Source organism: Monodelphis domestica, chromosome 6, assembly GCF_027887165.1.
Source record: "Monodelphis domestica isolate mMonDom1 chromosome 6, mMonDom1.pri, whole genome shotgun sequence".
In the NCBI taxonomy this organism is placed as follows: domain Eukaryota; kingdom Metazoa; phylum Chordata; class Mammalia; order Didelphimorphia; family Didelphidae; genus Monodelphis; species Monodelphis domestica.
The window spans coordinates 294,289,892-294,361,980 of record NC_077232.1 but is presented as its reverse complement, the minus strand read 5'-3'; the positions used below and the strand labels follow the sequence as shown (position 1 = coordinate 294,361,980).

General features: G+C 37.2%; 1 protein-coding gene and 1 long non-coding RNA gene across 2 annotated transcripts; one reads left to right on the top strand and one right to left on the bottom strand.

Moving 5' to 3' along the window:
- The first annotated feature begins 41,690 nt into the window (after positions 1–41,690).
- LOC103105725 (uncharacterized) lies at positions 41,691–68,337 on the top strand. Its single transcript, XR_468358.3, has 3 exons — positions 41,691–41,767; positions 54,386–54,518; positions 67,016–68,337. It is a non-coding gene; the product is annotated as an uncharacterized LOC103105725 (long non-coding RNA).
- LOC100013873 (RNA guanine-N7 methyltransferase-activating subunit-like protein) lies at positions 59,820–60,942 on the bottom strand. Its single transcript, XM_056803396.1, has one exon. The coding sequence runs from the start codon at positions 60,747–60,749 to the stop codon at positions 60,378–60,380; it is 372 nt and encodes a 123-aa protein (XP_056659374.1). The 5' UTR covers positions 60,750–60,942; the 3' UTR covers positions 59,820–60,377.
- Positions 68,338–72,089: the final 3,752 nt, after the last annotated feature.

The window sequence follows — 72,089 nt, the reverse complement described above, 5'->3', positions numbered from 1 at the left end:
TAAAATCCCCATAATTGATGGGTTCTGGGAGCAGCCTTCCATCTTGCTGTCCCACCTTGCTATCCTCCTGGCCATTCTCAACATTACTTTCCTAAATTAATAAATTTCTCTTTTTGTTTTTAAGCTAAGTTTTGGAGTCTTGCATTCTTGCAAAAGGTATCCTTCCCAGACCCCAGGGGTGCACACCTGAACCCTATAACAATAGTATTCCATCACCAACATATGCCACAATTTGTTCAGCCATTCCCCAATTAAAGGGCATCCCCTCATTTTCCAATTTTTTGCCATCACAAACAGCACAGCTATGAATATTCTTGTACAAGTCTTTTTCCTTATTATCTCTTTGGGGTACAAACCCAGCAGTGCTATGGCTGGATCAAAGGGCAAACAATCTTTCAGTGCCCTTTGGGGATAGTTCCAGATTGCCTTCCAGAATGGTTGGATCAATTCACAGCTATGAGCACTAAAATCTTATGGACTCATAGACTTAGCTGTAACTGAAGCAGGATATAAAATTCAGAAAATAAGGTCAGACACCCCCTCTGCTAAATAAAGCCTTAATTAGGAAAAAAAATCCTAAACTGCATACTTTAGGAATTATAAAGGAAAATTGCCAGATATTAGAAATAGAGAAAAATAAAAGGTTAAGGATTCTACCTATTACCTCCTAAAAATAATCCCAAAATGATAATTCCCAAGAATATTATATGTAAAATCCATATCTCTGAAGTCAGGAAGAAAATTCTATAAGTAGTCAGAAAGAAACTATTCACAGTCAAGATTACATCAGACTGGGTAGTTACCATAGTAAAGAAGCGCAGAACTTGGAAGTTGATATTCCAGAAGCAAAGCAACTATCTAGCAAAACTGAGTATAATAGTACTGGAGAAAAAATGGATGTGTAATAAAATAGAGCACTTTCAAGCATTCCTGATGAAAAAGCCAGAGTTCAATTTTTTAAAAATGACACTGAAACATAAGACTCAAGAGAAGTATAAAAAAGTAAGCATGAGTGAGAAATCATAAAGGACTTAATAAGAACAAACTGTTTAGAACACTGAATGGGAAGATGATGCATTTAACCTCCAAGAATTCTATCATTATTTGAGCACTTAGAAGTCTACTTAGAAAGCATGAGTATGGGGGCAGCTGGGTAGCTCAGTGGATTGAGAGCCAGGCCTAGTGGCAGAAGGTCCTGGGTTCAGATCTGGCCTCAGATACTTCCCAGCTGTGTAACCCTGGGCAAGTCACTTAACCCCCATTGCCTAGCCCTTACCACTGTTTTGCCTTGGAACCAATACATTCCAAGACAGAAGGTAAGGTTTTGTTTTGTTTTTAAAAGAAACATGAGTATAAGTTTATTTTGTATGGATAATCTTGAAAGAAAAATGGAACAGGGAGAAAGAGGAATATATTGGGAGAAGGGGAAAAAAGAATATAGAATATTGTCCCACAAAAAAGAAGAAAACAAGAAAAAATTTGAAAATGAAGGGAAAATAAGTGGTAGGGGGAGTAAAGAACACTTGCATCTCACTCTCATCTGAACCAGTTGAAAGAGGGAAATATCTGTACCTATAAAAGGAGATAAAATTAGGGGTTAAGTAGAAGGATTAGTTGAGGTCAGGTTTGGAAAGACTTGAAGGATATTTGGGGTGCTTTTTCCCTCTCTGAATTTTTGAGACTGTTGGTTCTTCTATTTTTCTGGTGTCTCCTTGGCCTGAGAGAGAGAGAGACAGACAAACAGACAGACACAGAGAGAAAGAGAGAGAGAATAGAAATTCATCTTACCCAAAAGGATAGTGGAAGGGGAAGAGGATAAGAGAAAGGAAGTAGGATGACAAGGGAATCAATGATTAAAAGCAGAAAAGAATCTTGATGAAGGAATAAATAAAAAAAAACCTAGTAGGATAAATAAAACAGTAGGATGGGGGGAAATACACAATTAATAATCATAATTGTGAATGTAAACAATGAATATACCCATAAAATGAAAGAGAATGGATTAGAAACAAAAATCCAAAAATATGTTGTTTACAAGAGACACACTTAAAATAAGGGACTGGAGCAGAATTTGCCATCCTTCATCTGAAACAAAAAATGTAGGAGCATCTCAGACAAATCAAAGGTAAAAAGAGATCTAATTAAAAGACACCATTGAAGAAATGACATTTTGCAAAAAATGTACCATAGATAATCAAGTAATATCAACACAACATATATGCACCAAATGCTAAAGTATCCAAAATCTTGAAGAAGTTACTTGAATCACAGGAGGAAATAGTAAAATTATAGTAGTAAGGAACTTAATTTTATTTTTCTCAGACCTAGATGAATTTAAACATAAAAGAAAAAAATAAAAAAGTTAAGGATATGGAATTCAGTTTCAAAAAAGTTAGATATGATAGACATCTGGAGGATATTGAATGGAAATAGAAAGGAATATACATTTTTCCTCAGCTATATAAGGCACCTTCACAAAAACTGAATATCTGTTAGTGCATAAAACTCTTACAAATAAATGTAGAAAAGCAGAATATTAAATGTACCCTTTTGGGTCATAATAGAATAGAATTATATTGACAAAGTCCTTTGAAGCACAGATCAAAATTTAATTTATATAAATGATGTAATCCTAAAGAATAAATGAGTCAAAGAACAAATCAAACAATAAATGATTTCACTAAAGATAATATCAACAGTGAAACAATGTGCTAAAATTTATAGGATGAAATCAGCACAGTACTTAGGGAAATATTTATATATTGAAACATTTACAACAATAAAAGAGAAATATAGATGAATATTTACAAAAATATAAATTCCCCAGGTAAATAAATGAAAAAAAAAACACTAAATAACTCCATATCAGAAAAAGAAATTGAAGAAATTAAAAATGAGTACCTTAAAGGGGGGTGGGGAAACCATCAGGACCAAATGCATTTAAAAGCAAATTCCAAAAAAATATTTAAAGAATAATTACAATAGCATATAAACTGAAAAAAGTTGTAAATAAATATTTCTCCTAGGACATAAATCTGGCATTGACCCCTAAAACAGGAAAAGCAAAGAAAGAGAAAGAAAACCATTGCCAGTTTCCCTAATGTATAGTGATGCAAAAATTTTAATTTTAAATAAAATACTAGCGAGGAAATTATAGCACTATGTCAAAAGACTATACACTATGACCAGACTGGATTTTTACCAGGAATGCAAAGCTCATTCAGTATTAGGAAACTATAAGTGTGATTGACTATATTAATAATAAAAACATAAAAAAGTATACATACATATCAATAGGTAGAGAAGAAGTTTTTTGACAAAATCCAGCACCCATTCCTATTAAAAACACTAGGAAGGGGGCAGCTGGGTAGCTCAGTGGATTGAGAATCAGGCCTAGAGATGGGAGGTCCTGGGTTCAAATCTGGCCTCAGACACTTCCCAGCTGTGTAACCCTGGGCAAGTCACTTGACTCCCATTGCCTAGCCCTTACCACTCTTCTGACTTGGAGCCAATACACAGTATTGACTCATATTGACTCCAAGATGGAAGGTAAGGGTTTTTTTTAAAACAAAACAAAAAACACTAGCAAGCATAGGAATAAATTGATTTTTTCTCAAATGATAAACAGAATTTATCTAAAACCAAGAATAAATGTTATCTGTAATAAAAATGAACTGCAGGTCTTTCCCAAAAGATCAGATGTGAAACAAAATATCTATTATAACCATTATTTTTCTACATTGTACTAGAAATGCTAGTTATTACAATAAGATAAAAGGAAATTGAAGGAATTACTATAGGCAATGAGGAAACAAAATTACCACTTTTTTTTTTTTTTGGCAGATTAGATATGATAGTATACTTAGAGGAACCAGGAGGAAAAACTAAAAAGTAGTTGAATCAATAAAAACTTTAGCAAAGTTGCAGGATATAAAATAAATCACAGAAGTCATCCTATATATAACCAACAGAGTCCAGCAGCAAGAGATAGAAAAAGAAATCCCATTTCAAATAACTGCAGACAGTTTAAAATACTTGGGAATCTACTTATGAAGACAGATACAAGAACTATATAATTTTAGTTCTAAAACATCCTTCACACAAATAGAGATAGAACTGACTAATTAGAGAAATATTAAATGCTCATAGTAAGCCAAGTTAATGTGATAAAAATAACAATGTTATGTAAATTATTTATTCAATGCCATATCATTCAAACTACCAAAGAATTATTTTATAGAGCTAGAAAGAACAACAGTAAAATTCATCTAGAAGAATGAAAGTTCAAGACTATCGAAAGAATTGATGGGGAAAAATAAATGTGAACAAAAGGAATCTAACAGTACAAGCTCTCAAAATATAGTACAATGTAGTAATCATCAAAACTATTAATTGGTACTGGATAAGAAATAGAGTGGTTGATGAAGGAATGAATTGGGTATACAATATACAGAAACTAATGAATACAATTTCCTAGTATTTGGTAAACTCCTAGAGATCCTTGCTATTATGGGAAAAAAATCATTATTGAAGCAAAACTGATTGAAAAACTGGAAAGTATTCTGGTAGAAGCTAGATAAAGATCAACATCTCACACTATATACCAAGAAAAACTCAAGATAGGCACATGATTTAGACATGAAAGGTGATATCACAAGTGAATTAGGAGATCATGAAAAAAATGATGTCAAACCTATGGATGGGGAAGAGTTCAGGACCAAAGAGATAGTTTCAAAGGAGGTAAAATGGATGATTTTGATTATATTAATTTTCAAATGTTTTGCACAAACAAAACTGAGGAAGACAAAAAGAAGAAAAACAGGAAACTAGGGAATTTTTAAAGCAAATTCCTCTAAATTGGTCTCATTTCTCCAACATGTAAAGCACTGAACTAAATTTATAAAAATAGGCGCCATTATCCAATTGATAAATTGTCAAAGGATATGAAGAGGGAGTTTTCATGAGAAGAAATTTCCCAAATGACAAATAAAAATGCTCTAAATCACTAATCACTAGAGAAAAATATTTTAAAGCACCTTTGTGGTACTACCTCACGTCTTTCAAACTGATTAAGATGGTAGAAAAGGAAAATGACAAATGCTTGAGATTACGGGAAATAGTTACACTAATGCATCATTTGTGGAGCTATGAACTAGTCCAATCATTCTGCAGAGTAACTATTAAAACTGTGCAGACTCTTTGACACAACAATGCTTCTTCTAGATCTATACCCCAACATGGTCAGAGAAAAAAGAAAAGGACCTATAGGTATAAAAATATTTATAGCAACTCTTTTTGCAATGGCAAAGGATTATAAAATGTGTGGATGACCATAAATTTGGGAATGGCTGAAGAAGTTATGGCATAAATGTGATGGAATACTATTTTTTATTAGAAAAGAATAAGGAGATGGTTCCAAGAAATGTAAGAAGACTTTTATGATCTGATACAAAGTGAAGTAAGTAGATCCAGGAGAACAATTTTCATAGTAGCTACAACATTTAAATGATAATCAGCTGTGAAAGGCTTAGTAACTCTGATCAATACAAGGGTCCACCATAATTCAAAGAACTCATAATGTAAAATATTATTATTCTCTAGATAATGAACTGATGGATTTAAAATACAAAATGAAGCATATCTTTTTGCTTCATTTTTCTTGCTTGCTGAGGGTGGGGGTGGCACATGGCTAATATGAATGCATGTTTTGCATAACTTTGTATATATGATGGGTATCTTATATTTTGCCTTTTCAGTGGATGAAGCAAGGGTTAGAGAGAGGGAAAGAATTTGGAACTGAAAAAAATTAAATACAAAAGAAATCTGTAATTATGCCTAGAGCTATATAATTGTGTATACATTAGACTCAGCTATCCCACTGTTTGGTCTGTTTCCCAGGGTGATCAGATTAAAACAAAAGAACCTATCTAAAACACTGTGGTGGGAAATAACTGGAAACTGAGAGGAAGCTCATCAGTTGTGGAGTGACTGTACAAGTTGCAGCATATAATTGTGATGGAATATTATGGAACCATAAAAATGATAAGCAGGTTAATTTTTAATGGAAAAATCTATATGAAATATAGAAGAATTAAATGAAGGGCAGGTCAGTATATTAGTGGATAGAGAGCTAGGCTTGAAATCGGGAGGACTGGGGTTCAAATCAGGCTTCAAATACTTTTCTAGCTGGGCAAGTCACTTAACCCCAATTGTCTAATCCTTATTACTCTTCTGCCCTGGAATTAATATTTAGTAGTGATTGTAAGACAGAAAGTAAGACCTAAAAAACCCCCTAAACAAGTAGAATCAACAGTTATATATAAATTATATATAGCTATAGAATTAATATTTGAAGAACAACTTGTGTATGTTTATCTCTAGAGAAAGAATTCATAAATAAAAACACAAAGGACATAGTTTATACATATATTTTTTAATCTAGTGATATCTTTTCTAGAATAGGGAGTGTGGGAGATAGTTAGGAATGTTAATGTAACCAGCAAGCAAATTAATAATATAAAAAAGAAAGAAAATTGCATCTATCTTTAACTGATATATCCAGTAGAAAACTTGAAACTGTCTTGCTTTTGTCATAGACCAACATCTCATACCTACATCAGGATAAAGTCAAAATAGATGCTTGATTTAGAAATAAAGAGAGATATCATAAACAAATCAAGGGAACATGGAAGTGGTTACTTGTCAGACTTATGGATAATGAAGACTTTATGAACAAACAAGATATAAAAAATGAAATAGATAATTATTACATTAAAGTGAAAATGTTTTGTACAACAAATCCAATGCAACCAAGATTAGAAGGGAAACAACAAATTTTGTGGGAATTTTTAAAAATTAATTTATTTAGTCAATTTAGAACATTATTCCTTGGGTACAAGAATCACATTATTTCCCTCCCCCTCCTCCCCGCACCCTTCCCGCAGCCAGCACACAATTTCATTGTGTATTACATGGGTACTTGATCAGATCCTATTTCCATGTTGTTGGTGTTTGCATTAGGATGTTCATTTAGAGTCTACATCCCCAACCATATCCCCACCAACCCATGTAACCAAGCAGTTGTTTTTCTTTTGTGTTTCTACTAACACAGTTTTTCCTCTGAATGTGGATAGTGTTCTTTCACATAAATCCCTCCAAATTGTTCTGGATCATTGCATTGCCACTAATGGAGAAGTCCATTACATTGAATTGTACCACAGTGTATCTGTCTCTGTGTACAATGCTCTCCTGGTTCTGCTCCTTTCACTCTGCATCAATTCCTGGAGGTTGTTCCAATTCCCATGGAATTCCTCCAGTTTATTATTCTCAAGGAGAAAGTCTAATGTTAAACATATTAGGATGCTCAGTATCATTATGAAATCAAAGTAGAATGGAATAAACATGTTTAAAAGCAATCAACACCCATGGAATGTCAGTCTTATGTTTTGACCAAAATATCCCAGAGAATTCAACCAATAAACTGTACTAAAATTGGGCCATTATCAGAGATTGAATTGTTGCCCACAACCAATGAACAAAATAATTTATAAATCCCTTATAAGCCCTTTGACTGGATAGCACTATTTCAGATCCTCAGAGTCTGCAAGACACATGGAATGAGAAGCTTTCAAAGTAGAGAGACTGGCTAGAGGATGTCAAAACCATATGGGAATAGCATGAGACACATGTCATCTTTTTCAGCCTGTCTGCACCTGGATTTTCCCTGAGGATGCTTTCTATAAATTTATACCACAATATTCAACTCTAAAGGTCTTTTATATTTATATTTATATTCAGTTATTTTGTTCACATGTGCAAGAGTTTGTAAAAATTAATTAAAATAAGATAGATATTGGTCCTAGGACCATTTCTATTTGAATCCAATGGAAAAAGATGGGAAGAAGAGAGTGACATAACATCACAACAAGTGGTACATTTACACTTTTTTTAACCCAATACTTTTCTCTAGTTGGCTATACATGATTTTGAAGCTTCCTTTAATACCACTCCTCATGGATAAGCCATTTTTGGTCATATATCACAATTACACATTAAATATCATGAAAAGCTCTTGGTGTCACATGATCTTAGGCACAAAATTAGTAAAAGAGATTATCCCTAAATCTTCAAAATTTTATCAAGGGTTCTAAAATATAATGAGTTCAAAACTATTTAAATGGATCAATAATGCATTAAGCCTTTAGCCATAACACTCCAGACATGGAATTGCAACTTATACTCTTTCACATTGCTGCAAAAAAATCTATTATTATGACAAATGAAGTAGCAGAGGGGAAATCTATTTCAATCTTTAGGTTTTGTTCACTTCTTAAGAAAATCTGGATGAGTATGTTTTTGAAATGATTAAAAAATCAATTCTGACACTCCCTTTTGGGTGAGAATTGTGTTTTGATAACCTCTCTACAAGTAATGCTCTGGTCATCTTTCACCACTTGCCTATATGCATTATCTGTAATTGTCTTTTAATAGACTGAGACTAAATTATTAGAAGAGAATTGTAACACTGGAGAGTGCTGGAGAGTAAGGGATGTCAGATACTACTGAGAAGTAATAAATCAAAAGTTCTCACTTATGGCCTTATCTCAGAGTCCTTTTAAAATGTGTTTTTGACCTTTCTGACCAGTTCTAATTCAAAATAACTTAAAGGCATGCCCCCAAACAATGGACCTATCCACAGAATTAATTCATGGGTAACATATAGCTCAGCATCTTGGGGAAAGAATTCTGACCTACAAGGGAGATAACGAATACTTTCTCTCAAGTGAAGCAATGACTTTGTCATCTAAGCACTAATTAAAACATTTGTAAGGAAAGTGTTTTCTTTGGTGGCCAACAGAAACAAGAAGATTCTCCAGGAAAATATGACCTTTTCTAATGGGAATATTCAGGATGAGCAGCTAAATTTGTGTCCTTTTCAATAGCATTAACATCTAAGTGACTCCATTAGATTCTTTGAGGACACTGACTTTCTTACTTTTTGGGTATCTTTGGCACATAATAAGCCCTTTTAATATAAGCTGGCTGACTGAGTGATCACAGCTATTTTTGTGGTTATAAGGAGGGATATTAATTTGGACCAAGCCATTACTTCCAAGGTAACTAGAAGCAGCTGAAAAGCTCTTAATTCCACATGATTTTCCTTCCCATTGATCCTATATGTTGCTAGCACAGACTTTGCCTGTTCAATGCCACCTTGACCAGGTAGTTTGGCTCCTGAGAGTCTCCTAATAGCTCTGTACCCTTTCCTCTTGCAGGTACAAATTCGTCATCAGGGACCTTTCTTCATCTTTGGTTACTGTCTGGTCCACTTCTTTTCCAAATGAGGCAATTAGTCATTTCCCATTGGCTCTGCTCTTTCATGACCTGACAGCTTATTATTCTTCACTTCTTCGAGTTTACTGAGCTGTCGCTATTTATCTAATTATATCCTTTCCATATACAAAGGGCAGGTCATTATCTACTGTCTCCATGCTGCCTTTTCTAGTTAGACAGATGGTAAGCTAGAATTCCTTCTCTCAGAAACATCAGCAGTTCTTGTCTCCTTACTATCCTTAGAAAACAAACAAATCTCTCTCTCTTTCTCCCTCTGCCTCCCTTGTCCCCTGGCCCTCTTATTTAATCCACTATTCTCAACTAGTTTGTCATTTCCTGGAACAGAAACAGAAACAGAAGTTTGGATAACAGTTTTTATCTTTCTGGAATGCAGTTTAAAAGGCTATGAGATAAACATAAAACTATGATAAATAATACTACATTATAGGGAATTAAAGTGATGCTATGTGAAATTTGAAGATGGAACCATGATATTATAGTTTGGGGGTGGGGGGAGACTGGAGATTTAGTCTCCACTTGAAATATCTTTAGTACTGGGGAATTCCTCACCTCCCAAAGTTGTCCATTCTCTTTCTTCTTCTCTCACTCTTTACAATCTGGCTTTTAGGATATTCTTTAACCTATAGTCTTCTTCTCCCTCTCTTACTTGCTAGATCTAAAGCCTGGGCTCTTCTCAACCCTACTTGACTGCTCTCCATATTGACACTGTTGTACACTCTCAATATGGATGCTCTCTTTTCTTTCTGAGTGTGTATGACATTTTAAGTTTTTCTCCTATCTGTCTAAATGATCCTCATTCTCCTTTTCTGGTTTATCACACAGCTCATATCAAAGACCTGTGGTTGTTCCCTAAGGCAAAGTTCTAGACTCTCTTCTATTATTTTCTCTGTACATTCTTAGTGAGCTCACCAGTTCCAATGCATTCAATTATATCAATATGTGGATGACTCCCCAGTCTATATATAGATTGCTAGCTTCTTTGGAGCTCCCTTCTCTCAATATAAACTATTAGACATTTCAAATGAAATGTCCTGTAAATATTTCAAATTCAACATGTCCAAAACAGAACTCATTATCTTTCTCTGCAAGCCCTTTTCTCTTCTTTATTTCCCTATTACTTTTGAGGGAACCACCATCCTCCTAACTGTTAATGTTCTTTTTTCAGTCATGCTTAACTCTTCATAACCCCCAGGCAAGTTTTTCTTGGCAAAGATATAGAAATGGCTTTCCATTTTACTCCAGCTCATTTTACAAATGAGGCAATTGAAGCAAACAGGGTTATGTGACTTGTCTAGGGACACACAACTAGTAAGTGTCTGAGGACAGATTTGAACTCAGAAAGATGTCTTCCTAACTCCAGGCTTTGCCTTCTATCCACTATGCCTTCTATCCACTAGAAGCTCTTCTCCAGGCTTAAAACTCGGTTCCGTCCTTGATTCCTCGCTCCTTTCCTGATACATATCCAAACCAGTAATTCCTATTTCTAAAATATCCTTCACATACTTCCACTCTGGACTCATTCAGTCATTGCCATAGTTAAATTTTTTCTCACTTCCGTTCTTAACTACTGCAATAGCCTTTTTAATCTTCCTGCTTCAAGTCTCTCTCCATTCCAATTTGTTGCTCACATAGATGCTGAAGTGATTTGCTGACAGTACAGGTCTGACTACATCATCAACCCACCCTACAAGACTATTAGCTCTAGGATAAAAGAGAAATGCCTCTGCTTGGAATTTTCTTTAAAGTTCTTCAAAACTTGGCTACTTTCCTTTGAGTCAGAAAAAAGATAGAGATAGTCAGAGACAGAAAGACACATACAGAGAAATAGACAGAGACAGAGAGAAACCAGGGAGGAAAAAATACCCGTAAAAGGGGAGATATTGTTACTGTAGTTGCAGAACTTAGAGCCACTCTGTCCTGTTGCACTTAATTCTTAGAATCTGCCTCGATCTCTGTTCAGTTGCAGCCTAGGTGCGTAATTGCCTCAGCCTCTCACATTGGTCCAACTACCACTTTCCATTTTCTTGCCTCTTTGGGCCATAGGAAAATAAGCTGTCAAGGCCTTCATAACACAAAGAAATAAAATTACATAGCATGTTCTAGGATAAAATTCACAGGAGGATGTTTTGGGGGAAGAGAGGAAGATAGGCAATACTCTTCAATTACAGAGAATACATAGTATGGTATCGCTGAGAGACCCTGGCTATAACTCACACAGGTGACTATATAAATAACTAACAAACAACAACAGAATTATGAAAAAGGAAGTGAAAAAAGTATCCATGAATCAAGAAAGAAAAGACATTACATTACCAAAAAAATTAGATTCAAATTAGACATTTCAAAACCAAAAAGAAAAGGTGCAAGCCAGACAAACATTTTCTAAAGTCTTAAAAGAATTGGACTAGACCCCCAAATTACATACCCTACAAACATGACAAATTTTTTTGGAATACACACCTGATATACATTCAAAGACAATGTTATTTGGAAGAATATTTACTCCAAAGTTCATGATGAAGAGTTATTTAAAAAGAAAGAATCCTGGAAAGCAGAAGCAGAGGATTCAGACAGTGCCACTACTCCCCTACTCCATATTCCCATACTTTCCATTTGAGGAAGGACCAGGTCAGCACTGTTTCATTCTCTGCACTTTGCCCAATGGATACCATCCTTCTTCCCTCCTTTTTTCAGCTCCTTTTATATCAGAAGGCAAGCTCCTTGGGGGGCAGTTGGTGGCTTAGTGGATAGAGAACCAGGCCTGGAGATAGAAGACCTTGCCTTCAAATTTGGCCTCAGACTCTTCTTTAGCTGTGTGATCCTGGGCAAGTCAATTAACCCCAATTGCCCAGCTCTTATTGCTCTTTATCCTTGGAATGGATACTTAGTATTGATTATGAGACAGAAGGTAAGAGTTTAAAAAAACAAAACAAAAAAGGGAAGGGCAGGGACTGTCTTTTTGGTTATCTCCAGAGCCTAACACAATGCCTAGCATATAGTAAGTGCTTAATAAATGTCGAGTGACTGACACAGATTTGACAACCGATGGGTTATTTAATGCTGGGAAAGTGGTTTGTTTTCTCTGGGTCATTCATTGCTCCTCATTTACATGATGATGATATTAAATTATATGACTTGTGTGGTCCCATGTAACTGTAAAATATAAGATCGTAAGTATAATAGGGAGATTTTATGCTGGTTGGAATTTTTAAAAAAATCTTCTTTTTACCTTGTTAGAGCTAGAATAAACATAAAGATAATTTAGTACATACTCATCATTATATGTGGGGAAACTGAGGACTCATGGAAATGAAGTTATTTGTCCCAGGACACATGGGTAAGGTGTAATACATAATAGATCTAAAATTCAAACCCAGGTCCTCTGCCTTCAAAGTCATCTCTCTTGCCATAATGCCACATTGTCTCTCATGACACATAAATAATATTCCCTTAGAATCTGAAGGAAAATCATCTAACTTCCTAGGGTAAGTAGATCCAGGTCTATGTCCTCTTCCTAGGATATATCCTGGCACCTGGGAATTCCTCATTCTAGACTTCATCTCCTAGGCATCTGACAGGATTGAAGAGAACAATGTTTTCATGGGTCAGTGATATAGTCTCATATCCTCAATAAATCATTCCCTAGAGAAGCACCTTATTTTCTCAAAGGTCATCTACAAGGCCTGTCTCTGGGGAGGCAGAATCACATATCGCCAGACCTTCTCTGCTCCTGGGGAGATATGTGCCCACATCTACTTGGTTCAATCAATATTTCTCCAGGGTGACGGAAGGTATTCATTCAAATTGAACATAAGATGATAAAAATGATGACTGTTCCAAAACAAAAACCCCATAAACAACCATCTAGAGCCCTGTTTCATAAGAGCAAAGCTAATTCAAAATCCATCTCACTTAATATGCAGAACACAGTGAGTGATATATGAGCCACCATATGGAGAATGCAGTTTGCTTCACTTTAAGCTCTGCTATTCTCAGCTCCCTTTGCTATGTCCATGAGGGCATGCTCCATGTATCTTCCTGGGCAAAAGAGTGGAAAAATGCCCCCAAATTCTCTCCTTGGATTGGGGTGGATATGGCCAAAGGAAATGAATCACTGCATTCCATTTTTCTCTTGATTTCTATGGTCAGTAGTGTCCATAATTCTGGTGGTAGGAACCTCTAAATTTAACCAGGTTAGTCATATGGGGATATATACATTCTCAATCCCTAGACTTGCACTCCTAGTCTTTCTAGTATGATAGGTGCTTCTAGAATGTGAGTTCTATTCACATAACCTTTCAGATCACTCCCATGCAAGGAGGGGGACTTGCTTCTAGATTATGACGAAAGTACTTAACTATGATAAATCATAAAATAGTATGTGTTTTCACTCCTTTCCTTGACTTCCTGGATAATACTAAAACACATTATTTTGAAATTTTCAAAAATTACAACTAATTTATTTTTATATGATCCATTAAAGTTTATCCTTACAGATACAAAGTGATTGTGATATAACATCACCTGCAAACATGCCCATGTCTCCTTTCTCCTTAAGAAACTTTGTATGTGGGAGCATTTGGGTAGCTCAGTGGATTGACAGCCAGGCCCAGAGATGGGAGGTCATGGGTTCAAATATGACCTCAGACACTTTCTAGCTGTGTGTTTGTCATTGGGCCCTCTTTTTGTTTTTTTTAATGAGCAGATGGGCATGTTGTATTCAGATTTACAAGAGATTATTATTCCCTGTGCAATTAATGAATTAATTACTGGGGTAATTCCCTCAATTGCCTCTTTTGAGAGGGGATACTGAAGAATAGAAGGAGGTGGGCTAGATTTAGTTTTTATCTGCATAGGATCAGCCAACTTAAGTAAGTCTACATTGGAAGAAGATGTGGCCCAAAGAGACTCCAGTATATCTTCAGGTATTGCAAAGGTGGGATCCTCTTTTCCCTCCTGGCTCTCTGAGAGAATTACAGGGAGTAAATTTAAAGATTCCACAGGTACTTCCAATGATAAGGAATCATCTGGGGAGCAAGTTATTGTGGCTCTGAGTTTGCATAGAAGGTCCCTCCCCAGCAAATTTAAAGGGGAGTCAGGCATAAAAAGGAAGGAATGTTGTACCTCTAGGGGTCCTACAGACACCATTCTAGGGAGAAGTTTTTTTTTTTAACTCTTTGGGGTATTCCTGATACTCCCATTACATTCTCTGAGCCAACAGAATAACAATGTAAATCAGGTGTTCTCTTTAATACAGACCAGTGTAAAAAATAGACTCGAATACAGGACTACAATCCCCACAAGCCTTTGCTCCACTTCCCCAGAATGCCTTGTAATCTCACCTGGGCCGAGATCAAGAAGGTATTTAAGCTGATTCAAAGGATTTTGAGAAGCTCTCTCTCTTGGCTCTCGAGCTTGGACTTCTGTTTTGAGGCAGATGTGGCTTTTTTTCACAATGTAGATGAGGTTGTGTCTAGGCCATTCTATGGCCTAGACACGTGATTCTTATCCTGTATTTTCTTTAATCCTTAATCTTGAATAAACCTCTAAAAAAATATAATACTCCTTGCAGAGAGAAACTAATTTCTACCTGCCTCAGATGCCTCAGTCTCCCCTAAATTTTAATCTTTACAGTTGGTGACCTAATGAGGAAAAAACTTTCAATCTTCTGATTTCTTTTCTGATCTTTAGTTCAACTTTTAATATCTAGTGCCTAGAAAAAAATTTTTTTGAGCCATATCTCTCTGGCCAAGGTTTTCTACCTTTGCAAAGCTGCTACAGGCTCTGGACCTGTTGTGTTTGCTGCCCAACCCACCTGGCTCGAAGCTCGAAGCTCCAGTGTCTAAAAGACAATTATAATAGGTGTTACCCACCTTTAAAGTAACATGGGGTTCATTAGTATGGGGGGTAGTGGATAGGGACAACAGGTATTGGCACATCAGGGTCTGGAAAATCAAAGGATGTATCCTCTGATTCCTGTGCCTGAGCTCCCCCCACCCCAGACACCTTCATTGTGTTTGAGAAGTTCCTTGGGCATCCCACTGAAGGGCACCTCTAGTATTTTTTGGACGAGCACCACTTAAGTTATATTGTTGTGGAGTCATTTGATTTGAGTTATCACTTCCCCAATATCTATTCTATAGTCATCATTCCTAAAGTTGTGGTTTCCATTGTCATAATTATATTTATTTCTATAATTATCACTTCTATAGTTGTTATTAAACTGCTTATTCCTTCCAATAATCTTGAGAAAAGCTCTACACTTTACCATTCTATGGCCCTTCTTCCCACAGAAGTGGCAGTTAATGGATTGATAATTAGATTTCTGGAGAGGGGCAAGTGTCATTGGTTCATTATCATGCCCACTTTCTAGTTTAGCTATCTTATCTTTTAAACATCTCATTTCTTTCTTCATTTCCTCTATGACATCATTATTTTCTTCCTCCTTTTCTTTGTTTCCCTTTAAAACATATATAGCTGTTTTTCACAATTCTTCAAGGTCCATCTCTGGCCATCTTGGACAATGTGTTCTAAAATAACCCTTAATCACTTTGCAAGAGTTATTGACAAGATGCTTCTAACTTGTCTTAAGCAATTTTCTTTCTGTGGAGAGAGTGGTTCTCAGTTAAACTCCTTTCCTTCTCTCACACTTTCTCACCCTTCTCTCATACTTTCCTTCTCTCCCTTGTTAAACTAAGAAGGGAAGAGAAATGTAGTTTTCAAGACCTGATTCTGTTATTCCAAGTATCTCTATTGTTATTGATCAGGAAATAGCTAAATCAGATCTACTAAAGAATGGTATGATTAGGGTGGAATAGTTTTGAAATTCACATGGTACTTGTAGTGCCAGGGATAGGATTCAGTATGAATTGTGCCTTTTAGTAAAGAGTCTTCATGATTGTTCATATTTTAGTTTGTTTCATCATGAGAGTTACATTAGGGACAGAGTTCCTGGTCCTTTTTGCTTTGTTTTAGTTCAAAACCTATGGTTAAGGTTTATGTTAGCATGATATTTAAAATTGGCTCTCATTTTGGTATCAGAATGACTATTGGGGAATGAGATTTCCTTAGCTTTATGTATATGATATGCTCTTGTAATGCTAGGGATAGAATTGGGTATGAATTGTGCCTTTTAGTCAAGAATCTTCATGTTTCTTCTTATTTGAGTTTTTTTCTATCCTGAGAGTTATATTTGGGGCAGAGTTTGAATTCTTGGTCCTTTTTGCCTTTTTTTTTAGCTCAAAACCTATGGTTAAAGTTAATGTTAACATGACTTTTAGAATTGCCTCTCATTTTGGTATCAAAATGACTGTTGGGGAAGGAGATTTCCTTAGCTTTATGTGTATGGTACATTCTTGTAGTGCTAGAATTAGGATTCAGCAATAATTGTACCTGTTAGTTAAGAATCTTCATGTTTGTTCCTGTTTGAATTTTTTTTTTATTGTGAGAGTTACATTTGGAATAGAGGTTGAATTCTTGGTCCTATTTGCTTTGTATTAGCATAAAACCTACAGGTAAAGTTAATGTGAACTTGTATTTTAGATTTGGCTCTCATTTTGTTATCAGAATGACAGTTGGGGAATAAGATTTCCTTAGCTTTAGGTGTATGGTAGGTTCTTGTTGTACTAGAGTTAGGATTCAATATGAATTGTGCCTTTAGGGAAGAGTCCTCATGTTTGTTCATATTTGAGATAGTTTCATTGTGAGAGTTACATATAGGACAGAGTTTGAGTTCTTGGTCCTATTTGCTTTGTTTCAGCTCAAAACCTATGGCTAAGGTTAATGTTAACATTATGTTTAGAATGGGCTCTCATTTTGGTATCAGAATGACTGTTGGGGAATGAAATTTCCCTAGCTTTAGGTTTATGGTATGTTCTTGAGTACTAGGGATAGGATTCAGTATGAATTGTGCCTTTTAGTGAAGAGTCTTTATGGTTGTTCATATTTCAGTTGTTTTCATTGTGAGAGTTAGTTACATTTGGGACAGAGTTTGAGTTATTGGTTCTATTTGCTTTATTTTAGCTTAAAATGTATGGTTTAGGTTAAGGTTAACATGGTGTTTCAAATTGGCTCTCATTTAGGAATCAGAATTATAGTTGTGGCTTGAGGTGGTTTTTTTTTTTTTGGTTTATGTGTAGGGTATGTTAGTGTAGTTTTAGGGTTAGGATTCAGCATGATTTGTATCTTTTAGTGAATGTTCTCCATTTTGGTTGCTATTTGCATTAGTTCATTTGTGAAAGTTATATTTGTGTTCTTGTTCCGATTTGCTTTGTTTTACCTTAAATCCTAAGGTTAAGGTTAACAGGATATTTCAAATTGGCTCTCATTCAGGTTTCAAAATTACTGTTGGTGTTTGATATTTCCTTAGGTTTAGGTGTATGGTACTTTGTTGTAGTGTTAGGGTTAGGATTCAGCATAAATCACTGCCCGGAAACAATCCAGGTTAACTTTCAGGGTAATAATTTGAACTCAAGTCTCCCTGACTCCACCAAACACCTATGTGCCTTTAGAAACCCACTCAACAGCCATGGCAATGTCATATTCTCAGGACCTGTATTTTTGTTAATGATGAAGTTCCTTTTGTCCACATAGCTCTGAAGGAATTTCTGCTTTTATTACTACATCTCAGAAAGTTGGAAGAAGCACAGAGAGATCAAGGAATTTAACAGCAATAATTAATTGAGTCAGAATCTGAACCCATAGTTCCTTAGGCTCAAAGTCCAGCAACATTCTCTCCAACATACTCCAGAAGGGACACAATCCCTTTGTTGAATAACTTACCACATTGAGAAAGAGGTTTTATGAACTTCTGCTCATGTTCAGCTTTGGGTTTGTCATTCAGCAGTGCCAAATGACAATGTGGGCACTTCAACAATACTAAAAGTCAGATAAGGATTGTGCAAATGGATATGGAGAGCTTTGTAGCTGGAAGTATATTTAAAATACAAAGGTGATTATTATCATAGAATGTGACATGGTTTGTTCTGGCACAATGTTCATAGCTGGCATTTTTACCAAATTTAGCAACTAATGGATTGTTTTCTATAACTTAGCATTGAAGATTATATCATCTTAAAATAGATTCAGAAACTGGGGCTCAGTGATGGCAAGTGATTCATCCAAAGTTACTGAATTAGAAAGGCTAAAACTAAAACTAAAACTAAATTAGAAAGGCAAAACTAAAATTTATGTGGTGGGAAGGTCTAGCTTCATGTTGAAGGCAAGATCTTTACTACTTTAGCAGTCCTACTGTAAATTTGGGTCAACAGCTGATGGATTTAGGACTGAGAGGGTACTTAGAGACTATCAAGCCCAACCCCATCATTTTACAGATGAGGAAACCAAGGCACAAAGAAATGAAATGAATGACCTTGAGTAATGCAAATAATAAGGGCATGAGGAAGGATTAATCTCCATTTGCCTTGTTGGAGTTTTTCTGAGTATTGTTCTTTTGGTTTCAGTACTCTTAGAGGAGCAGAGATTGAGAGCTGGAAGGAACTTTAGAAGTTATTGAGTCATACTACTCCATTTACAAGGCATTTAGGTGGTGCCAGTCAGGAAAACTCATCTACTTGAGTTCAAATATGGTCTCAGACACTTGTTATCTTTGTGACCCTGGGTAATTCACTTCACTGTATTTGCCTCCATTTCTCATCTTTAAAATGAGCTGGAAAAGGAAATGGCAAACTACTCCAGTATATTTGCTAAGATAATCCCAAATTCTGGGATCCGAGTCCAGTGCTCTATCTAGCATGGCTTATTTTATGGGGCCAATTTTGTTTTTAGAATGAGTTTAGAAAATTGGATGGAAAAAGGAATCTGATTTTCTTATCTACCATAGAACTTAGTATCCAGAAGCCACACAGGAGTAGGTTTCATATTCATGTAGCATATTGTTCTCTCAGGGACTATTTTATCTTTATTCTCTACTACTTCTCTTACTGTTTATGCTAATTTGACTAGACCCTCTCATTTGTTGGTTTGAGTCACTCTTCAATGTCCTCATACTTATTGGAAATGTGCGTAAATGATTGACACATTTCTTGGAATTGAGAATTGCCTTTTGGCCTAGATATCAAAGGCTACCAACATTCTCATTTCCTTTTCCATAAACATATTGAAAATTAGTTTGGAGGGAATGGAGGTAGAGATTGGGAGGACACGGGTTGTATTTGTACAAATGTCAGAGATAGCTTGGACATCAGTGAAAAAGATTCTAAGCCATATAGGTCATCAAATAGGATGAAAGTAATGGGCACCATATCAACTCTGCCATCTAACTGAAAGAATGTTCTGTTAGACTATGCAAGATTATATGCAATTACAATATACAAAGAATAAAACAAAATAAACCAGAAAGAAAAATGCCTCACATAAATAGCATTCAGGATTGGATTATGAATCTCTTTCTTTAAAAAGACAAAGACAAAAAGACTTGTTGACTTTTCACACTGGGTCTAATTACCATAAATATGGAAACTCCCCCTCCAAAGAAGTACAGTTAATAAAAAAGAAATCCCAGAAGAGAAGTTGTAATTAATAAGGCATTCAATTTCCAATGTTTACTACATTATGTCTATTTCACTAGGTGATTGTTTGCTCACTAAATAATAGAGATCTTGCAATAGGTCTTTAACTTGAATTTTGACACCAAGTAATTTCCATTGGCCTTGTTGGAGTCATTTTGTGCATTGTTCTTTTGTCTTTAGCACTCTTAGAGGATCAAAGATTGAGAGCTGGATCTTAGAAGGGATCTTAGAAGTCATTGTGCCTAACTACCTCATTACAAGGAAGGTAGGTGATGGAGAGTAAATAATATCAGACCTGGCATCACAAAGACTCATCTTCCTGTGTTCAAGTCTAGCCTCAGACGCTTACTGGCTATGTGACCCCGGGCAAGTCACTTAACTTCATTTGTCTTCATTTTTTAATTTTAAAATGTGCTGGAAAAGGAAATGGCAAACCACTCCAAGATATTTGCTAGGAAAGCACCAAATGGGATTGTGAAAAAATGACTAAACAGCAGCAACCTTATTTACAGATGAAGGGTTGAAATAAAGTGACAACCAAGATGACACAGATAGTAAATGTTAAAGATAGGATTTGAATCCAAGTCTTCTTATTACTAAGTTCAGTGGATATACATCATGTGTCACTTGATATATCTCTGCATTTCTCTATTTCTCTGTAACTTCCTTGGAATAACAGTCCAGGAAGGGATGTGGCAAAATTGGGACACAATGTGAATTGATCCAACCATTCTGGAAGGCAATTTGGAATATGTCCAAAGGACTTTAAATGAATTCATGCCTTTTGACCCAGCCATATAACTACTAGTTCTATATCTCAAAGAGATAAAAAAAAATGGGGAAAGGACACAATTGAACAAAAATATTTATAGCTGCTCTTTAAGTGGTTGCAAGGAGTTGGAAATTAAAGATATGTCCACCATTTGGGGAATGGCTAAAAAATTGTGGTGTATGATGGTGATGGAATACTATTGTGCTATAAGGAATCATGAACAGTATGATTTCAGAAAGAGCTGGAAAGACTTAAGAGAACTGATATAGAGCAAAATAAGCAGAACCAGGAGCACATTATTGAAATTATTGAAATATTGTGGGATGATCAAATGTGATAGACTACTACTAACAGCAACACAATGTTTAAGGACTATTCTGAGGGACTTATGAAAAAAATGTTAGCCACCTCCAGAGAAAGAACTGCTGGAGCAGAAATACAGATGAAAATATGTGATTTATCACTTGTTTATTTGGGTATATGATTTAGGGGGTTTGGGGTTTATAAGATTACTCACTTACAAAAATGAATAATACAGAACTATGCCTTGAGTGATAGTATATGTATAACCTAGTTGAATTTCTTGTCAGCTCCAGAAGGAGGAATGGAAAAGGGGAGGGAGAGAGCATGAATTCTGTAACTTTGGAAAACTTATGTGTAAATTTGTTATTGGAATAAAATAAAGATAACATTTAAAAAAAAAAGGAATAACAGTCCAATGGTGGGGTATAGGCCAAAGGGTATGGCCAAGTTAATAAATTGCCTTCCAATAATTTTAAATTACATTTAATAGTTGGACCAGTTTGTAGTATTGTGTAAGGGGGAAAGGTGTTAATTATAAAAAGGTTGGTCTGGATTATATTTTAAAATAGGGTCACGGGAAATTTATATTAATTCCAAAGAGATTTATTTATAATTTATTTACAAAAATATAAAGAGTGAAGTAGGAAATCAGAGAGAGGATAGGGTAAGATATCTAGCCTAAGCACTAAGTAATTTTCTCCTGGCTCCTGGCTCAACCCAGGCAGGGAGAGTTAGTCCTTAGGCCTTAGCACAACCGAGGACCTGGGGAAGTCTCTCCTGAGGCTAGTCTCTTCAGAAAAATTCAGTATGAAAGGAATAAGTCTTTTACTCACCATGTCTCAAGTCCAGTCAGCAGATTCTCCATCAGCCTCCATTCCAAAGAAAGAACTGTCAATAGAACTGAACTCAGGAAGTTATCACTCCCTTTTAAAGACACTTTCTTTTGCATCACTTCCTGTGTCTTCCTTCACTTTTTACGTGTACAAATCATAGTCTAAAGTCTTGCTTAGGACTGCCCAGGAGGCAGTCAGTTGATTCTGATTCATCACCCACTATAGCACATGTGGGTCACAGACCTCCCACTTAATGATTAAGTGGGATGTTTACACTTTTGGTGATTAAATCTAAAAATGGGCAGGGGAGTTAATTTTAATTTTTACAATCAGGGGAGAGTTAATTAATTTCATTTTCACAATCAGAGGGGAGTTAAATTTAATCTTCACAATTGTCAGGTACCCAGGTGGTCCCATGATATCTGTAGAGACTCCCTCCAGAGATGAATAACATAGACCAACCATGTCTGCCCCTTCTGTGTGACTCTTAATCATATTCTCCCCCATGTTCGAATCAGGTGAACTACCTACAGCACCAACAGTCTTCCTCATTGTCTCAAAGGATATCAATGGGCTATGCAAAAATGGACTATTCCTTATTCTGCAACCAAACCATCTCCTTTTCAATCAAACATTGGTTTGAGGACATTCTTAATTCCCATTCTCCCTTATACTTTCTTATTTGTTATGCTTTGTGGTCTGTTCATATCTACCCTGGGCTTCTCAATTTCCTTCTGAATTCATCTTGTGATTTCATCATAGATAGTAATATTCTAGGACTCAGAGGAAAGTAAGAATACTTTTTAGAATATTGGCATAAAAATGTGGTTTCTGAGCTTATAGATGGCTTGTGTAGGTCATGATTTTCAGACAGTCCAATGATTCTTAGGTGATCTCTCCTTTTACCTTTTTCCCAATTCAATTATTATTATGGCTTTTCTAGCACATACCTTATATTTTCTTCTTCATTCTCAATTTTTAAATTTAATTTTAATATTTATCATATTGTCATCCTTTTGACCCATTTTAATTTTCAGTGCATTCATTTCTTGGGTAAGGTTCACCATACTTTGGTCCAACCTATTAATGGTCCTTGCCATTTTTTTTCATTCCCAGTTGTCACTGCTTTAGGGCATTATATTTTTTATCTCTTTCTTCCAGGTAACTCTTGGAATTTTTGTGGTCTAGGACCTTCTTTTCTCTGAGGCTATTTTTGACTGTGTCGTGGAGTCACTCCATTTTTTGTCTTGGGTTCTCCCACACCTCCTTTTTCACAATATTTCTTCATTCTACTGGTCATTTTCTTGTTTGCTCATATTACTAGTCTAGGTTTCTGGATGGGGGGTATGTATTTGGGACAGACACTGCTCTCTCCTAAAATCTTTGATAACCTCTACTTTGTCCTGCTTGTCATGTTAGAGATTAGCCTGTCCTTCTGTTTTGGTTCCGTCACCTTGTGGTTTGAATTAGATTTTAGCCTTGGCCCTTTCTCTTCCCTTATTTGGATGGAGCCTGTCCCAAATAGATGTCGTTTTTTGTTCTCATAGTAGTCTCTTACTAGATGCCAGGGGCTTTCCTTCCTAGATTCTATGCTGGGTGTGTTCCCCAAGGTGGTTCCTGCTATGGCTTAAGCATGAACTCTGACCTGCCTGCACTCTGCTCTGGCCTTGTTTTCTACCATGTTTCTGGTAGGACTGACTGAGCACAGCCTCAATACTGCTCTGGCCCCATCCACTTATTCTGTGTCTTCAAAGCCTACGGGCGCTGCTTCCTGCTTGTCCTGCTCTTCTCTGTTCAGAACCTTCACAAGCTTCTTGTGCCCCTTCTGCACTGCTCTGGACTGTGGAGGAGCTTATGGCAGAGTCTGTTGGCTTTATCACTTCATCTTTGGCTATACTTTTCAAAGCCCAATCAGTCAGTTGAAATGCATTTATTGAGTGTTCACCATGTGCCAGCCACTGTGCTAATTGCTGAGAATACAAATATGATCAGAAACAACAATAATTTCTGCCTTCCAGGAGTTTACATTTGAACTGGGAAGAGAACACACAAAAGAGAACTGAAAATCAGTGTGTATGCATACATGCATGTATTTGTGCATGCATATGTGTCAGCAAAGGGGGATGGGAAAGGTACAGTGAGTATAGCATGATAAAGACAGTCTTGTCAAGACCAATCAGAAGCACAGCTTAAAGAGGAGTGAAGACATGTTTAGAGTAATCTTCCTCCTTACATTGGAGGTTGTGGGAGGGACTAGTCAATCAGAGAACAAGGCCTCTGGGATAGAGGGCCCTTCCATTGTGAGTAGTCTGTGGGGAGTGAGCTTTCAGGGTGAAAAGGTTTCTCTGGCATAATGGAGAAAATCCTATAGAGATGAGTTAGGAATGTGGTCTAGAGCAGTGGTTCTCAACCTGTGGGTCGTGACCCCGGTGGGGGTCAACCGACCAAAACACGGGGGTCGCCTAAAGCCATCGGAAAATACATACTTCTGATGGCTTTAGCTGCTGAGAAGTCATGCTACTTTACAGCAAGATCTCAGAAAGAACGGGGGCTCTGTTGCCCGCACATTGTACTAATATTAGTTACCTATGAGCAGCCCTCCCCCTATGAGGGGCGATGGATTTACCCTGTTGCCTGGAGACCGGACTCAAACAGAGACCAAGAGAGAGCACCCTGGCGCTGGCTCCAGAGGGGTTAAGAATGAGTCCTAGAGCAGATAACTCCTGGAGCAGATAACAGAGCTGAGTAACCCCAGCAAAGTGAAGCCTCAGCTCGAGCTGGAGGGAGACGACAGGAAGAAGAATGTAGCATCTGCGGACCCCCTCCCCAGGCAGGACTTACCTCCTGCTCCAGTGCTCAGGCTGCCTCCTGCTGGATTAATATTTCTCAACATATAATTAAATATTGTTTTTGTGAATAATCACTATGTTTAAATTATGTTTGATTTGTAGCAATGATAATACATAATGCATATCAGGTATTTACATTCTGAATAATAACTGTAGCAAAATTACAGTTTTGAAGTAGCCACCAAAATAATTTTTTCGTTTGGGGTCACCGCAACATGAGGAACTGTATTGTGGGGTCACGGCATTAGAAAGGTTGAGAACCACTGGTCTAGAAAGTTTATTGAGGAAAGAATGAGATTCTGAGCTCAGATAGGGTCTAATACTTTTCCATCTTCTCCCAATTCCTATGATTATTATTTTCAACTAATAGTTTATTTCAAAGAATTCTAGACTCCCAGAATCAGAAGAGACCACAGGGGTCATCCCAACCTATTAGATATCTCAACAGGAATCTTCTCTGTATTCAATGACCATCCATCCTTGGTACAAAGACCTTTCATGTGGCAGGATCCATTCCTAGCTTAGGTGACCATTCTATGCCCTTGGTAAGGGCTCTACTTGTTGGGAAGAATTTTTCTTCTCTTCCTGGACTCATGCCTACATTTGTTTCTTTACTATTTCTGTAGTAGGTCCTGCTTCTGCCATCTAGGAATAATCAAAATGAGCATAATTTCTCCTCCACATGATTCTACTTCAAATGCTCAGAAACAGCAATTTACTTATAAAATGATTCTCTGGAAATTGACTACCTTGAGCTCAGGATATCAGTGAAAACTGTCATTTTGCCCATTTACCAATTAATCAGGAGTTAACAGCATTCCTGCAGAGAATGAGCCAAAGCCTTTCTATTGAAATGGAGACATTTTCCATTAAAGGGAAAGGAGATGGATGAAAATGTCACATTAGTCAAACTGTATCCTATACTTTCCTGCCTTTTAAAAATATTTTTGTCTCATAAAAAGACCACAACAAAACAATACCCTTGGATATATTTGTGGTTCTGCTTCTCTATGCTCAAGATTTAGGAATTCTGCTCCAGCAAACAGTCTCAGCTATCATGGATTGGATACAGCAGATGGTATTAGCTATCTATCAGGTATTGGATTTGATTTGATTTCCTGCCTACCTTGAAAATGGAAGCACATTCCATCTCTTTTACTTGATTATTATAATTTGCAATTCTGCTTACTTAGGATCCCTTAGAAAGAAAATATTATTTGTCAATTCACAGAGAACCCATCTTTGTCAGAATACAATTTTATATGCCCATGAAAATAAGTTTATTGTCCATAAATGCATCTATACATCCAGAAAATACCCACTGCCATCCTCTGCTCATGGATAGATATATACCTGTGAAATTAATGTTCTTTCCTAAACATTTGGAGTCTTGACCTCAGCTTTGAAAACTACCTTTAACCCTAGCATTAGTTTATTTCTATCCAGATCAATTTGTCCTTTCTTTCTGGATATTCTCAGTTAATGGGATGTAGGGTTTTATTTCTTTGCCCTTGGACATTTATTTGATTAACTTGGTTCTGATAGATAGAAATGAAGGTTTCCCTTGATACTAGGCAGAGATGGCATAGACAGAGTATGGCCACCAGAAAGACAAAAAATTCATACAAATATAAGGTGATTACTTATTTGTGCCTGCTCCCCACCCCCACCCCAGTTGTGTTTGTTCCTATATTCAAGGAAATCTCACCCCCTTCCTTCCCTCCCTCCCCCCTCCAAATATTGCCCCCAATTCTATGCTAGCTTAGCTAGAAAAGAAGGGTAGTTAAACTAAAGAGGCAGGAAGGTTCCAGCTCTTGCTATTACCCCAATAAAAGTAGTCAATATAAGAAGTTAAAGAGTTTGGACCCTGTGGGAGTGTCTGAGGAATGAGTTGCATCTTTGTTTGAAGAAAAGTTCAGACTCAGATAAGACCCATGAGAGCTAAATAGTGCATAATTTGAATCTGTTACTCTAAAAACTACAATTCCCAGCACCCCACTCTCCTCATGTTAGGTGCTGATGTAGGGAGGATATAAATTTGGTGTAGCCCCACCTCATGCTCTCTTCTCTTCCTGTCCTGGTTTTTGTGGAATGGGTTTTTTAAACAGGTAAGGAGAACTTAGTCACATGGTCTTAATTTTTTAAAATAATTAGGGTTTTTTTTACTTTTATTTGCTTTTTATTCCTTCTACTTTAAGTGATTATTAGTAAACTATAAAATATAATTCTTGGAGTGTTGAATATTAATTTAAATCCTACAGTAGGATGACTTTAGGGAGTTGTTTGGCTATCTTTTATTTTATTTCTCTTCCAGTGATGTGTTTGCTTCCTCTTGTTAGATTTGTGTATTAGGCTATCTACAACCTGTGAGAAGTGTTAGGTCCAGAGTGTTCCAGATGTCTATGACACTCTACACACAGTTAAAACTAGATCTAAACAATTGGAAAAACATTGATTGCTCATGGGTGGGATGAGCTAACATAATAAAAATGACAATCCTACCCAAATTAATTTACTTATTTAGTTCCATGCCCATTGAACTACCAAAAAACTTTCATATTGAATTAGAAAAAAACATAACAAAGTTCATTTGGAAGAACAAAAGATCAAGGATATCCAGGGAAATCATGAAAAAAAAAAATGCAAAGGAAGGAGGACTTGCAGTCCCAGATCTCAAACTATACTTTAAAGCAGTGGTCATCAAAACAATTTGGTACTGGCTAAAAGAAAGAAAGGAGGATCAGTGGAATAGGCTTGGAGTGAATGACCTCAGCAAGACAGTCTATGATAAGCCCAAAGATCCCAGTTTGTGGGACCAAAATCCACCATTTGATAAAAACTGCTGGGAAAATTGGAAGACAATATGGGAGAGATTACGTTTGGATCAATATCTCACACCCTACACCAAGATAAACTCAGAATGGGTGAATGGCCTGAATATAAAGAAGAAAACTATAAGCAAACTAGGCGAGCACAGAATAGTATACTTGTCAGATCTTTGGGAAAGGAAAGATTTTAAAACCAAGCAAGAGTGAGAAAAAAATCACAAAATGTAAAATCAATAATTTTGATTACATCAAATTAAAAAGTTTTTGTACAAACAAAACTAATTCATCCAAAATTAGAAGAGAAGCAACAAACTGGGAAACAATCTTCATTACAAAAACCTCTGACAAAGGTCTAATTACTCAAATTTATAATGAGCTAAATCAATTGTAAAAAAATCAAGCACTTCTCCAATTGATAATTGACAAGGGATATGAATAGGCAATTTTCAGTTAAAGAAATCAAAACTATTAATAAGCACCTGAGAAAGTGTTCTAAATCTCTTATAATCAGTGAGATGCAAATCAAAACAACTCTGAGGTATCACCTCATACCTAGCAGATTGGCTAACATGACAGTAATGAAAATTAATGAATGCTGGAGGGTATGTGGCAAAGTCAGGACATTAATTCATTGCTGGTGGAGTTGTGAATTGATCCAACCATTCTGGAGGGCAATTTGGAACTATGCCCAAAGGACACTAAAAAACTGTCTGCCCTTTGATCCAGCCATAGCACTGCTGGGTTTGTACCCCAAAGAGATTATAAGGAAAAAGACATGTACAAAAATATTTATAGCTGCGCTCTTTGTGGTGGCAAAAAATTGGAAAATGAGGGGATGCCCTTCAATTGGGGAATGGCTAGACAAATTGTGATATATGTTGGTGATGGAATATTATTGTGCTAAAAGGAATAATAAAGTGGAGGAATTCCATGGTGACTGGAACAACCTCCAGGAATTGATGCAGAGTGAGAGGAGCAGAAGCAGGAAAACATTGTACACAGAGACTAATACACTGTGGTACAATTGAATGTAATGGACTTCTCCATTAGTGTCAATGCAATGTTCCTGAACAACTTGGAGGGATTTATGAGAAAAACCACTATCCACATTCAAAGGAAACACTGTGGGAGTAAAAGCATGGAAGAAAAACAACTGCTTGAAATACATGGGTCGAAGGGATGTGGTTGAGGATCTAGATTTTAAATGAACATCCTAGTGCAAACAGCAACATGGAAATGGGTTCTGATCAAGGACACAAGTAATACCCAATGAAATTGTGCTTTGGCTGTGGGAAGGCTAGGTGGAGGGGAGGGAGGGAAACAATGTGATTATTGTAATCAAGGAATAATGTTCTAAATTGACTTAATAAACTAATTCAAATGGAAAAAAAAAATAGAAAAAATGAAAAATTCAAGGGATTATGATAAGCATAGATAGAGGAGCAGCCCAATAGTTGACATTACAGATTCATCAAAATGGTACTCTATTGGTAGGAAAAATAAATTCATTTATTTCAACAAATATTTACATTGTATTCTAATTATAAGGTACTCTGTTGGAACATAGCCATATAAAGACAAAAATAAGAGCAAATAAAACTTCTCTTGCCCTCAAGAAATAGCTATTTTGCTGGGAGAAAAAAAAAAGAATGAAAATGCAAGTCAATAGTTCTACCTTCTTTCTGAAGTAAGTCATTATCTCTCCATTCTGAAGAGTGCTCCCATCACTTGTATTTTTCTTTCTTCCCCAAGGGAGCTTTGTCTCACCAGCCTCTGCCCATACTGTATTCTAACACTGCTGTGCTTATTCTTATAGGTGAAAGCCATTCTTTAGTATTAGTCCTTTGTTCCTTGCCCTTGATCCCATTTTTTAAACATGACTTTTTCAAACATCTAAGATAGTTATTGGGTTCCCATGATTCCACATCAATTTTTTAGAAAATTTACCTCATCTCATTGTCCTCCTCCACTGGTGGTATCCAATCAGTGTCCTAAGGGCATCCTTTTGGCATGTTTTTTGCCCAGCTGTTTGCAATAATTACATTTGGTGGGATACAATTGCAGCTTAGATAGTCTTTTGTACTCTTTTTGCCACATGGCCAGCCCTAGTGGGCTTTTTAAAAGGAAAATCATTACTGGAAATAGTAATTAATTGACATGGGCACTGTACCCAGGTGAACTATTATCAGGGAAACTCCCTTGCCTTTGCATCCTCTGACTCCTAACTTAGAAACACCCAATGACCCCACTAGGGTCCTGAGATGTTTATCTTCTTTGATAGTCCTCTAGATTTAAGATGGACAAAGAGATGAATCTTTATGCCTCCAGGCAGACCCCAGTCAGATGACCACCCCACCCTATCAAATGCCTGAGGGACTAATACTCTAGGTCAAGTCCACACCAGGACATAGCATCTAAAGAGTATAAAACCCTAGAACTGATGTCGTCTGGGGGACAGCCTTTCCACCCATGCTGTCCCCATGGAGGAACAGCCTTTCCATCCATGCTGTCCTCCCAGGAACTGCTCCTCTTGCTGTCCCACCTTGCTATCCTCCTGGCCATTCTCAATACTTCTTTCTAAATTAATAAATTTCTCTTTTTGTTTTTAAGCTAAGTTTCAGAGTCTTGCATTCTTGCAAAAGGTATCCTTCCTAAACCCCAGGGGTACACATCTGAACCCCATAACATAAAAATAACTTGGAAAATCTTAGGCTGGATTTGTCAATATTTCATCTTGTCTGATCCTGTTTCATTACTAATAGTAAACATAGATTATAGGTAATTCAAATTAAATAGCTAAAGAAATCAAGGTTACTATTTATAGCAGGTATAATTCCTGCATTGATAGAGTATTTGTGAGAATAGATGCCCTAATGGACATAGGGTATGGGTAAGGGCTTGCTTGTTTCAATAAGATGCCAAATCCTACTTGGCAAAGGAAATGGAGGAAGGATAAAATTGGATAACGGGGTGAGAAAAGGAAATTCATTGATTTCTTAAGTGGTGTCTCTATGATCAGATTCCTTTCATAGCTAAGGGGAGAATTCTTCATCAAACAAGGGACTGAGATGATCACAAAAGATAGAACAGTTTCTGTGACATGAAATTGGGAAACTTTTGCATGAAAAAAAAAATCAAAGAAATTAGGAGAAGGGAAAGCTTTGCTTGGGAAAGATCAACCATCTCTGATAAGAGTGTGAGTCCCAAGAGAGAACTAATACATATATTAATTTCTCAGAGGCCAAGAGATCAAAACATATGAACAAACAATTTCTCAAAAGAAAAAATGCCAACTATTAATCATATGAACAATTTATCCAAATCATCAATAATAAGAAAAATGAAACTCAAAACAACTCTGAAGTTTCATCTCACACTCAGGTAATTGGCTGAGTCAATTGACAAGTATTTATTAAATGCCTGCTATGTGCCGTGCTCTGTGCTAAGGGCTAGGGATCTTGAGTTATTTCTGAGTGGGGATGGCTAATCCCATCAGATGCCTCTTTTTGACTCTCCCATTGTATTTTTGATTCTCCCATTGTATCATTGTATCCCCCTTTGGAGGATAGAACTGGGGACCTTTGGTTTATGTGACTGACATGCTACTTACTACACTATAACTCAAGGTCTATTGTTAGCCTGAGACCAGTGAAGTAGGACTTTCCCTCAGGGAGGACCTCTCATGTGACAAGGACAAAACTGGGGCTTCTACCTCCAAGCTAAATAAAGTAGGGATCACCAAATCCCTCCGAGCTGCAATGTAGGGACCTCTAGATTCCACACTGACAACATGGAATCTAGAAGTCCCCAAAATTGAAACCTAGTAAAAGTTAATGATCTCCAGTTTACTTAGCTTGAAGGTGAAAGCCTCAAATTTGACCTTGTCACATGAGTTTCTCTCTGAGGGAAAGTCCAACTTTACTAGTCTTAAACTAACAATAGACCTTAAAGTAGTTAAAGGGTGGGGGAGGGCTAATTCCATCAGGTATTAAGTATCTCTTTTGTCCCAGTGATTTCTCCCCTTGGGCTAAAGTCTTTTACTTAGGTGGCCCCGGCCTTGGCTGGGTCTTTCCTTTTTGTGTCCTTTGTAAAGCATAAGCCCCTCACTCTTATTCCTGTCTGGTACTCCTCATTTTCCTTTGTTACCATCCTCAGCCCCCATGTTCTTCTGGAAAGATATTTAAGCTCCCCCATTATAATGGCTCCTCAAAGACTTCATCTAGTTGGGTGTCACTCCCAGGGATAATGTCCCCAGAGTCCAGGGTATAGACCCTGTGAAAGTTTTGGCACCAGACTCTGAGTAAAAGGCTTTTTGAACTTATCCCTTTCCTGAGAAAAAATGGTTTTTCTGACTATTTTGGTAGTTCTGTATTATTTCCAAGTTAACAAATGAAACACAAAACAAATATAAATAGTTCCATCTCACAAAAATGACAAGAGAAAGAAATCATCTATTGTTAAAATTAAGATTCTCTTGAGACTGAATCTGAATTTATAATTATTTATTAAATAATAAAAAGAGAGTCAGAGAAAGAGAAGGCATTAACCACACCTAGCAAGTAGCTTCCTTTGCTGCATACCCCCCTTTCCTCAGCCATCCACATCCCCCAATTAGTCTATTAGCACATCTATTCAGTCCAAGATTCCAAGGAGTGAACCACTTCCTCTCTGTATTCCAATTTGTAATCTTTATAATGTCCCTTTACCAAACCTCTTTGACCGAAAGACCCTGACCTTACTCTGGACAAGCAATGGATCTTCTGGATGCCAGGAATCACAAGATTTTAAAATGACTGAACAATGTTATGTCTGCTTTTCTCTGCCTAGTTTATTTAGTTGCTATTCTATCCTAAGAGCCTTGTTTACAGATAAACAATGAACTTTCTCTTCACTGGCATTCTGCAAAGTGGAGAAGAAGCACAGTGTAGTGTCAGTATTAAATTTAACCTTTTTTCCCTTTAAAATTCAATAGTTGTCTTGGAGTGCCAAAAAGGGGTACAGGCTAGTGTTAAAATTGCTCATTTTGAGGGCAGCTGGGTAGCTCAGTGGATTGAGAGCCAGGCCTAGAGACAGGAGGCCCTAGGTTCAAATCTGGCCTCAGATACTTCCCAGCTGTGTGACCCTGGGCAAGTCACTTGACCCCCATGGCCTAGCCCTTACCACTCTTCTGTCTTGGAGTCAATATTGACTCCAAGACAGAAGGTAAGGGTTTAAAAAAAATTGCTCATTTTATTGAATGGATTAGATACAGTTAAGCACACTAAACTACTATAGGTATAAAACTGTACAATTAGATACACCATTCTGGAAAGGAATTTAGAAATATGCTATGGGATCCAAATTTTCATATTCTCGTTTTTTTTTCATTTTATTTGATCAATTTCAAACATTATTCCTTGATTACAAAAATCATATTCTATTCCTCCCTCCCCTGCCCCTACCCCTCCTATAGCCAACACACAATTCCACCAAATTTTTGTATTCTAAAGGAGTCAAAGATAGAAAAATTAATGCTGTATGTATAGCATCACTTCTTTTAAAGATATTATTTATTTTTGACATTAAATAAAAAAATTTGTGAGTTCTGAATTCTGTCCCTTTTTTGAGTTCTATTTTCTGTCCCTCCCTAGCTATCACAAGCAATGTGATATTACACATGCAAAACATATTTCCATATTAGCCATGTAGCAAAAATAAAAACAAGAAAAATAAAAAGTTAAAAAATATGTTTCAATCTGGATTGAGATTTTACCAGTTCTTTCTCTGGAGGTAGATAGGTTTTTTTTTTTTTTTTATCACGAATGCTTGAGAAATGTCTAGGATCATTGTATTGATCAGAATAGCTAAGTCTTTTCCAGTTGATCACTGTGACAATATTGTTATTATTGTTTACATCACTTCCTCTAGTAACAAAGTAGATGTTCAATTAATTGGGGAAAGTCTAAATAAACCATGAAACATGGATATAATATAATATATTCAATACAATACTAAAAATGATCAATATCAAGATATAGAGAAGTATGGGTAGAGATATGAATTGATAAAGAATAAAGTAAGTAGAACCAAGAAGAGAATATACATTATGGCAAAGAAAATGAATAGAATCAACCTTACACTGTGTGACTATAATGGTTAAGTTTTGTTCCTCTTTCTTGGGAGGATTAGAAATTAGATTGTGTCAACTCTATTCTTGGAATCCCAAATTTGCCCCTGTCCCTAGAGGATCTGCCTTGGAGGAAGTCCCAGATTGACCTTGTCTCTGACTGAACAATAAATCTTTAAGCACTTAATGATACCAGTTTAGGTGGAATTAGTAGATATAATAAAATCTTAAGTGCTTTTTTTTGATTTGGAAGTTTCTCCCATCATATCAAAGACCTATCCAAGATAGCCCAGCCCCTAGCTAGAATTTTCCTTTTATATGCATTGTAAGGCATCAGCCTGGACCTTATAATCCAGCCCTGGGTTCCTCATTTCCTTGTGGCCATTGTAAAGCTTAATTAATTATACTTCCCTGTCCTTGACTCTGGAAAAGGTATTCTTTGGAAAATCATCTTTGGTGTTGGTTTTTTCCAGAGACACCAAGAACAGAGTTCCAGAGCTTTAGCTCTGTGTGGTATTAAGCTCTGATTCTGTGTGATGGCTGAATATTGAGCACTGTCTTTTATTCTGATTAAAGATTTGGTCTTTTTGACTACTTTAGTGGTTGTGTTTTTCCAAGGTGACAGGTGACATTAAAAAAAATTTGCATTCCCAAACTCCTTTTTTTCTTTCCCTTCATTGCCTTGGCTTAATGAAAGGCTACTGTTGATATTTTTGGTTACAATTTCCCTTTTTTTTCCATTCTATATGGTCACCCATTGAGTGAATGGGCCATACCAGATTCATAGTAGGACAAAGGGGGCCAGGATAAAGAAGTGATCACTATATGACAGTGATGGCAAACCTATGGCATGGGTGCCAAAGATGACATACAGAGCACTCTATGTGGGCACACAGTCACTCTCCCTCCCCTACCTCCCAGAGTTCATCACTAGAAAGGCAGAGGGACTAGGGCAGAGATGTTCCCTTCCCCCTCTCCACCAAGCTTGATGAATTTTTTTTCATATCCCTCACCCCTCTGCCTAGTAGCCCAATGGGAGTGCACAGGAGGTAAGGGGGGCAGCTTACTGGTGCCAGAGTTAGAGGGGAATGGAGTGCTTGGATCACTCCTTTCCTCACTCTGCACTGGACATTCCTCATTTTACCTGCCTTGCCGCCCAGCAGTCCAATGGGAGTGCTTCCTCCCTCCCCTGTGTGGGGTACAGGGTAGGGCAGGGCACACCTGGAACTTGATGGGGTCATTGCACCCATTCTGGGGGCATGGACACAACTATTGGTCTGGGGATGGGGGTGGGAGCAGGGCCCAGCAGTCCATCTCTAAAAGGTTCACCATCACTGCTATTTAGGGTAGTAGGCATGAGGGAAGAAGTTTTAGATTTTCTAGAATGACCAAATGCAGGAGTAAAAAACTAATAGAAAAGTTACATGCTAAATCTCAGGCTTGTCATGAACACAACAGAAGAGAAAGAAAAAATAAGGGAAAATGTGCATATGTTTATGGGAGATACACATCAGTGCATATTATTTCTACCTACCTACAGAGCTGATTTGACTTAGAATATACATCATGAATATACATGAGCCCTGTATTAAATACTGAATGCAGCATTACTGCTCACATCCTGAATTTTCCACCTCAATGTATGTTCTTGCTACTATGACTACTAGAGTATTTATGATATGGTAAGTGTAAACAGTCTAGAGTAGTGGACAGTCCTGCAACTCTGCAGGTTTTCAGAGTATAAAGGAACCTGCCAATAGTCACAGTTCAATCATACAAGAAGGAAGATGAGCTTAGCATTAATTGGTCCTTTTATAAGGAAGGCACATCCTTTGATATCATTGTCCATTTCCAACCAGCAGGGTACCATTTAACTTAACATTTATGTCAGATACTGAGGACTATGCCCAGAGAGAACATAAAATGATGTCTACTTCAGTTTAAACCATATAACTCATAATTGCTATAGGTAGTCAGAGATCTCACTATGTTTAGATGGGACCTATTTCAAGAGAGCAGCGACAGGCAGCAATTGCCTTTTCCTGAACTAGTAAAAGAGAAAGATCTAATTAGATGTGACCTCACATTCTTATAGAAGCATGCCCATGTGTTCTTTTTGTTTTCTTAATAACTCTGTAATTAAATCAACTGGTTCTGAAATCCTAGCCCTGACAATGTCATTGTTTAACCTGGATAGAAATGACCTTGTACTGAATTAGAAGGAGGAAATTCTTTGGCTACAACTTTCACTGAATTAGAATTACTTCAGGATATTCACAAACCTGGACCATGTTAAGATTAAAATTAGTTTCTCTGCTAAAAGTATCAAATTTTTATGAGGTTTATTAAAGATTAAGAAATAAAGAAAATACAAAATAAGAAAGCACATGCCTAGGCACAGAGCCAATTCACAACCACTTACTCTACATCTTGCCTGCTAGATAGAGAGCCGCATGTGCTTAGAAGTGGAAGCAGAGAGAGAGGGCCAAGTAGGCAGTACAGTCAGTTTAAATAACCCTTTTGTTCTTGACCCAGGTGAGGACCTCAGGTGAGATTTTAGGGCATTCTGGGAACTACCAAGGACTTCTGGGAATTGAAGTCTGGGATTCAAATCTCCATTTTACAAATTTCCATTTGATCCTATTGGGGAAAAATTTCCCAAAAGGATCATGAAAACACAATCAACTTAAAGATTACAATAATTTGAGGATAAGAGGAAAAAAGAACAAAACCAATAATTGCTAGATGCATTGACAAAAAAAAAAAAAACAGTTAGGGGGAAGTCCCCTTTGGCATGGAAGTATAGATACAAATAAATGTTCAATCAACCACACCCAAAGTTCATTCTTGATCTTCTCATGCAGCTTGTGGTCTGGAGGCATCTTCATGGTGTCTTCTCCAAACAGTTCAGTTTCTGGATTCGGTGAGGTATCATGTTTCTTAACCTAAAATTCTTCTCAAAAGGAATTTAAACTTTGCAATTTAAAATAATAATATTTTCACATTCCCCTTGTGAAGAGGGTGAATGAAAAACAGGGATCATTGAGGGATGATGCATGGCTGAGTTATGAGGTAAATGAATCAATTGGCAAGAGAAATTAAAAAGACATCAGAAAAATCCAAATAAAAAAAGATAATTTCTGGATGAAAATATAGACTATCAAAGTCTTATGTGTAAAAATTCCAAGTAAAGGAAAAATAAATCTATAACAGGTCCTTGAATTAGGGCCCAATTAAAGTGATCTAAGCAATGATGCATTTACTCAGTCAGTAGCCAGTACTACAGAAAGTTTGTCACACTTTGAAAGACAGAAAAGGGACTAGATTATAGGAGCCAGGTAAGGAGCCAAGTTTGGGTCTGTAAGTATTTTCAGAGTGAATGTGGATACAAGAAAGGCCTACATCTTAATGTATGTTAAGCATCGCAACCTTGAGTCTTCACACTAATATATACTGTGTGCTCTTTGTGGCACTAATCAGGTTTAGCTTTGTGCTTCATTGGCCCTGTGCAATGACTCTTTTGTATATCTTGTCCTGGAATCAGAATCATTAAGCAAAGTCCCATAATTTTTTTAAAACAATTAGTGGCATTATTTTTATAGTCTCAAGCTTTGGGGGCATGCATTATAGCAAATGTATTTTAAACTTATATTACTTCTAAATAAAAAAAAAGTTAAAGAAAATCTTAATACTGGTGACATGTGCTTCAAATATAAAAAGGAGAGAAAAAAACTGAAATAGTATATTGCACATGCAGAAAAATATAATAAAAGAGTTTTAAAAATAAAAATGTAGCTTATAATCATTGACATACTGTGTCAGCTAAGAAAATTTAGAATACAAGGCTTTCTCACCAAAAATGAAATCCATTCCCTTTTCACATCTGGCCATGATCCACTGCAAGTACAAGCAAATGAATTTTACAAGGTAACAGTTTTTTTTTTAAATAAAGAACTGTAGTACTAATAGGTAGGTATCAATATCCCCCAAATTCTCAATAGCCCAATTAATTACAATAGCAAACAAACACACTACCATTTTTTACACATGAGTTGCTGTATGACATTTTTAAAAGCCTATGAACTGATGGACATTTGTCACAAGTTTTTACAGACATAGCAAATCTTTCAACCTTGGTAAACATATTTTTAAACAAAGTGAAACTTATTTTGGGTTTTGAACATCATCAAGAAATCTAGATATCATTACAAAATTGTGGTAGAGAGGTCTAGGAAAAACTCAAATCTCTGTAAAGTGAGCTAAAGAGTATAAATGAGAGATGCTCCCTTTTTTGGGGGGCTTCTAAGGGTACAATGCCCTGGGATTAACTTCCCAGCTTCCATTCACATTTTTATAAATGTGGGAGTTGGGATTATAATTGTATTTTACTTCAGCTACTAAAATGGGCCTTACCTCGTGTTAGGGGCAGGCAAAATGACCAGAGATTGTTAAGAAAAATTCTAAAAATCATGTCTAAAGAACTCTTAAAATCAATTTGAGATGTTTAGCTCATTAAATTTTCCAATGGTTGTTGTAGCAATTTTCTGATGGAGTCGATCTATCCTCTATATGACAATTTACAAAGTCAAAAATAGAAAAGCTTTTATATGGGCCTACTCAATAATGTTTGTTCAGTATGGCTATAGGGGAAAAGCAACAGAATTTAACAGTAGTTAAAACTCAGTATATTAAAATGATTAAGTGTAACAGAATAGTATTGGATGCAGTAACATATGAACTTAAAATATGAACTTAAGTCACAAAGTTAAATCTTAAACAAAGCAATCAGCAAAATGCAATAGAATACAGAGATTTTTTATAAAACATGGAGTCTGAAATGCCTTAAAATATAACCTCCAGTCTCTTTAAAGTTCCTTGTTTTTTAAATTATCTATTTAGATGCCTATTGTCAGAAGGCAGAAGATTGGTAAGGGCTAGGCAATGGGGGTTAAATGGCCTGCCTAGGGCCACACCACCAGGAAGTTTCTGAGGCCAGATTTCAATTAAGGACCTCCCATCTCTAGGCCTGATTCTCAATCCACTGAGCCACTGAGTTGCCTCCCCATAGTGAGGAATCTAAAATTTGGCTAAAGAGTTTCAGGAGCTGAAATTTTCCCCTGGCACTCAGATGAAGTAAATAAAAGGATCAATGAGTCAAAAGATATCCTTTTAAAGTAGCCATGCTTTAAGTTCCTGTTTGGAAAAGTCTCTTCCTTCTCTTCTTTCTCCCCCCACCCCATGATCTCCTGACCCCAGTCCACGTGGAAGCTAATTGTAGCCTAAAGAAAAAAATCACCCCCTTTTTTACCAGCTGGTTTTTGATCCTGAAGAAATTAGATCTCCTACCAGCAGCCTGGGTCTGTGGCGATGAGCGATCTGCTTGGATGTCTGATGGGGCCGGGCGGGTTGGGACCAGGTGAGCGAGAGCACAGGTCCAGATTGCTAGAGCGGAGAAACAGGCAACAGGAGCTGAGCCGGGCCGGATCGGGCTGGGTCAGGCGGGAAGGGTGGGCAGGGCTGGGATCAGGTGAGAACAATCTGGATCTAGATTGCAGGCAGGAGCAAGATGAGTCAAAAGGCTTGCTAAAAAGCCTTGGAGAAATGTGGCTTAGAAATCATTATCTAGGCAATCTTTTTTTTTTTAATTGAGAGTTTTTGTCACTTTTGGTCACCAAACTGTTAAGATTAAAATTAGTTTCTCTGATAAAAGTATCAAATTTTTATGAGGTTTATTAAAGATTAAGAAATAAAGAAAATACAAAATAAGAAAGCACAGAGCCCATTCACAACCACTTACTCTACATCTTACCTGCTAGGTAGAGAGCCACATGTGCTTAGAAGTGGAAGCAGAGAGAGAGAGAGGGCCAAGTAGGCAGTACAGTCAGTTTAAATAACCCTTTTGTTCTTGGCCCAGGTGAGGACTTCAGGTGAAATTTTAGGGCATTCTGAGAACTACCAAGGACTTCTGGGAATTGAAGTCTGGGGTCCAAATCTCCATTTTACAACCAGCTGCAAAGAGACCACAGCAAGAGCTCTTATCCAGAAAATCTATGACCATGGAATATCATAATAGATGGCAGTTTTTAACTCAAATAGATGACTCAGGCACAGGAGAAGGGACATTCTGGGAGGTAATAAAAACTCATTATCAATAACCTTTAAAACAGGACACAAAGAGACATCACAGAACTGGCAAGACAGTGTTCGAGTAATTTCCCCCAAGATTTGGCAACCTCAATCCTCTAGAAAAAAAAAGGAATTATGTACCAAATATAGAATAACTAAAGCTAAATCTTCCAGAAAAGCTAAACACCACACACAATAGAAAAAAAATTGGAGAACTTACATTATGCCTCATTGAGAATTCCTCCTCCTCACCATCCACCCATTCCATAGGGAGCCAAAATAGCCTCATAAGACTGGGATTCAGGCTATGACCATGAGCATCTTTAATTGCTCCCCCAGTAGTATTCACTTAGCTTGAATCCATCACTGCATCACCTCCACAGTAAAGGAGGCATATTTTATTCATTCTGTATAGCCTCAGGAAAGGAAGGGAGAGTAGCATCTATCTCTCAGTCCTTAGTGTCTATGTGTGTTCTTTCTGTGGAAGGCTCACATTCCCAGAATGTACCATACCAATTGCTTTGGAGAAAACTTTAGAAACTATGAATGCATGTATAGACCTATGATGAATTAATAAAGATCCTGGAGGAGAAGACCATATAGGAGGGGGAGTCTGAACAGTGGGCAGATGTGGAGAAGAGAAAGACTGGTTATATCTGTAGCTCCTGCATCCAGAGGGATTGGAAGAACTCATAATTGCAGAGTGGTATGGATCTGGTACCTTGAACTGGATACCCTTGGGTGTGGCAGCCTCTCCCCTCCCTTTCCCCAGATACATGCCACAAAGAGGGGAAGGTCCCAATTGGCTGCCTGCTCTCTCTCAGAATTCAGTCTCTAGCTCAAATGCTTCCATGTTTGCTCTTCTGAGTTTCCTTTACTTCCCAAGAACTACATAAATTGTTCTCTCTCTATGCACATCCAAATTGGTTTAGCATACTAACCACATTATTCTTTCTGTGCTAACTATGCCAAGTATCTGAGACAAAGAGAGAGAGACTCTGAAAATGAGAATTTCACCCAAGGCTTGGTTCAGGACACAGTCCTAGGGATTTATGGGATTGGAGAATATTCAGCCAGCCCTGGAATCTAGTCTGCTACAAGGCAGAAGAGCTACATAAAAAGGAAAACCAGCAAGAGTGGCTTAGTATATTATCTAATAGAAAAACCCAGTCATTATAGCAACCCAATGTTATAAGCACAGAAGAAGAGGAAGAAGAGTATCAAATGATGGTGTCAGGCTCCTTGCTTATCCTTTACCCAAAGCATGGCAGGAACTGTGTTCCTGAAGAAGGGTAGATCTTCTGAGGCTCTGCCTATGCCCCTACTTCTCCAGGGAAGCTCTTCCTCCTCCTAATCCAATTGAGAAGGTTCCAACCTCATATCAGGAAGGAGGAGGAAGGGATGGTTTACAATCTGCCCCAGCTGAGAAAGTGTCTGCATCATTGAGATCACAAATTCACTAAAAAAGAATGAGAAAAAATCAAAAGCTATGCCTTAGACCAATGTCTACTTGGCCTGTCTCTTGTTTTGGCTCTGATTTCTGTCTACAAAATAAGATGAAGTGAATAACTGGCTCTTAAATTGGCAATCACAAGGCTTTAAGTGGAAATAAATTCCTCACACAAAGAGGGGAATACCTGGAACCACCTGTAGGCACCAGTTTCTTTTTTGTTTTTATCTCTCATTACCATGGGTGGAAAGAGGACTGTGTGGAGATAGAATTCATTCTCCCTTTGTGTATTTTTAGTAAACCAAATAAAGAATTTGAAGTGTTCCTACTTAGCACTTGATGGGCCACTAGATAGGAGAGCTCACAAGTCACTTACTAGTTCCCACCCCTAAAGGCCAGAAGCACTGCTCAAGGTGGGGTGGGGGAATTCTAGGCAAATTTGGAGACAGTTGGTTCCTGTAAAGAGGGGGAGAGACAGGAAGTGATGTGGAAAAAGGGATATAAAGGCCAAGCCCAAGGACTGATTTATTCTCTCTGTGTTGGTGAGCTGAGCTGAAGGGAGATTTGTCCTAGACTCTTCCTTGACTGGAGCTTTCTATGCAGGAGAGGTTTGCTGGGTGAGTGACTCTGACTAAAGGAAGAGGCTTGCATTGGTGGATTTCTGGCTGAAGATGCCACCGGGACTTCCATGTGTAGATTATAACTTTGAGGGAACCCTTGCAGGGGGCTGAGTCAGACTTCACTGGATCAGCATTTAGGTTGGTAGGCTAGACAATAGACAAGCCTCTGTCTCCTTCCTACATTTCCCACTTTCAATATCTCTACCTTGCTGTAAATGAAACTGCTAACAGTCATTTTTGACTTAAGGGCTAATATTTTATAAACGGCAATCACAATCTCACTTTTATAACTTTCACATTGAGTCAAACTTAATGTTTACATCTTACAACTTGATTTGAGTCTTAGTTCTTTCACAGTGACCTATATATCACTGATCCCTTCTGGCCCTCAGTTTACTCCTCTGTGAAATGATATTAGATTAGATTAAATAGCTTTAAATATGATACTAGGTAAATACTTTTTGCCATTATGGTCATAAGGATTAGAATAATAATAATAGCTAGCATTTAAGTCATGCTGGAAGGTTTGCATGATGCTTTACAAATACGATCTCAGAACAACCCAGAGAGGGGGATACACTTATTATCATTATCTTATGAATGAGAAAGCTGATGTAGACTGTTGTAAGGATACAAAATTAGCTTTGCTGCAAAGCAGGAGATCCTATAGGACAGAAGCAGGGGCAAGATTCTGGAGCTGTGAAGAAGGCAGTTTCTGGCAGGCAGTTTTCTTCTCTGGAGGAGACAGGGAAGTTAGTGGAGTCTCTGGAGAAGGAGACTTTTAAGCTACCAGAGACTGGAACTTTCCTCCAAATAAGTTTTCATCTTCTGGAAGTGGTAGAGAGAGTGGTTAACACTCCACACAGGTGGACTGTGTGAGTGAAGCCATTTCTCCCCTTCCTCATCCTGTGTGCTGCTAATTTCTGCTGGGACTTCTGCCTGACCCAAGAGGACATCAGTCTGTTAGACTACCTTTGGTCCTTGTTCCTATACCTACAAGTCCTTCCCTAATTTTAATATAGTAATTAAGGATTAATTAGTATAGTTTAGAAAAAAGACTTATAGGTAGTGTTGACTGGGAAAAAGCACAGAACTTCTCTCTCTTTAACTTTCCTCACTAATGGATGATTATTGTTCTCTCTTTAATATAAAAGGAATGATATAAAAGCAAAGACTTATAGAATAAACATATATCCTACCTTAATCCCCCAAGATTATTACCCTAAAAGATTATGTTCACAGAATTAAAACCTAAAGATCATTAGCCCCTCCTTTCCCTCTCCACAGGGTTACATTCACTTCCATGGCAAGCCAAGAACATCAATCACTTTCAAGACACACTCCACTGCAGACAGAAACCAGGCAACATTACCAGGTGCTTTAAAGTAACACAAGAAAAATAGAACTTGTAAACTGAGGAAAACCCCAAAACTGAACTGTCACTAAATTGCCCTCTAACCATGTACCTAGCTACAAAATATTTTGTTACCCATCTCCTAAGTAATTGTGATTGATTGTGAAAGCTGACCAAAAGTAACAATGATTCCCCTAGGTCATGGAGAACTAACCTCTAGATCACCCTGTTTATGTGATTCATCTATAGCAACAATGTTTCATTGACTATCTCCTTAGGCTATGAGTCTATTGTTAAGTTTCATGGAAAGATGTATGTAGAAAATTGATTATGTGTCAAAGAAGTATGTAATCACTAACCTATATAATGAGCCTCTGTGCTACTGAAGAATGATCCATGATGCCTATGCATGTGGCACTGAGCACATAGCATGTTTCATCTCCATTACTTGACTGGATCATTACACTTGGATGGAGTAAGCCCAGACCTTCATAGAAACCACTGGACAAATCTGCAGGGACATTGTGGGGCAAGATGACAGAGTTGGAGGTGGAGCAGAGTAAGCCAGGATGGAAGTCAGGATGGATATGATATGATATTTTAAGGTAGGGACTCACCAATTGTTGAGTAGACCTCACAGGACAAGAAAAGTCAGGGTGGAGATAAAGGTGGAGCAGATAAGAGTATGATGAGAAGGAAGAGAAGAAGAATTGAAGGAACTCCCCATATTCCAGGTATCCAAGTAGGAGAAAATGCTTCACAGTAAATTGGAGATAACACAGACACTTTGAGATTCAAAGGAAATGATGCATTTATGTATTTTGTAAACTGTCAGATGCTATGCTCATATCAGCCAGTAGTTTAGGCACTCTCTTCTCTTCCATCCCAGTTCCAACATCTTCCTTTTTTTTTTTTTAAACCCTTACCTTCCATCTTTGAGTCAATACTGTGTATTGGTTCCAAGGCAGAAGAATGGTAAGAGCTAGCATGGACATGAGAAATTGAGAATGATTTTGTAGCATGAGTTTGGAGCAGCGGAGTGATGACCTGTCAGTCAAACGAGAGTGTTCTATTTGGGATATTACGGGGAAAGGCAGTTGGAAGCCAGACCAACTATTGGCTGGACCTTTTTGGCTTGAAAGAGGAAAGAGGGCTGTTTTTCTCTCTTGGTTTTGGAGACTGAAGAAAGGAAGGTGGTCTTTGGTTTTTGAAGACAGAAGAAAGAAGGACAAAAGTCCAGATACCTCTCTCTCTGACTTGCTCTGTTGTGATAATGACTAAACTTCCAGACCTAACAGCCATTTCTCCAAATGAACTACATTCCACCATCCTCCAATCTAAGACTCATCCTAGTGATAGGGAAACCCCAAAATCCTCTTTCCTTCCATTTCCTTATCTTTCCCTGTCTTTCCCAATAAACCCTTTATTTAAGATAGAGAAGAGAAAGAGTATTTCATTTGAGACACCATAAACTCACCCCTGAGTTGATTTAGAGAAACCAGAAGGAGAATCATCAGGAAGGGGGAGGTGAAAGGAGGAAGAGGGAGGAGGGAAAGAAGATAACTACCTGATCTATAGTTATCAATTACCAATCAAAATAGTCCCTTATTACACTAGGCAATGGGAGTTAAGTGACTTGCCCAGAGTCACACAGCTGGGAAGTGTCTGAGGTCATATTTGAATCTGGGATCTCCTGTCTTTAGGCCTGGCTCTCAATCCTCTGAGCTACCCAGCTGCCCCTAGTTTCAACATCTTCTAATTGATCCTCTGAGACTGTTCACATGGCCTCTTGGGCTTTCTTTTTTTCTAGTATACCAGACTTGTGGGTCAATATTATGCTAATCAGATTACAATTAGTAAAAGAATGAATGAAAAAAAATCAACAATTAAGATATCATGGAGGTCATGGTTCTCTTCATATCCTGACCCCAAGTACTGATCTTACTCAATGAGACCAAAGGCATGTTCAGTTGTAGGGCTCCAGATGCAAGTTTTCCTCAGGCTCTCCTTTCTCCACACTTCCCTGCCTTCTAGAGATCCCACTTGGAAGACGTCTAATCCCTCAAGGATCCTCGGAGAGGCTTTAGGCCATTATGAACTTTATTATCTAAAAAAATCCAGAATTATTACATAAGTCTACCTCTAAAAGGACCTACAGCCTAACCAAGAAAATTTAGGAGGAAGTCCATAAGGCAAAATTGGAAAACAAACTCTGAACCACATTCTGGGTCTCAATGAGAGTTGATGGTTTGTATCTTGTTATATGATAAAAAAAAACAAAACAAAAAAAACTGGCTTTGTTCAGCTCAGATCTAAACCTATAAAAATTAATCTGTGTGGGAAGGTTGGGGCCTCTGGAATCATGCAGAACGATTCTTATAGCTCCAAGCATCATCAGTGTTAGGTTCCATCCAGGGCAAGAGGTTGGAATACACCTGAAAGTTAGTAAGATACATACGAAATAATACTAATGACTCTTTAGAGAATTCTCCATTCTACCAACATATCTAAATAATTATATTCTCCTAAGTGTAATGGAGAGAAATAAATTCTTTGAACATGTAGAAAGTTCTGAGAAAATTTCCATGCTGAATCTATTCTGTTGCCTTTTAAGAGAGCAGAAAAATGTTCCTCATTTTTGACTTTTCTTCAGCATGTCTAACACAAAATCCAATGTTCAAGCAATGAATGGAGATGTATTTAATCAATCAAGCAAGAATTTACTCTGCAATTTGCCCCCACTTTACCCTGTATATAACTTGTCTGTATATAATTGTTTGCATATTTTCTCCTCCATTAGACTGAACTTCTTGAAAGCAGGGACTGACTTTTACAGCTATGTACCTGGGTATTAGGAAGACCTGTGTTCAAAAACAGACTCAGTTATGTACTAATTGTGTGACCCTAGGCAAGTTGCTTAACCTATATCTGCCTTGGTTTCCCACCCACAAAATGAGGACAATTGTTGAAAAAATAGCATAGGGACTCTATTATTCAAATTCATATAGAGAGCTCCCAGATAGGAAAACTCCCTCATCCAATGAAGTTCAATATTTTTTTCTTTTAGAGAGGATTTTCCTAGGGCACTGAGAAGTTAAATGATTTGACCAGAGTCACATAGCCAGTATTTGTCAGAAGTGGTCTTTGACTCACATTTTCCTAACCTCAAAGTCAGCTATTTATTCATTATGCCACATAGCCTCTCATGATATATTGCTACAGCAATAAGAAAAAGAAGAAAGATTAGGATAATGAGGAAAGGCAAACAAGAAAGAAGATTTTTTTTAATATGCTAGTTTAAATAATTCTAAAAAAATTAATAGAAATAATAACTTCAGTAAGTAGTAGGATATAAAATAAACTCACAGGACCAACAACTTTTCCACATATTACTTATAAAGCCTAATAGGAAGAGAGAGAAAAAGACATTCCTTTAAGACAGCTACAGAAAGTATAAAATATCAGAGAATCCACCTATCAAAATAATGTTAACATAACTCATTTATAGATCCAGTACCATATCAATGAAATTATCATTGGGTTACTTTATAGAACCAGAAAAAATATATAAAATTTATTTGAAAGAACAAGGTCAAAGGTCAAGAATCTCAAGGGAAATATTGAAATAACAAAGAAATGCGCTACAGTGTACTAGCTCTCAAGCTATACTATTAAGCAAAACCATCAAAACTGCTTGGTACTAGTATAAAAATAGAGAAGTTTATCAATGGAATAGATGCAGTAGCAATCTAACATAGTGGTACAGTGTATTTAGTTAACCCAAGGGCTCAAATCCTTTAGTAAGGACCCCTCATCCCACAAAATCTGCTGAGAAAGCTCAAAAGCAGTCAGGCAGAAATTAGATTTAGGTCAGCATCTTATACTGCATATTACAATAAGCTCTGATTAAATCCAAGATCTAAGCATAAAGTAAAATCATAAACAAATTAGAGGAGCAAGGAAGGAGATATATTTCATAAATCTGGAGAGGGGAAAGAGTCTTTAACAACAACAAAAATATATAAAATGATTCCTTAATAGACATAAATGGTTGAAAAAAATATGTGGGCTCAAAGGAAGAACCCAAATGATCAACAGGTATATAGAAAAAAAATTATTTTGAATCATTAAGTAAAATGAAAATTAAAGTACCTCTAGCAATTCATACATGTTGACCAAAATATCAAAAAAATTAAAATGACAGTTGTTGGTGAGGCTGTGGGAAGATAGGCACAGTGGAACATTGTTTGAATCATGGCATAGAACCATCTATTCTAGAAAGCAACTTGTAACTATACTTCCAAAAGTCACTCAACTGATCAATACCATTATTTATGCCCCAAAGAAATCTAAGGAAGAGGGAAAAATATATTTGTGTAAAAATGTTCATAGCAACCTTTTTTGTTGTAGACAAGAACTAGAAATAATTTTGGTGACCATCAACTGGGGACTGGCTGAATATGAATGTAAAATCATATTATTTTGCTTTAAGAAATGTTTGAAGGAACATATGAGTGGTGAAATGAGCTGAACTGGGAGAACAGTTTATATTATAGCTACAGGATGGTATCAGACAATAATTAGGAACAAATTAATAAAAGGTCAATCATAACTCCAGAAGAAGGATGAAGAAGTCTGCTTCCTATCCCTTGGACAAGAGGTGATGCGCTAGAGATAGAGAAGGTCACATACATTTTCAGACATATCAATATACAGATTTTATTTTAATTCATTTTTTTGCTTGACTATTTTTATTCCTCTTGGTTTTTTTTTTATCTTTTCTCTTTTCCCATAATATTCCATTATTTTCTCTTTCATAAAGCAATTATAATATTGCATTATATGATGCTGACTGGGTTTCCTTGATAGGTGAACTTTTTCTTTCTGGATACTAAAAGTATATTTTCTTTTATTTGGAAGCTCTAGATGTTGGACATGGTGTTCTTTTTCTTTCTTTCAGGTGATTAATGGATTATTTCTATTTCATTTTACCTTCAAATTCCAAAAGATCTGGGCAGTTGTCTTTTATGACCTTGAAATGTGGTACTCTGGTTTTATGTTTGATCATAGTTTCCAGAAAGTTCAAAGATTCTTAAATAATTTCTCTTATCTAGATCACTTCTTTATGAAATTAGACAACTTTGAGTTTTTACCTGTTTTTCAATATTTTGATTTTGTTCTAATTAAACTTGTCTCACTGAATAATTGAGTTCATATTGATCTATTCTCTGTGGTATTTTTCAGAGAATCAATCCTCTCTATGTATACATTTTCCCATTTACTATTCTAAACTATTTTTTGTCCTTTAAGTTTTTTTCTGCTAGCAATTATATTTCCATTCTAACTTCATTTTCCAAGTTTTTCCTAATTTCTTCCAACAATACCTGTGGCCAAGCCTTCACTTCCTCCAACCTCTCTGGCTCTTTTTGTATTTGAGGGATTCAGCATTTCTTGGGGATCTATTTTTTGTACTTCTATTCTACTGTACTTTTTATTCCATTCAAGGTGATTTTGTTTGCTCAAATTTTTAGCTTTGCTTTTTGGAATGGGACTTTGTGCTAGGACCAGAACCCACCTCCTCTTAGGTATTCTTTGTTTGACTTTAACCATTTTTTTCCTGGATATCTCTGCTGTGATCATTCTGGATACAGAGGAAGGTATTAGGACCTGCCCTCTGCATCAATCCCTGGCTTTTGTCTCAATCTTGTGATCATCCATTGTGGGTGCTTCTGCTCATCTTTGTTTCCTTCTCCTGTCTCCCAATGGAGAGTTGCATCCATCCACTGCTGTAGCTTTAAGAGGATCCAATCAGATACTGGTGATTATACTGATCTCAAATCCTTTCCAATGTGTCCCCAACACAGGTACCCAGTTTCTGAATTACTCCCAATTGCTGCTGTCACTCTTGATGCACCAATAAATGAATCAGTAGTTTTGTCTCCTTATACAGTGACTGACAGTCTGTCTCCATCTCTACTTCAATCTGGACCTGACAAGATCAGGATTAGATTAGCATAGTAACTGGATTAAGGACTGCCTTGGGTGAACCATTTCCCTCACCCACAATATTCAGGCCTATTTATTGGAGCTTGGACTGACTCCCCTGGCATAGCCTCTCTTCAAGTGCTCACAGGTTTCAGGCTAATTTCTGAAGCTAATTCAGGCTTTAGAGCTTCTTCTTTGGTAGAAATCTCCCAGCCGTCACTGACTTTTAATCATCTTTTGGTTTAGGTATGTATTAGAAGAACTTCTGGTGGCTTTTTTTTTTTGTAATTATTGCTCCATTTAGGATCTTTTTCTGATATATTCTTTGTAGTTTGTAGGGAGATAACTGAATTCTTCTACTACCTTTAATTATCATCATCTTCACTAAAAGTTATTTTTTCAATTTATTCACCAATAATTTATTAACTATTTAATATGTGACAGAAATTGTCAAATGATAGAGAGGGAAATACTAAAATGAAACATTCCTTGCCTTCACAAAGCCTATGTGGAAAGAATGTTTTATTACATTATTTGGACAACTTATTCATTATTATACTGATTAAATCTTACTAGATAGTATTTGGATGCAGAATGTCATCCTGACCCAGTAACTCTAGAAATACTAGAGCAATTTGGGATTCGCTCAGATCCTGAATCTACCCAAAGCATTCTTATTTTAGGTCCTCACTCCTAGGTCTTGTTTTGGGTCCCATCAACTTTGTGTTTTGGGTTCTCTTCATGTGAATTGTGTATAACTCCTGGGTGATACCTTTGTGAGATGATTCATTTGTGACTCAAGTACAAAAAACCTTGCCACATTCCTATATAATAGAAATCTTTCAGAACCTGCGGGAGAGGGAGCCTCCCCTTATTTCTGGATCTTTCTCTCTATAAAATGACCTAATAAATTTCTTTATGAAGCTATTTTATATTCTGGGGTTTATTGTTGTGAACAACATTTACATTCCATTGAGAAGGGGATAGTGGCATCCCTGTGTCAAACCACATATACTCCTTCAGGGTCTACCTCTAATGCTGCAAAGGCTTTGAGCAGACATGGGAATTGAGTATGGATGTGATTCCCAAGGATGAGCCCAGATAATTTCTTTTAAAAAAAAACCTCACTACTGGTTGTGATCTTCGTGGAGAGAAATCATATATTGATGAATTACTGGATCTATTAAGAATTGAAATGTTAAGGAATTTTTAATTTGACTCTCTCTAGTCTGTTGGGAGAAGCAATGATTTCTGCATATGGGAAGTATTTAACCAGAAGCTGGTGACCATTTATTGAGATATTGATAAAAGGATCCCTATTTTTGATAGAGGTCAAATTAAATGCCCAATGATTAAATAGTACTTTCTATGAGACTTTTTTTCTAAACCCTTACTTTCCATCTTAGAATCAATAGCGTGTATAGGAAGAAGAATGGTAAGGACTAGGCAATGAGGGTTAAATGACTTGCCCAGGGTCACATAGCTGGGAAGTGTCTGAGGTCAAATTGGAACCCAGGACCTCCCATCTCTGGGTCTGGCTTTCAATCCACTGGGCTACCCAGCTGCCCCCTCTTTCTATGAGTCTTTGCTAGTGCTTGGTCATAAAAGCCAAGGAAAACTGAAACACAAATATTTCCTTTGACCACTTAATTACCTGATCAAAGGTATGAGAGTTTAGAGAGACTCTGTGTATGGGAGGAATTTTTTTCCTACTCCTTTTTCCAGAAGGATGCATTGATGAGCTGACTATGAAGCTAACTGCATTCTCCATATGGTGGCTAATATATCACTCACTGCATTCTGCATAAAAACTGAGCTTTGCTTTCATGTAACATGGCTCTGAAGAGTTGTTTATACTCTTGTTTTTAAGAGTCATCATTTTTTTTACCTTATTTTAGAATTTGAATAAATCCATTCTGCAAACCTAGGAGAAATAAAGATGATTCACGTGGATGTTCCAAGGTGGGCATATATCCCTCTGGGAGCAGAGGAGTTGAAGGGCACAGAGATATATGTTACATCTCCAGAGTTGGAGACTGTGGATGATCTATGGAAAATCAGGTGTCTTTCTAGGAACTAAAGGAAGGATATGGGGCTCTGCTATTTTGTCATCAAATGATCATATTGTTTTCTGTAACCCTGTAACCATGCTATACCTTTGGTCTAAGGAAGAGACTAAGGAAGAATAAGAAGGACCAACAAACAGTTCCCAGGTTTTAGGTGCCCTGTGGAGGAGATGTGGACTCCGAATTGCTTGCCTTTGTAAAAGTTAAATTAGTTTCTACTGGGGGCAGCTGGGTAGTTCAGTGGATTGAGAGCCAGGCCTAGAGACAGGAGGTCCTAGGTTCAAATGTGACCTCAGGCACTTCCCAGCTGTGTGACCCTGGGCAAGTCACTTGACCCTCATTGCCTAGCCCTTACCCCTCTACTGCCTTGGAGGCAATACACAGTATTACAGTATTGGCTCTAAGACAGAATGTAAGGGTTAAAAAAAATAGTTTCTACTAATAAAAATATTATATTTTTATGAGGTTTATTAAAGATTATTAGAAATCAAGGATAAACAAATACAAAATTAAAAAAGCACATGCCTAGGGCTGATTAGCCCATTCACATTCACTTACTACATCTTGCATGCCTAGCAGAAAGACAAATGTGTTTAGAAACAGAAGAAGAGAGACTCTAGGGAGGCAGAGAGCCCTTTAAATACGAACTTGTGTTCTCGCCCAGGTGGAGATTCAGGTGAGATTATAGGGAATTCTGGGAAGTACCAAGGACTTCTGGGGATTGAAGTCTGGGGTTCAAATCTCCATTTTTACACTTTACAGGGTTAAAATTTTTCCTGTAGGTCCCAGGGGAATTTTATCTGCGCACAGTGAACAGCAAAGTGGTATTCTGGCAAGAGTATTGACTTAGGAAGTAGAGGACCTAGCTTTGAATCTAAATTCTAATCCAGTCCTAGAAGGATTGGGAGGTTTCAAAATAAAATAATAAACAATCAAGGAGAAATAAATTCTATTATGTTTTTATAAAGATCACATGACTGACAAGATAACATCATTATGAGTATCATTTTATTCAATTGTCATTTTGAGTATTTTATTTTCAGCATTATTAATTATGGTATTTATTTTTCTAATGCTGAACTATTGTGCAATCTACCAAGTCCAATTTGGTATTTCCTTGAACATATTTCTACTATCCTTTGCCAGAATTTTTAAAAAAATGAACAATGTTCATTAGTGTTATTGATCATCAATTTTGTTTCTTTGCTTTAACTTTCTATAGCTTAGGTATTGGGAATACATTTGCCTCATAAGTTGTTTGATATAGTGGTTATTGATTTTTAAATAATTTGGATAGCAGAAGTATCAATTGATGCTTGAAAGTTTTCTAGAATCCATCTGAAAATCAATCTATAACAACATTCTTTAAAAACAAGCAAATGCACAAACCAAAAAGCATTTTTGATACTTCCTTTATGGCTTATTTAATTTCATCCTTTGATTTTTAAAAATGTAGTTATGTATGGTGTATTCTAAATTTTTAAAGTAATCTTCCATTTCTTTTAAATTCTCAGTTTTCCTGGTACAAAGGAATGTAATGGTTTTGTTCTGCCATTCTGAAGCAAAATGTAAAGAAAAGTCAATTTGAGAAGATTATAACAATAACTCAGGCAAGCCTGACTATGTCCAGTTCACCTAAATAGAGGTTCCCTGAGGGAGCCATGGAACACCTCTAGATTGCTTACCATGGAAGATTGTGCATTCCCTAAAATATAGGTGGTAATAACTTCCTTAGACTGACTACCCGCATGTTGAAGAGAGATCAAATCTTCTTCCCTTTTCTCTTTTTCCACTATGCTCAGCCTTACTCTTTTCTCTATCCAGCTAGAGATTGAAGATCCCTGTTTACTCCCACTAAGGATGCCATGAATTGAACTGAAAAGAGGGAAAGGGTTTCCTGTCCCTGCTCCTTTTTATTTCCCAATTACCCAGAAAAGAACTTGAGGCTATTTGCTTCAATTCAGGGTTGTCTATCCTTCCCAGGGTTGTCTGGAAGATAGGTATGAGTGGAATTGTGCACTCCCAATGTAAAGTCATCCCTGGTAGATGTTAAGTGCATGCATTAATGATGATGACAAAGATGACAATTGTTACAATTATGGTCATAGTATGTCAATTCTGACAGGGAATTAATTGAAACACTGGTCCCTACATCGGAAATGTCATTTCATCTCTTCCTCTTCCTCTCCATTATTGAAAGCCCAGTCTCCTGTGGGAAGCTTTACTTGCCTCTTCTGATTCACAGAATCCTTTCTTTCTTTTTTTTTTGCCTCCCTCCAATGCTCTATTCATGCAATGTATATACTTTATAGTTGTACTGGTTATGTATGCATATATGTGTGTGTGTGTGTGTGTGCAACCCCTTTATGATAGAAAATTTTTAACCTGGATCGGGAAACTAAAAGACAATATTTTATAATTATTTTAATATAATGAGTTCTCCTTATAATCCTTTAAATTTTATGCATTTGAAAATATGAATCTGGAAGGGGATCCAAAGGCTCAAGTCAACCACAGAAGGGGTCCATGACGCCTGAAAATTTTTTTTAGTCTTGCTGTACAGAATTCTTAGCTCCATGAAGGATTGTTTTCTCTCTTGGAGACTGTCTCTCCCAGTTCCAAACAAAGTGCTTAGCAGAGGAAGCATAGTTTCAAAATGTTTACCAGTGGGTGGATAGATAGGTGAATTGGTAGATGGGTTGATGGATAGATGGACAAATGGGTGTGTGTAAGGATAGATGGGTGAGTCAGAAGATGGATAGATCAATGGATGGATAGGTAAGTGGGTGGATAGATTAGCAGATGGATGGGTGGATAGGTGGGTGGGCAGATCAATGGATAAGTGTGAGTATGGGTGAGAATAGGTATAATTGAATTATCTTAAGCATTAGTGCCATTCTGACGAAACTTACTTTCCTCTTCTCTTTATAGCCTTTCTCTGACTTGGAAAGCAATTAATGGAGTAAGGTAGGTAGCCATCATTCTGACAAACTTAAAGAGAGTCAGGCTTCAGAATTCAACTACCACCATAAAGAAATAGTCTATGCCTGGGACAGAATGAAACAGGAATCAGATTCAACTTTGATTTTCTCTTTTGTCCCTTGTGTATGTGTGTGATTGAGAAATTCTCTTTTGACAGTTTTCCTGTGTATCAGCAGACCTCAGCTAATCAGGCTACATTTGCCATTTCTGCCTTTTTCATGCCTCCAGCTGAAATATATGAGACTGAGATGCTGAATTTCATTATTAAATAGAAAAGAAAACGTCCCTTCTACATGAGGAGGAACCTTTTGAACAGGCTTCCAAACAAGTAAACCTTCACAAGATTTTTCTAAACATTTAGGTAAGTCAGACATATACACAAACATATTACTCAGCAAAATGTAGGACTATTTTTATCTTGGTGTCTTCAGTGTCCTGCTCAGTGCCTGGCACATAATAGATGCTCAATAAATGTAGAAATTGCATTTTGGGGGGATGTTATGCTCTAACAATTTGTTGTGTACCTTTGTTTTAGGCTCCTACATCAAAGATTTATACCTGAAGGAAAATTTAGGGGCTGTCAAATCCCCCCTTTTTATTTTTTATTTTTTTATTTTTTATTTTTTTTCCTGTTACAGACATGTTTAATCAATCAAAATAAATCCTTACATTGGTTATATCCGAAAAAAGTCACAAGCTGCACTGAATCCATCAACATTCTTCTGGAGGTGGATAGCTAAGATTGTGATTGCTCATCATGTTAATTAGAATTCCTAAGTCTTTCCTCTTTCTTTGATCTCTTTAAGGTATAGACCTTATAGTGATATCTCTGGGTCAAAGAGTATATAGAGTTTAATACCCTTTGGGGCATAGTTCCAAATTGCTTTCCAGAATGACTGGCTCTGTTCACCGCTCCAACAGTAATATACTTATCTTCCCACAGCTCCTCCAGCAATTTTCATTTTCCTTTGTTGTCAACGTTGTTAATCTGCTAGGTATGAGGTAGTACCTCTTAAGTTTTAATTTACATTTCTCTTTTGTTGAGAGCATTTTTCCATATGGCATTTTACTTTGTTATTTCCTATCTTGTTTGGTCATGAACTCTATCCCCATCTATGGATCTAATTGGTAATTTCTTCAATATTCCTAATTTATTTAACCATCTTTTATATCTAAGTCATATACCCTTTTGGAACTTACCTTGAAAAAGTGTGAGAGGGCAACTGGGTAGCCCAGTGGATTGAGAGCCAGCCCCAGAGATGGGAGGTCCCAGGTTCAAATCTGGCCCCAGACTCCCCCCAGCTGTGTGACCCTGGGCAAGTCACTGGACCCCCCTTGCCCAGCCCTTACCACTCTTCTGACCTGAAGCCAATACACAGTATTGACGCCAAGACGGAAGGTAAGGGTTTTAAAAAAAAGAAAAAGGGTGAAATGTTGTTTATGTCTAGTTTCTGCCAGATTTCTTTCCAGTTTTCCCAATAATTTTTGTTGAATAGTGAATTCTTGCCCCAGTTACTGGGACCACTGGGTTTATCAAACATATTCTAGTATTCTCATTTGCTTGTGCCAATTGTGTATATAATCTTTTCCACTGATTAACCTTTTTCTTAATACTAAATTGTCTTTAAAGATTACTGTTTTATATTATAGTTTGAGATCTGATACTACAAAGTCTTCTTCCTTTGCAATTTTTGCTTTCATTATTTCCAGTAAGATTTATTGACCTTTTCCTTCAGATAAATTTTATTAAATATTAATTTATATACATTTTAATATAAATATAAAACAATAAATTCTTTATTTTTTAGCTCTAGTAAGTAATGCTCTGGTAGTTTAATTGGTATGGCACCAAAAAAGTAAATTAATTTAGGTAGTTTGGCCATTTTTATAATATTGGCTTAGACTACCTATAAATGATGAGTATTTCTCAAACTTTTTAGCTGTCTTCATTAGTGTATAGAATAGTTTGTAATTGTGTTCTTATAGTGCCTGTGTGTCTTGGCAGGTAGAGTCCCAAATATTTTTATGTATTCTGTAGTTGCTTTGAAAAGAATTTCTCTCTTCTTGGTGGATTTTGTTGGCACTAGAAAAATTTGCTGATTTATATAGATTTACTTTGTGTCCTCCAACTTTGTTCATCTTTTCAATCAGTTAACTTTTAGTATTCTCTAAAGTAAACCATAATCCCAACTTTAAATAGTGATACTTCCTCTTTGCCTATGTCTATTCCCACAATTTCTTTTTGTCTCATGGCTATAGTTAGCAATTCTAGCACTTCAATAAATAGTAATGACATCTTAATTTTTCTCTGATCTTACTTATTATGGGTTACTGTCAACTCTTGGTTTTTAGATAGGTACTTCTTATATTAAGGAAATAGCCATTTTCCCCACTGTTTTCTACTCATCATGTTTTAAAGGTATTCTTAGAATCGGAATTCGAGTTCTGTAGATAGATTTCTTAAGAATGGAAAAAAAAATATTTTTATTTTCATTAACCTTTGGTTTTCTTCATAATCTAATTTATTTTATGCATTTAAAAATATTATTCTGAGGAATTCTCATAGGCTTCTCCAGAGTGCTAGAGCACATGACAGAAAAAGTTAACAATCCCCATTTTAAAATATTCTCAAGTCACGTGTATGTGCTTCCTATCTCCCTAGCTTAGGCAAAAGGCAGACTATGTTTCTTTAATGTTCCATTATCACATACAGAGTTCTGCGTATAGCAGGTATTCTATATTTTGTAAGCCAAGCAGTCCTTGAGGGCAGGGACTGAATCTTATTCACCTTTATATCCCCCATAGTGCCTTGCTAATGCATAGAGCAACTATAAAATCATTAGTAAATAGTCAAAAAACAATTAGCAAATATTTATACAAGGTCCTGGGGACATAAATATAAGTTCCTATCCTCAGGACCTTTTTATTGGAAGTAGGAATAAAATATGCAAATATAAGCAAAAATATAGTGCATATATATATTATATATGTATATATATATATAATATATATATATATAAATGACTTCAAGAGCAAGGGTATACCAATAACTGGGAGTGGAGGTGTTTTTTGTCTTTCAAATTTTTACCTTCAGTTTTTCCTTTAAACCCTTACCTTCTGTCTTAGAATCAATACTGTGTATTGGTTCCAAGGCAGAAGAGTGGTAAGGGCTGGATAATGGGGGTTAAGTGACACAGGTAGGAAGTGTTTGAGGCCAGATCTGAACCTAGGACCTCCCCTCTCTAGGCCTGACTCTCAATCCACTGATCCAACCCAGCTGCTCCCTTACCTTCAGTCTTAGAACTGATAGTATCAGTTCCAAGGCAGAAGAGCAACAAGGGCTAAGAACCGGGGTTAAAAGACTTGCTCAGGATCACAGGGCTAGGAAGAATCTGAGGCCAGATTTGAACCCAAGCTTGGCTATCTACTGAGCCACCTAGCTGCCCCCCCTGAGCTGTGTTGAAGGAAGCTCGGATGCTACAAGGTAAGGAAAGACTGCATTGCAGACATAGGGAATCTCTCATGTAAAGGCATGGTAGTCAGACAGAGTCATATAGAGTACAGCTAGTAGAGAAGTTTTACTGAAATATAACACATAAAAGGAATTACTAGAAAAGGAAGACAGGAAAGGTAGGTGGGAGTCAAACTGTGGAGAGTTTTTAATGCCACTCTTTTATTCCCCAAGGCTACAGGGAACTATTGAAGATCTCCAAGGAGGATCAGGAATTAGTCATATATTTTAGAAGTATCAGTTTGGCAACCGTGTGGAAAGATGGATTAGAGGTTACCTGTGGGGAGGCCAATTAGGCCAGTACAAAAGCTCAGATGAGAAGTGATGAGGACCTAGAAGGCTATGTGAATAGAGAAGGGAAAGAAGTCAAGGACGTTTTGGTGGTAAAGTTAGTAAATGTTTTTGCTTTTTCTTTGCAGCCCCAGAATTCAATAAGGTGTCTGGCACATTGTAGTATTTAATAAGTGCTTCTTGATCGACTGAAAATTAGTGGAATGTGGGAATTGGAAGATAAGAATGATTTTAGAGTTGGGACCATGTCAGTCAACCTGCCTGCCATTTTGAAGATCAGCTGAAGGCATATGTCTAGCTCTTCTTGAGTTTTAGGCTTTAGAAATAATCCATTTGGGGCAGGTAGGTGGTTCAGAGGATAAAGCGTCACACCTGGAGTTAGAAGAACCTAGATTCAATGTGGCCTTGGGCATTTCCTAGCTGTGTGACTCTGGCCAAGTCACTTAACTGCAATTGCCACGCCTTTACCTCTCATCAGCCTTGGAACCAATACTTATTACTGATTCCAAAACAGAAGGGAAGGGTTTAAAAAAAAGAAGGAAAAAAATCTAACTTCCCTACGATCCTCCCACTACAGCAGATTTATGGATAGGGCAGGCTGCATATAAATATTAAGACAATATACAAATACTATCAAAATCTATTTTTATTGCGTGTCATGTTCAAGGTTGGCTTGTACATATGTTAGTAGAACAGACATTTGCTTACATGGTATGGTTTGGGGGAGCACAAGGGAGGTCTTACCTCCCACTGCCTTCAAAATCTTGCCAGCCACAGTGCTTAAAGTTCCAAAGATTTTAATTCCAAAGATTTTTTTTCCCTCCTTGAAATGTAAATACTTCTTGAAAGTAACACATTATTCTTTGCCAGTCATTTGCAGAAATTACTTTTTCTTTCAGCATAACAGCTAACAGAGTAAAGATTTTTAAGGGAATATAGGCTTCTAAGAGTAGGAGGCAAAGGAATGCTTAGGGAATGCAGGCTCCTTCACCATCATAGAGAAAACACCATGAGAAGGCTGTTAAGATGGAAATGCCAAGAAGGTATTTGTCAACTAAAAGAAAGGTTTAAGTAATTGTCACTGCAAAGCTCTGACATACTGACTGATCATATCCTTTAATAACACTTCTATTTCAACAAAAAATTGAAGAATCTCATAAAATGTCAAACTGCTACTCTTAGATCATAGGATTGAGAGCTGGAAGGGACCTCAGAGAAATCATAAAGTCCAACTCCCTCATTTTACAGATAAGGATTTCTGAGGTCAAGAGAGTTTAAATGAACTGCCCAAGTTCAGTTCTTAAAAGTCAGTGTTGGAACTTAAGTCTTTTGGGTTAAAAAAGAGAGTACTTTTTTTCCTGTTATACTGCACTTCCTTTTATCAGACAGGATGTAACAAAAAGCAAATTATTATAGAACTAATAATCCAAAACTTGAGTGAGGCTAAACAGTTACCATTTCCCTTAAATAAAAATGTAATTACAATAGGCATCATAATGGGAGTATAAAAATAGAGAAAAGATTTTTTTAAAATTCACACAATTATTGCATGCATATAAGATACAGCAGGTTCCATGTTTGGCAGAGAAAAAAATAATGTAAAATCTAAGCTATCATGACTATTAAAAAAAAGTACATGCTGAATTATGTTTCATATGATGATTGGAAAGAAAGGGCTGAAAATAACAGGTTATAATGTCTAGATTGCACTTGAATTTCAATCCTGTGTTTTTGTGAATGTTAAGTGAATTTTAAGACTTCTGCCTTCCACACACCAGAAAGCTCATACTAGTATATAATGCAAAAAAAAAAAAAACATATCTATGCCCACTTAATCCAAAAATAAAAATTCTTTTCTTATTTTACATTTTTATTCTTTTCCTTTTGTTACTAATATAGCACTCAGACCTCTAAAATAGGCATTCACATAGTATAGTTATTTCTAAATCAAAGCCAAGTGAAAGGTAAATCGATTATAATTTGTTTCAGTTGCTGTTAAATATGGTATTTTGAAAGCCAAATGTAACTGTCACTTGGTGATTTACTTCATTAGTCTATAAAATTCCAGAAACAATTTCATCCATGTTTACAGATATTCCTTTAAATTTGAGAGAAAGCAAACATTTTTCCTATTTCCATTTCTGCCTGTGTTAAAAACTTATGACTACTGGCAGCCTTACATGGAAATTCAATGCACCAACAATATATGAAATGAAGTCAAATTTGAGGTAGAAGTTGAACAGTGTAGTCCATAACTTCTTCAGCTACCATCACATCTTTCTAGTTTCTTTGTACATGACAGCCTTAAGTTGTGTAAAAGTAGTTACACATAATTATATACAAAAAACAAGACAGGCAAGCTTTTGACATGTTAGAAGAGGATGTATTGGTTTTCCTTGATAGATGTCAACATTTATATTAATAGTAGCCATAAGGAGGCCGTTGATTATAACCATAATTTCCATACTGATGATGGTAATAAGGTTCTTGTCTATGCTGCTGATAATTATTACCCCAGGGTCTTCCATGCCACTGATTAGATCTGTTGTCACTTGGCCAACCCCGCCTGCCATCCCTTCCTCGAAATTGTCTGTTATCTTGCAACCTATTGCCTCTGTTTCTTTGATTACCACTAGATCCACTGTTCCACTCTTCAACAATTGGAGGGGAGTCTGTGGGGCGTTTCAGGTATTCTTGGTACTCTGTATCATCTTCTGTGAATAGATTGGCAAACATCTCTTCAAAGTTTGGAACAGCATCAAGAGTGTCAGTCATTCTGAAATCTTCCATCAGTGTCTTAAGAGTTGCTTACACTGTTGACTTTTTTGTTGAAAAAAATCTAAGTCCTAGAGAATCAGTTTCTTTCTCAAAGCATGGCCCGGTTTATTCCAGCTGGCAGCAGTCGCTTGTCCGCGCCGTCCTTCAGCACCAAAGAGCACGCCGGTGCCTCCTCTCTTCACAGTCTGGGTTCTCGGGCCACCAACCTAGAGAGACACTTCCGGTGCTCCAAATCCCCAGTTTTTAAAGATGAGGAAACTCTATATAGTTCATAGAGAGCAAAATCTTATTTGGGGTGACACCAAGTAAATTCTATTATTATTATTCACATGATGGTTGATCCCAAATGGACTTTCTGTCACATACCACATATATGTACTATCTGATGGTGCCATTGCTTATCTCATCAGTCTGGGAGCCATGCTTTCCTTATATTTACTATTTCAAGATGATGCAGTAGATAGAGCATTGGACTTGGAGTCAGAGACAACTAACCTGAGTTCAAATCCAGTTTCTGTCACTTACTAGCTGTGTGACCTCAGATAAATTTCACCTGTGTCTGCCTCAACTGTTAAGACTCAACAGTCTCCTCAACTGTAAAATGGGGATAATAATAGGATAATATCTCCACAGTGTAAGAGTTAAATTGAATGGCTGGACCATAATTTCATGAAATTATGTGGTTGCCAATATTTATTATATCTTGAGTCAGAAATTTATTTACAAATATTTACAAAATGGAGAAGAAACAATAAAGTAGAGAAATGTGAAGAGGTTAGAGAGGTTATCTATCCTATCAACCTAAATGTTTACTTAGGGTTTATTTAGGGTCTGCTTAATCCAGGCAGAGATTAATTAGTTCTCAACCAGGAAGGCTGGTAGTGAAACCATGTGGTCTCCTCCAAGATGGAAGCTAGTTTCTTAGGAAACTAGGAAAGGACTCAGCCTTTCACTCACCCAATGAAGTAGTCCAGGAATCAGAGTATAAGTTGAAGCTGAGCTCCAAGCCCCGAAATCTCCAGTGAAGCTCCTTCGAAGTCTATGTCCAGAAGACACTCTCTTCAGACTATCTTCTTAAAGACAATCTGCTTTGAGAGAGTTTGGGGCTTGCTTTTATGATGACTTCTTGTCCCTGCCCCTCTTCACAGGGGCCAATCACAGGTTCCAAATTGTCTAGCACTGCCCAGAGGACAGTGTCTGTGGGATTCACACCTCTCATTCTCTGAAGGTGTCAACTATGATCAGAGAATTCACAAATTTGGGATTGAGTTGAAAGGGTGGAGCTCTCCAAGTAAGTGACTGTGAACCCCCTTAGTTAGTGTTAAGTAGGGTTATTTTTAAGTTTTTGGTTAACTCAACATAGACAAAGAGAATAAAGCATTCCCTTTCACAACAGATTGTTATGAAGATCAAATGAAATATTATTTTCAAAGTGTTTAGCACTGTGGATGGCACATAATAGATCTTTGTTTTCTTCTTTTGCTCTTAATACCCATTGTTTCCTTTAAAACTTTGCTCAACTATCACCTCCAATGTCTGAGATTTTTAACCTTTTGGGTGAATATATTGGACTCCTTTTGCAGTCTTAGGAAGACCCCCACTTTTAACAACTTTGAGGTTGTTGGGTGGCCCAGTGCATAAAATGTTGATTTGGGGTCAGGTAGAGCTGAGTTTTAATTCTGTTTCAGACACTTAATAGCTTTGTGATCCTGGGCAAATCACTTAAGGTCTCTAAGTCTCAGTTTTTTCACCTATCCTACAGCATTGTTGTGAGATCAAGATATTTACATGTAGAAATGTTTTATAACCTTTAAAACATTGTGGAAATATTATTGCCACTTTATTATTATTTTTGTTATTGTTTTAAAAAATTCTATCAGAATCTTGCTCCAACCTACATCTTCTTCCTTATTTCTCACTCCTTTTCTTCACAGTGTCTCTGTTTCAATCAAATAAGAGTTTGGGGCTATTTTCCCAACTTATCTTGCCCTCTCTTACCTCTATGCACTTATTTACTCAGACTGACCCTAGTACCTGGAAGGTCATTCTACATTTCCATTTACTGAAATACTTTTGGTCCCTCAATGCTCAGTTCAATGACCACTTTTTATAGATTAGGCATTTCCTCACACCTTTTCCCCTTCCAAGCTAAAAGTGAACTTTGCCTCACTGAATATCCCTGATGAACTTGGGAACTGTTCTTGCCCCCTGATTTGTTTCCCCATCACAGCCCCCACATAGACAGAACACTCCTTGAAGTATAGAATGGGAGGAAAGCATATAGCTAAAACCCTTAAGAATGAATCACTTTGGGGAGAGGTGAACATTTCCCCTTGGGTCTTGCTCTCCTCTGCATCTCACGTAGGCCAAAATATGGCTTTGTGAGTTTTCTTGAAACACCTTATGTTCTTAGAATTATTGAACACTAATCCCCCCCCCCATTCTTTTTAACTTGGTTTATTTGATTGATCTGTTTCTTAATCAGTACCAAATAGCTTTGATAATTTCTGTTCATAATATGAGGGCTGTAAGTACAAGTCTTCCATCCTTCCTCCCTTCCTTCCTTCCCATTATTTCGCTAAAGAGTCTAGATATTTCTATTTCTTCAAATGATTTTTTTGGGTTTGTTTATAAAGCTCCATATCTCCTTCATAGTTTGGTATAGCATTAAATCTCCAAATTAATTTAGGTACTATTGTTAAGGTCCGGGATTTCACCCACCACCATGGAAGTCCATGAACAATGCAAACAGGCAGAGAAAGGCCATTTATTGAACTGATATGCGCATCAGTGGGAACCTCTATCATCAGAGTTCTGAGTTGCTTCTGACAGGCTGGGCTTTTTATACTTTTCTGTAGACACCTTATCTACTATATACCATCCTTGGAATTTTGCCTGCATGTATGGCTCTTATCGGCTTCCTACTATTCTTGGAACTTTGACAATTCTATATTATTGGGGTCCTCCTGGCCTGTTGCTTGACATATTTATTGGGGTCCTCCTGGCCTTTATCTGGTACCTACTGCAGCTGGCAGTTTGGCATATTTATGGTTCTGACAAGTTTCTCAAGGCTGACCAGCTCATTAGGCCTTCCTGCTAGGATTTGGTATATTTACGGTTCTGATAGGTCAGCTTGTTAGGCCTTCCTGTTTTCTCAAGTTTGGCCATTTTCCGGCCTCCCTCACTATCATTCCTTTTATTATGTTAGTATGATCAATAAATGTTCCTCCAATTGCTTGGCATGGTTCATTACTTTTCTGTTTGTTGTTATTGATATATTTTTACCACTATCTTCATTTCCAAATAATTTCATAGAATCTCCTCTACCTAGTGAGTCATCCTTTGTAAAAAAAGAATGAAAATGAAAGAGAAAAAAAGCACTTTCACAAAATTAACCAACAAATCAGTCAACTCCTACAGTATATATAGTGTCCCATACCAATAATCCACCATTTATTCAAATCACTTTTTTTTAATTTTATTTGGTCAATTTCAAAAATCATATTCTATTCCTCCCTGCCCTCCCTCTATCCCTTCCACTAACGTGAAATTCCACTGGGTATTACATGTGTCCTTGATCAGAACCCATTTTCATGTTGTTGGTGTTTGCATTAGGGTGTTCATTTAGAGTCTACATCCCCAACCATATCCCCCCCAACCCATGTAATCAAGCAGTTGTTTTTCTTTTCTGTTGCTACTCCCTCAGTTTTTCCTCCTAATGTGGATAGTGTTCTTTCGCATAGATCCCTCCCAGTTGTTCAGGATCACTTCATTGCCACTAATGGAGAAGTCCATTACATTCAATTTTACCACAGTGTGTCAGTCTCTAGTTCCCATGGAATTCCTCCACTTTATTATTCCTTTGAGCACAATACTATTCCATCACCAACATATACCACCATTTGTTCATCCCCTTATTTTCCAATTTTTTGCCACCATAAAGAACGCAGCTATGAATATTATTGTACATGTCTTTTTCCTTATTATATCCTTATTATCTTATGTATCTGGGGTACAAACCTAGCAGTGCTATGGCTGGATCAAAGGGCAGACAGTTTTTTAGTGTCTTTTGGGCATAGTTCCAAATTTCCCTCCAGAATGGTTGGATCAATTCACAGTTCCACCAGCAATGAATTAATGTCCTGACTTTGCCACATCCCCTCTAACATACATTATTTTCCATTGCTGTCATGTTAGCCAATCTGCTAGGTGTGAGGTGGTACATCAGAGTTGTTTTGATTTGCATCTCTCTGATTATAAGAGATTTAGAACACTTTTTCATGTGCTTACTAATAGTTTTGATTTCTTTGACTGAAAATTCCTTATTCATGTCCCTTGCCCATTTATCAACTGGAGAAGGGCTTGATTTTTTGGTACAATTGATTTAGGTCTTTGTAAATTTGAGTAATTAGACCTTTGTCAGAGGTTTTTGTTATGAAGATTGTTTCCCAAGTTGTTGCTTCCCTTCTAATTTTGGTTACATTGGTTTTATTTGTACAAAACCTTTTTAATTTGATGTAATCAAAATTATTGATTTTACATTTTGTGACTCTTTCTAAGTCTTGCTTGGTTTTAAAATCTTTCCTTTCCCAAAGTTCGGACATATATACAATTCTGTTTTCACATTATTTACTTATAGTTTCCTTTTTTATACTCAAGTCATTCACCCACTCTGAGTTTATCTTGGTGTAGGGTGTGAGGTTTTGATCCAAACCTAATCTCTCCCACACCATCTTCCAATTTTCCCAGCAGTTTTTATCAAATAGTGAATTTTTGTCCCAAAAGCTGGGATCTTTGGGCTTGTCATAGACTGTCTTGCTGAGGTCACTTACTACAAGTCTATTCCACTGATCCTCCTTTCTGTCTCTTAGCCAGTACCATACTTTTTTGATGACCACTGCTTTATAGTATAGTTTGAGATCTGGTACCACAAGGCCACCTTCCTTTGCAATTTTTTTCATGATTTCCCTGGATATCCTTGATCTTTCTTCCAAATGAACTTTGTTATTGTTTTTTTCTAATTCAGTAAAAAAGTGGCCTTGGGGTACCAGATCTCAAACTATACTATAAAGCAGTAGTCATCAAAACAATATGGTACTGGATAAGAGATAGAAAGGAGGATCAGTAGAATAGACTTGGGGTAAGTGACCTCAAGTTCAATGGGTATGGCACTAAATAAGTAAATAAGTTTGGGTAAGAAGATAATTTTTATTATGTTAGCTTGTTCTACCCATGAGCAGTTAATGTTTTTTTCCAATTGTTTAGATCTAGCTTTAATTGTGTTGAAAGTGTTTTGTAGTTGTGTTCATAAAGTTCCTGTGTTTGTGATGGGAGATAGATTCCTAAGTATTTTATATCGTCTAGGTTCATTTTAAATGGAATTTCTCTTTCTTATTCTTGCTGCTGAGATGTGTTGGAGATATATAGAAATGCTGATGACTTATGTGGGTTTACTTTGTATCCTGCAACTTTGCTAAAGTTGTTGATTATTTCCACTAGTTTTTTAGTTGATTCTCTAGGATTCTTTAAGTAGACCATCATATCATCTGCAAAGAGCTTGGTCTCCTCATTGCCAATTTTAATACCTTCAATTTCTTTTTCTTCTCTAATTGCTACTGCTAGTGTTTCTAGTACAATGTTCAATAATAAAGATGATAATAGGCATCCTTGTTTCACTCCTGATCTTTTTGGGAATGCATCTAGTTTATCCCCATTGCAGATGATGTTGGTTGATGGTTTTAGATAGATACTGTTTATTATTTTAGGAAAGACCCTTCTATTCCTATACTTTCTAGTGTTTTCAATAGGAATGGGTGTTGTATTTTATCAAAGGCTTTTTCTACATCTATTGAGATAATCATGTGATTTTTGTTGGTTTGCTTGTTGATATGGTCAATTATGTCGTTGGTTTTCCTAATATTGAACCATCCTTGAATTCCTGGTATAAATTCCACTTGATCATAGTAAATAACCCCCATGATGACTTGCTGGAATCTCTACCATTTATTCAATAAAAATGGAGAATCACAACAACTGCTAGATTCCCCATTTGATTTCTTTATTTGGAGAATTGGAGTGTTGGGAAGAGGAATGGAATGACTTTGGCAGGCCATAATGAAGGAGTTGCTGTTGGAACCTCTTGACCCTCCAAATATAGTTGAGGCTAGAGGGGGTCAGGGTACATAGTACTAAAAATATGCTGCTTTGTGACTGTGTCTTCACCTGAGGGTCTCCCAATATGTAGCCACTTTAACCAGAACACCTTTTCTATCCCACAGAACGGGCAAGTGCTGTTACAGTCCAGCCAGAGAAGAAAAAGAGAACCAAGGAAGAAATTTGGCTGAGGGCTGCATGAAGCCTGAAAGAAAAGAATAAAATGCAGCTGGAAACCACCTTCTACTCCCCAGAGGCTATCAGAGTACTGACATGTTGTGAATCCTATATCGATTGAACAAGAAGATTGAAGCAGGCAAAGAGGAAAGAAATTTAATGAAAAAAGAACACACACACACACACATATACATGTACATACACACAGACACAGACATACACAGAGACACACACAGACATATACCCACAGATACACACAGGCACACAGACAGACACATACATACGTCCTCTAAAACACCCAGAACCTCAAGGAGGGAAACCCTTAATTAAAGTCCATAGCAGCCCAAGCCTCTGGCTTAATGGGATATTGATGTCAATGAGGAAATTTATTAGGATCCCTTGGTTTAATTTTGCCCAGGGAGACCTTGGTCCCACACAGTGGAGAGTACAGTGTCCTAGATATAAGAGGGGATATTAGGTGGTCAGCAAGTAAGCTGGAATATCCCCCCCCAAAAAAGATTTGATAAGTGCAAAACAAATCTCCATTTTTAGCATCAGATCTCTCCCCAATAAGGGAGCTGGGCATGAGGAAATCACTAGGAAAGAATGCTGGAGCAATAGGTCCTCATACTGGCAAGGTAAAGGGAGAGTTTCAAGACATTTCTTAGATATCCCTTTGATGTCTACCACAGGGTGGGGCCAGAGTGCTGAGGAAGGACAGAGTAAGTGGCTCCCATATCAGTTAAGAAAATAAAGTTCTTACTTGACACATCCATGACAACCCTAGGTTTGGCCATACAGATGGAAAATAGGGGAGCCTGGCCATTCCCCCAGCCCTATCACTCTAAGTCTTGAGAAAATTGGAGGCCAAGTTGCTGGAAGGCCAGGGGTTGGCCACTCTTAGGGCACTCTCTCCTCTAGTGTCTTTCATGGCCACATTCTGGATAGGGCCCTGAGGCTTCCTCCTCTGAGGATACTCCCTAGACTAATGGACCTTCTTGAATATTTGAAGGAGGATCTGACTTCTCAGGAGCCACCCTGGCCCCACTTCTGGATAATGAATATGACCAAAATTTGACCTTGTTCTCTGTTCTTTTTTCCCACTAAGGCCTGATCTCTTTCATTAAATACCCTCAACGTGTTCTCTAAACCAATTTTTGGAGTTTCCTCCTGACATCTGAAGTAGAATGACCAATGAAGTGCATGCCCAGGATGGTGACACCTTTAGGGGATTTGAGATCTAAGTTAATAAATTTCTTTGTTTCAATTAGTCTTCCTTGAAAGAGGGCAGGATTTTCTTTGCTTCCTGGATAATCTCTTTAAATTTTTCATAATTTACTTGTTTCTTCACCTCCTTTTTCATCCCTTCAGTGAGACAGGTAATTATGTGGTCTCTTCTGCCCCTGTCAGGGTGATTTCTCACATAGACCCAACCTGGTCTGCCATGGGGACTGATTTATAGGTTTCTACTATAGCATTACTGGATTTCTAAGTCAAGTTCCATATCTTTGTCTTCTCTACAGTGCAACAGGATGAAAGGGTGATATTAACAATGCCCAAGAACAGATCAAATTGTAGAACTGCCTCTTTAAAACACTCAATAAATTTAGTGAGGTCTTCTGAATATCTCCCCAGTTTTTCTTTAATTTGGGAAAGGTTAGTCATGAAGAAAGGAAAGTGTACCCTTGTAATTGTTCCATTCCCATTTGCCACCTCCCTCAAAGGCAAAGTTTAGGCAGTGGAACAGTTCTGAGAAGGACATGTAAAGGGAATGGCTTCTGGTCTTCGAAGGGTTCAAAATTGGCCCTTGAGAATGGGGAATGGCAGGACAGAACATTGCAGACCTCAACACCAGATGTTGATGATGATGGTGGGGGTGCCAAAGAGATGTTAGACTGGGTGTAAAGGAGTGGGTCATCAAGCAAGTCAGGTGACTTAGAATTTAGCTTAATATATAAGGCAATGATGTCTGAGGTTAGGACCCTAAGATAAAGCCATAAAGTCATGAATATATGGCACCTCAATCTACTTGCACTCTCTTCTACAGAAGAGATCAAATTACAGAATAGTATTATACATAGTTTAGGGATCCTAGAAGGGGCCATTGTTCATCATCCAATTTACATTATGGCCACTCCATTGCAATAAAAGATTAGGCATTTTTTTCTTCAAGTTTTGTAGACCAAATTTGTCCCAATTTTGCAAGATGTCTCTTACAAAGAGGAGTTGTGGGGAATTGAAGGAGATTGCCCCATAGTAAAAAAACAAAATTATCCTCTGGACTAATAAGAATTCTGGCACAGCATCTCAAGGCATCCTCTCATTATGCTATTTCCCATAATCTAGAAAGAATTCAATCTCAGACTTTCTCCATGTGAATACAACAAACTTACTTTTTTGTTCAAATAGAGGTCTGGGGTAATATATCCTGTGGGCTTCTCTCCTTAAGGAAATAGGTATACTATATGGAGGCTAGGGTCAGGTTATATAGGTTTAGCCATATGGCACAGGATGAACTGGGTAGTTATGATTGTTCAGGTTCCACACTGGGCGTTCCGTCTTAGGGCACAACTCAAAGTCTGGTGGCTAAGGTGGGGTACATGCATTACACCCACCCACACAATCCTCATTCTCCTTTGAATTAAAAAAGATAAAAGAGGGAAGTTTGTACTCCGAGGGAAGTTTTGGCATGAAGACAGGGAAAGAGAGGAGAACCCCCTTATCAAAGCGGGGTTCAGGGGAGACAGTAGATGTAAAGAGTTGGCTCAGAGAGAGGAGAGGGGATTTGAAGATTTTCCCCCTTCTGCCTTTCCTCCTTAGCTAAAGCCACTCTCTCAGATTCATTCTTGTCCCTCTTCTCCCCCCTCCACTACTCGAGACCAAAGGGTCTCCCCTTGATCTATTCACTCACACTCAGCTTGGGGAACAGATAACTTTTTTTTTGTGGTTAGAATTCTTTTTTTTTTATTTTATAGTATTTTATTTGATCATTTCCAAGCATTATTCATTAAAGACAAAGATCATTTTCTTTTCCTCCCTCCCACCCCCCCCCCCCCCGTAGCCGACACGTGATTCCACTGGGTATCACGTGTGTTCTTGATTCAAACCCATTGCCATGTTGTTAGTATTTGCATTAGAGTGTTCGTTTAGAGTCTCTCCTCTGTCATGTCCCCTCAGCCATTGTAGTCAGGCAGTTGCTTTTCCTCGGTGTTTCTACTCCCTCAGTTTGTCCTCTGCTTATGAATAGTGTTTTTTCTCCTAGATCCCTGCAGATTGTTCTGGGACATTACACCGCCACTAATGGAGAAGTCCATTACGTTCGATTATACCACAGTGTGTTTGTCTCGGAACAGATAACTTTTAAGGTCAACTCAATCAGGTAATACAAAAGGAATAACAGGCAGGGAAGAATGGGAAAAGGAAAGTGGGGAAAAGGGGGTCCCTGTCTCTATCTAAACCCTTTCCCCTCCCTCCTCAAGTTTGGGGGGAACTCAGGCTTTGGCAGCTTGAGCCCCCTGAGAGAAAGTCAGGTTGACTCACCCCTGGGCACCAGGAGCTGAAGTAAAGTCTGCTCAGGTTCCTCTTCAGAAATCCCTTCCATTGGGAAGTGTTGGGGGGAAAGATTTCCAGTCACCAGCAGGAAAAATGGGTAACCCTCAGGAGAAAGTCTTTTTCCCAACTTCTCTCTAGGACTTCTCAAGATGGAGAGAGCCTTACTGTTCTCCCAGTCGGAGTCTTCTCCTCCTCCAGATTCCACTCCTGCGGCCCCTCCCCCGTAAGGTGATCAATTTCACATACTCTTCAGCCTGACACTTTTTCTCTAGTGCCAGCCTCTGTCACACCTTAAAGGGGGATTTAAACAGCAATGCAGATAATATTGTAATGAGCTAAAGGTTACAAGTGAGTGGTTAGGTTTGCTGTATTAGACATGTGCAGAGAGGAGCTTTCCCCTGGAAAAAACCCTGTAGCTAGCGTGGTCATTTGAGCTCTCAGGCACTGGTTGTCCTAACAGGGCTTACCCTTTCTTATGAGTAGTAGTTGTAGTAGTGGTGATTGTAATTATAGCTAACCTTTACGTAATTTAAGATTGGCAATCTCCTTCACCTATATAATCTCATTTGATCCTCATAAGACTCCTGTTTTGGTAGGAGCTGATATAGTCTCCATTTTACAGATGAGAAACTGAGGTTAAGGATGTTGTGTCTCATAAAGGATCATAGAGCTAATAAGTACCTAATGTGGGATATGAACCCAGATTTTCCCATATCACATCCAGGACTCTATTAATAATACCAATGTGCTTCTTTCTAAGATGAGGATGAACTTTTCCATAATTACAGTGTTCAATTATTTTGCGCTTTCTATTTATTTTGTTGTTGTAATCATTTAGTAGATTCTTTTCCTGATGCTTCTCAGATCATCTCACATCAGTTCATACAAGTCCCACATTTTTTTGTGAATTCTGTCAATACCTTGTTTCTTATTGTACAGTAACATTACATTATATCCCTGAACCTCCATTTGTTTGTTTATTCTCTAACTGATATCCATATACCATGTTCTCATTTTTGTTTTTGCTATTTAAAAAATCCTTTTGAAGGCATGTATCAAGCATTGGGTCATAGAGTAAAAGTGAAGGAAATAAGCATTTATATAATGCCTTCTAATGGCTAGGTACTAGACTAAGTTCTCTCTCTCTCCCTCCTTCCCCCTCTCCCTTTCCTTTTCCCTCTCCTTTTCCCTCTCTCTCTCCCATTATCTCATTTGAACTTCACAACTCAGGAAATTAAACACTATTATTATTCCCATTTTTCAATTGAAGAAACAATCTTCTGGGTATAAGCTACAATCTCACTGCTATTTGATTTGCATTTCTTTTACAGTTAATTGATTTGGCATAACCTTTTTATGATATTTAATAACATTTCTTTTGAAAATTGTTAATCTTTCATTTCTTATTCATTGGAGAGTGTCTATTGGTCATTGGAGAGTGTATTTGCATATACACACACAATAATTTTC

Excerpts from the sequence above, each read along its gene's own strand:
- LOC100013873 (XM_056803396.1), bottom strand. The coding sequence starts at position 60,749 with ATGGAAGATTTCAGAATGACTGACACTCTTGATGCTGTTCCAAACTTT.